Consider the following 72,089-nt stretch of genomic DNA (forward strand, 5'->3'; position numbering starts at 1 on the left):
TGGTCCTGTTGCACAGCAGCTGCGTGAGTGGTGGTTTCGATTGGTGTTGTTAGGTGAATATGGTGATGTTTGTTCACGCTTAAACATAAATTAGTCACCGTGGTTTGATGGTTTAACATGGTGGTAATCGAATGGTGGTTGATGGGGATTAATTAGATGGTTGATGGTTTATGGAATGTGTTATGAAATGTGTAGGAATGTGTAGGATATGTTTATATATAAATACATTTATGTTGTAAGTTGAGTTGAAGAGACAACAAGTATCAATTACCCACAGTATAATTCAATCAAACATTATTAATCATAACTCTAAAAGAGATACAGTATTTCACAAGTGGGTTAGGTAGTCGAATATTTATTAAAACAATCAAGGAATTTGTTTAATGTTACACACAAGAAAAATAGAAAATATTAGTAGTTAATTAAACGAGGACAATAATTTCAATGTGTGATAATTATGAAGTAGTCCGTGAGTAAACAGGAGAGTCTCCCCACTTGTACTTGACCCGTTACGGATTGTCATTTTACGCCCCTTTGATAATCAGTGCCGAATAAAAGTTCTCGGAAAAATCCCAAATTTTTATTTTAATTATGTTTATTTATTTTAGTCATTTTGGTATAAAATTCGGTCATTAACTATTAAATAAAAATTATATTAATTATTCACTCCCAACCCCAAGTATGTCTATAATCTGTAAAACTCATTTTCAGATCATTGTTTATTTTAAAATCACATAAGTTCCTTTTTAACTCGAATAATGTCGTCCGAATGATAACTGTGTGTTACTATTGTTTTCTAAATAAATTCAAAATCTCAAAGTATATATCTAATATATTATAGATATATTTTAAATAATAATAATTATTTATTATTTTACATCATTAATTATAATAATTACAATGTATATAATATTTCATATTATTATATATATTAAATATATGCATATCTATTTTCAAGTAATCATATCGTGAGTCATCAGGAATAGTCAAAGGTTAACTGATCCTATGTAAATAATTTCAAAATTTTGTAACTCAATATTATAGACTTTGCTTATCTTGTCGAAATCATATAAGATTTAAGTTTAAATTTGGTCAAAAATTTTCGAGTCATCACAATCCAACCCAAAACCCACAACATTAGGGTTTACATACCCAAATCACACACCAAAACCCCTAATTTCACAAGAAATGGGGTTTATAACTCAACACCAACCCAAACTCGAAATCAAAAGATAAAATTCGGATTTAGCTTTTACCTTAAAAATAAAACGAGCTAGTACTGCCAACATCTTAAAATTCGTATTGGTAATATCAATGCGATTTGGGAAGGTCTCTGAGGGGTTTTCCCAACCTTCGATGGCACTGCCAACATCTTCGCGAATTGGGTTGCTTCCTAACGCATATGTGGGTGAAAAATGAGAGCATTCGATGTCGATATCTCCGTTCAAAAAAATAATACTTATATGTGTTAAAACAACAAACGACGTTTAATGTGACGAAAGATTGGTACAATCATCAGAATGACCATGCCAACAGTAACTTGTATGCATAAATAAAGGTCACTGTGAACAACAAACAACTGTCACAATTGCCAGCCTACATAAAATTTACAGTGAATATCTATGCTACAATTGTCACTCAATCAAAAAATAAAACAATACGACACTTAAAAAGTAGACTAAAATGTATACATATGTTTAGTTCGTAACAACCATTTTTCGATAATAAGTGAGTAAATTAGTGAAATACATGTAAATAAGTAGACCAAAAACCTCTATTAATTGTCTGTATGTCACTAATCGTTCGGTCCTATAACAAAAGTATAAACTTCTCAAAATCAATCTGTAAATAAAAAATCCTTCTAAACAAATGTAAGCAGAAATTGAACAACTTTGTAAACATACAATCGAGAAGAGGCAGAAACAATACCATCGGCTGATTGGGAAGGCATAGATAATGGCGACAACGAACATAAACACAACAGCAGCGACGACGGTGGTTTGAATAAAACCACCTGAAACCCTAAGTTTTATTCAAAACGCTCAATGGGTTTTCACGAATTCCGACCAAAATAGTAACAGCCACCACTAAGACGGCGACCAGAGCTATAGAAGTGAAGGCGATGCTTCAAGCGCAACAACCTCAAAACCCTAGTATGTAATCGAAGTAATCTGTGATGACCCGGAAAATTTCGACTTATTTTTAACTTAAATCTATAAATGATTTCATAATTCAGACAAGATAAACAAAGCCTGTTATCCCGACTATCAAAATTTTTGAACTATTTATATGGATTCAATTATCCTTCGACTGTTACTGACGATTCACGAACCTTGTGTGTAAATAAATATGTATGTATGTATGTGTGTGTGTGTGTGTGTGTGTGTGTGTGTGTGTGTGTGTGTATATATATATATATATATTTATTTATTTATTTACACACAAGGATATATATATATATATATATATATATATATATATATATATATATATATATATATATGTATATATATAATGTATAAGTATTATATGTATATCGTGATAAATATATAAAATGTATAAGAATTAAATATTCAAGATATGTTATTATATAATATATATTATATATATTATTAATATATTGAATTTAATTGCAAGTTAACATATAAATGTTATATTAACATTATTATTATTATTATTAATATCATTATTAACATTTGTATTAATTATTATTATTGTAAAAATAATACAATTATTATCATTAATAATATTATTATTATCATATTTAAAATTATTATTATTATTATCATTATTATTACTTTTATTATTATTAATAATATTATCAAATTATAATTATTAATATATTTATTAATCAGTTATTAATATTAATATATTTAATAATAATATCAATTAAAAAAAATAAAAAGTCAAAAAAAATGTACAGAATCAGATTATATAAAAATCAAATCTGCTTTTTATTTTTTTTATATATATTTTTGCTACCTGCTCGATTCTTCCTGCTCGTGATTTTTGGTCCTCATACAAATTCAATATATAACAATATAATCTTGACAAATTGTTGTTAGTTGATCAATCACTCAACTTCACATTATAAAACTATCACTGCAATTCAAAAAAATTAAACAGAAAAAAAAAAGCTCGAGTACCTCTATTCTTGATTCTTTTTAGCCAAAAATCGAATTCGAATCTTTTGTCAAAATCTATAAATGCAGGGTTATTAGGAATCATCCACTTAAACTGTCTGCAAAGTTTCAGCTTTCAATTCCTCATATTGATCACGAATTTTGGAGTTAAAGTTTTAAATTCAAAAGTCAACCGAAGTGTTCTTGGTAAAATTCGAAGTTGTTTTAATGTTTCAAGTTCAATTGGTTATTCTAGAGTGTTATAATAACGTTTTGGAAGATATTTCATTAAGGTATTGAGGTCACAAAACATCCCAATCTCAAAAATCAAATTCTCATGTTCTTCGTTTTTTTTTTCTTCGAACACAGCTACTGATGTTGAATTCTTTTTAAATTTTCTATTAACCCAATATCAATAACATTTGATTGTTTCCGTTTCATTATCACACCCTAATTCAAACTTTAAATTCGCATTTATGATTAAATTAGCATTGGTCGATTGGGCTGTAGGAGATGAAGAAGAAACAAAGAGATATATAGGATATATAAATTTTTACGCGTATTAACACAAATAAGAAGCAGCAGAGGAATGGTTAGTGTGGGTGTCGAGTTAACGAGAGGTCACGGGTTCGAGCCCTGTCTGAGGCATTTTTTTTTGGGAAAAACTCTTTAAGGTAGCATTATATTATTATTATTATTATTATTATTATTATTATTATTATTATTATTATTATTATTATTATTATTATTATTATTATTATTAGTATTATAATTATTATTAAAATTGTCATTTTTATTAAAAGTATCATTATTATTAGTATTAGTATTAGTATTATTATTAAAATTATTATTATTATTATTATTATTATTATTATTATTATTAACATTATTATTATCAATATCATTATTATTTTTATCATTATTATTATTATTATTACTATAATTAATATTATTATTATTAGTAATATTACTATAAATATTATTATAATAACCAAATAAATTTTTATTTATTTATTATTATTGATATTATTTTGAGAAAATTACGCGGATAGCCCCTGTGGTTTGTACCACCCAGCTAGGATAGACATAGTTGTGGATTTGAGGGTGGATAGTCATTATGCTTGAATTCTTGTGCAAGGATAGCCCAAGTGACGGTTTCTGTTTGCTTCTCTCGTTAACCCATTCCCACGTAATCTCCACGTGAGGGTAATTTGGTCTTTATACGTTTCCCTCTTGTTATCCCCACCAACCCACCCACTTTTTCATTTATTTATTATAATTGCACGTGCATTTCCCCTTTTCCCTCTTTCAATTTATCACTGATGAGATATTAAAAAACCCTAATTAATCGACTTGCAAGATGAACAACGAGGGGATACATATACGAGATAATGATGTTGAATACGATGACAGTGATCTTCGAATGCTATATGGTAAGTATCCCAGTAATGTAAGCATTAATCTCAATTGCATTTTTATTCAATTATTAATGCCTATTTATCTCAATTGCAGGTTTGTATGACACTTACTTCACAATCGAGTTGCATCACGAAGGAGTTTTTACAGATGCTCCTGGCAGAATCTACAAAAATGGACGGGTAATCTATATTGATGCTATAGACATTGATATGTTTTCAGCTCATGATTTGAATGATGTGATAGAGACGTTAGGTTACGATGGTTGGGGTTTCATAATTTATCACTTTCAGAAACCTGGTTTTTCTTTAGATAATGGATTAGAACCTCTAGGTTGTGATGATGATGTTCGTATTATGTCTAGATATGTGTCTAAAAACAGGTACATAGCTGTATACGCTGAACATGATGAACCACATGTAAACGACTTTATAAGCCCACCCAAAAACTCGTTCATTTTAGAGGAAATTCAGGATGAAGGGGATGAGGTACCTAAGGTTACAAAATTCAATCAGGGAGCTAGCTGTTCAAATCCTAGGGTTTCAAAGCAACTTTTTTTAGATTACCCTATAAATGAACCTGTGAATGAACATGTGAATGAACCTGTGAATGATCCTGTGAATGAACCTGTGAATGAACATGTGAATGAACCTGTGAATGATCCTGTGAATGAACCTGTGAATGAACATGTGATCACTCAAAATAGTGAGGTAGTGGATGATGAAACTGAAGGAGTTGATGATCAAATTGGGGACGACCCTGAATTTTTGGTTGATGAGGAGAATGATATTAGTGATCATGAAGTTGACATGAGGAATTTTCATTGTAGTGTAGACAAGGATGTTGAGTTTATGGGTAATGGTGCTCAAAACAAAGACCTTCATCTCACAGATGATGATGAAGATGTTGACTTAGATGTGTTGGATCTTGAACAATTTGAAAGTGATGATGAAAATGATGATGATTTGGAAAGGGAAAGGAAATAAAAATTGAGGGAGTTGAGGCTGCAAGAGGAAGAAGATAGTGAATTACAAAGTACTAGTTTCTATGTTGGGCAGGAATTTGCAACTGCTCAAGATGCAAAAGAGTACTTTAAGTTGAATGCTGTAGAAACAAGGAGAGCTCTTATTTTAATAAGAAATGAGAAAGATAGGATAAGAGGAGGTTGTGAGGGAATGCTACCAAAGTTTGTGAAAAAGGATTTTTGTAGTGCTAATAATGTTGAGCAACAAGATACATGGGTTGGTGAAACAGAAAAAGACATAAATGTGGGAACCACCAAAAAAGTAAATACAAGTGAGAAGAATCCAAGAAAAGGAATCAAAGTGGGTGATAAGAAAGAGAAAACAAAGGCAGTGGGTACCAAGTTAGAGAGAAGAAAAGCAAGACTCAAAAATCTTAAATGTCCATGGGTGGTTCAGATCTCTATTAATCCAAAAACACAGACATTTGAGGTCAAAACCTTGAATGATAAACATAAATGTTTGAAGACCAGATCTAACAAGAATTGCACCTACAAGTTTCTTTCCTCAAAGATCATTCACCAGTTAACCTCAAACCCTAATCTACCTACTAAGGCTGTTAAAGCACAATCTGAGGCTAATTTCAATTTGACTGTTTCTAGATACAAGGCATATAGAGCTTTAAGAGAGGCACAGACAAAACTTCAAGGGGATTACATGGATCAGTATCTACACTTAAGGGATTATATTAAGGAATTACAGAGAAGTAATCCAAACACAACAGTTAGGGTTTTAACAGGTAATGAAGATCCTAATGCAGAAGCTGTTCAGTTCAAGAGAATATATATTTGTCTAGGGGGTTTGAAACAAGGTTTTAAGGAATTACGCAGAGATTTGATTGGTGTAGATGGTGCATTTATGAAGGCACCTGCTCATGGTCAACTCTTGACAGCTGTGGGGATTGATTCAAACAATGGAATCTATCCACTTGCATATGCTATGGTGGAGCAAGAAAATTACAATGCTTGGTGCTGGTTTCTTAATTGCTTGAGAGATGATTTGGAGCTGGACAGAACATCAAATTTCACCTTTATGAGTGATAGACAGAAGGTATGACTTTATTCAAGATTTTTTTAGTTCTTACTTTATCACATTTATCATATTAATGTTCTTATATAGTTTTATTTTATGTATTTAGGGATTCATTCTTGCAGTAGAAAAAGTTTTTCCATGTGCTGAACATAGGTTATGTCTAAGACATATACATGAGAACATGAAGAAGAAATGGGGTGGGCTGGTATACAAAAAACAGTTATGGAAGTGTGCAAGTGCAACTACTGTGCCTCAGTTTGAGAAAGCCATGCTTGAAATGAAAGGACTGAATGCAGCTTGTTGGAAATACTTGGCAGACATTCAACTAAAGCATTGGGCTAGGAGTCATTTTACTGGTACTTTTCTATTCTCTTAACTTGTATCATTTTAGTTGACATGGAATTGTGTCTTCATTATTAGTTATATCATATGTCTGATGTGTCTTCACAGGGAGAGCTTTCTCTGATGTGTTACTTAACAATATGTGTGAGGTATTGAATAAATGTTTATTGGAGGCTAGGGACAAACCAATAATAACTGCTTTAGAGTATGTGAGGGAGTATTTGATGAGAAGAATTGCAGTTGTTAAAGTTAAACTTTCAAAGGCCGATGGACATCTAACCCCAACTGCAACCAAATTGTTTGAAACTATCAAAGAAGCTGCTTCACAATATACTGTTATTTGGGGTGGAGATGATCAATATCAAGTATCTGGACCTCATAATGATAAGTGTGCTGTAGACTTAGGTGCAAAAACATGTGCATGCAAGAAATGGGAACTGACTGGCATGCCATGTAAACATGCTGTTGCAGCCCTGAATAACATGGCTTTACATAGTGAAAACATTCAGGTGCCTGAGCAATGGGTTCATCCAATGTATTGGTTAGAAACCTGGAAAAAAAAGTAGGTTCATCCAGTGTATTGGTTCATCCAGCAATGGGTTCAACCAGCGTTGCCCTCTGTCCATGCTATCTGTTCAATCAAAGGTCGACCACAATCACAAGAACTCATCTTGGATACTTTTTTAGGAATGGAGATGAAGAACTCTTGAATAATAGATTGAATATGAGAGAAGTATTTAATTTATTGGGAATAAATGAAAAAGTGGGTGGATTGGTGGGGATAACAAGAGGGAAACATATAAAGACCAAATTACCCTCACGTGGAGATCACGTGGGAATGGGTTAACGGGAGAAGCAAACAGAAACCGTCACTTGGGCTATCCTTGCACAAGAATTCAAGCATAATGACTATCCACCCTCAAATCCACAACTATGTCTATCCTAGCTGGGTGGTACAAACCACAGGGGCTATCCGCGCAATTTTCTCTATTATTTTACCAAATAAATATAGTTAAGTAAGTTATTAATTAAACAAGTAATTTACTAAGATAACAATTAATGATAATATATAAATTTGTTCGATTACAATTATATGTGTTAATATATATAATTGATATAGGTTCGTGAATCCGAGGTCAACTCTGCACTTGTTCAGTACCGTCATACGCATAATTACTACGAAATATCGTATCGTGAGTTTTCATAGCTCTCTTTTTAATTGCTTTTGCAATATATATTTTTGGGCTGAGAATACATGCAATGTTTTATAACTATTTTACAAAATAGACACAAGTACTAAACTTAATTCTACGTGGGTTAGAATCACAAATATTCCCCTAGCTTGGTAACGTAATCTATTGGTTTCTGAACTAGTAGGCGCGAATCCTATTGATAGATCTATCGGGTTTGACAACCCCATCCGGGCTAGTCGCGCTAGCAGTCAACGGATGTTTAGTACTTCGAGGTTATTATCGCACTTGATTCGGTGCACTTTATATATATTCAGGGGTATTCATTATTATTATTATTAAGGCTTGTTACCAGGTGTCCATGGTTGTAGAATCTTTTTATTACACTGCAGTGTAAGGATATTTATGAAAACTGAAATCTTGTTGTCTATTATTATTACTGAAATCTTGATTTATGATAAACCTATGAACTCACCAACCTTTTGGTTGACACCTTTTAGCATGTTTATTCTCAGGTATTACATAATGCTTCCGCTGTGTATTTGATAATTGAAAAAGACATTACATGGAGTCTTTCATGGCATATTTTTGAAAGACGTTGCATTCAAAATCATCACCGTGTATCATTTAGAGGTCAATACCTCGCAATGGGACCAGATGTTGACGTACCGAGTCAATTACGATTTTGGCGGGGCGTTACATAATCAATCGTAAATATCGCACAAACCTAATGATTCAGGTAAAACACAAACAAAAATAACATCATACATCATAGCCAAAGGTTGGATGACGATTCGTTTCAATAGCCTTCCCACAAACCTAATCGCACAAAGTGGGTTAGAAGGGTAGGTGGAGCAGAAGCTTGTAGAGCAGGTGGATGCACATAAATAAATTAGGTGTAAAATTGCGAAAATACACTTTTTGAATAAAAAATAGGGTGAACAATAAAGATGTGGCTTAAATGATATAATTATAATTTATCAATTATGTGCGCTTAAGTTTCATAGTTGATCAAATGTCATTCATGATGTTTGTCCAGCATTTATCAATTATGTGCGCTTAAGTTTTATAGTTGATCGAATGTCATTTATGATGTTTGTCCAAGACTAAATATAATTTTTTTTAAAAGCAACAGTCGGCATTGAATACTCCCATTTACCACGCACGCACGCACTTTCGGGAGAAAACTCGAATCGCATTGTAGGAACCCGATCGTTAAACCATCCCAAGGGGCAGGCGGACCGGATTTGAATCCTGAATGGATCCGGGAAAAACCCCCCATGAGGTCAATTTGGAGATTCATAGTTCAAGCAGATTGATTAATAGGATAGACCGAACGAAGCTCGAACCCATGACCTAACCCCACCCCAACACACAAGGTGTTGGGGATACCGTTCAAGCGAAGCTTCGTTGGTCCAAGACTATATATAATATTTTGTCTTATCTCACCTTCATTAAATAAAATTTATTGAATACTTGAATGCAATTTAATATATTGTCCAGTCATGCCCTCCCATTGGTCCGGATTTACCGGTCATGCTCTCGTGTTAGTCCGGGTTTCCTACAAGGTAACAGTCGGGGAGGGTTATGCAACTGCAGGAGATGATCGCGTGGATGTTTTAAGTGATCCAAACTGTTGTGAAAAAAAAAAAAAAAAGACTGAACAAACTTTAATCATTATACGGAGTAATACATTTTAAATAAATTAAATATTAGACGTGACCGTTTACATTTGGAGATCTGAACAATTCAAAACAATTAAATTATTACTTAATCACAGCTACTTGTTAGAAACTGCTCACATGCATTTTAAGGTTTTATTTTCCAAGAATAAATATTCAATCAGATTAATAGTACAAAGCCTCTATAAATATAAGCCGATCACAGGCTGCGACTAACATTTAGTACTAAACAGCCACCATAGTTCTCGCCATCATATCTACAAAGCGCCCCCTTTGATGAATTGATACAAGTATGTTTTCTTCAATTATCTTTATCTTTGATCTGATTTTTTAAGAAAGTAATCTCAAATATGTTGTTGATTTGTTCTTTATTAACTTGTGATCATGGCATGGCCTTTGTTAGTATGATTTCATATTTGAAACACCGTCCTGCAGTTAATTAATCATGTAAGAGCTTGTCGATTTTTGTAAAAGAATTTTTTTTATTTGAAAAAAGGGCTCCTATTACTCGAACCCACAATCGTCATGTACCCATAAAAGAAGCATAGCCATCCATCCACTATACATTGATGTTTTTGTATTTTAGATACAACATTATTTATTTACGATTTAAATATATCAATTTTTAAGTTTCAAAAAAAAGGGGACCAAGTTTCAAACACGCGACCTGTAGGTTAGGTAGATATGCACCCATAACCACTCCTCCAAACATGCTTTAGTTTTAGGATTAGCATATGTATTATTTATTGCCATTAAAAATCGTTATATATATATATATATATATATATATATATATATATATATTCAAATAGGAAACGGCAGCGTATGTTTTATTAATAAAAAAACACCAAGCCTCGAACACACAACCACCTGGTCAACCATGCACATATGTTGTATACCCAGAACTAACATTATATATCTAGTCTGTAAGTAACTCGCGCGGGGGAAGGGGAGGGTGAATAGTTAATTAATTATTTTTTACAAAGTTTTTCGATTTAGAACTTGAGATGACTATAGTGCAATTTGAATTGTTCGTTCACAAGTAATGTAAATATAAAGATAAGGGATAAGAGAACAAACACAGAGATTTATAGTGGTTCGAAAAGATGTTAACCAATCTTCCTTAATCCACTCCTCAATTCTACCGAATTGAGAGTTTGTTTCACTACGATACTCTAAACTCGATGGAGTGTCCGGATACAACACTAGCTCCTCGATAAGCCGCAACTTATGAACCCTTATGTCCCTTTGAAGAATTCACAATCACCAAATGCTCTTACTACAAAATCCTAATGCTCCAACTTAGTAAAACCTTAACTATCTTCTAGACCCCTTTAAGAAGATAGTTTACAAGTATACCCACAACTAAGTTTACAATCAATTTTGCTAGAATCACTCTAAATCGTTTACAATAATATTTGAATGATATAAGTAAATATATGAAAATGTAAGTGCAAGAGGTGAGTCTTCAAATGCTCAAAGGCTTTGATTTTATAGGCAAGAGAAATTCAAACCCGGCCTTGTGCAGCTCACCTCACGGTCGACTGTGCGTCGACCGTACAGGTTCTGAAACGCCCCGTCCTAATCCATCCGGACGAAGTCCATATTGATTATAAACGATTCATAATAGTTGATTACATCACGAGGTACTTGAGCTCTAAATGATACATTTTACAAACATTGCATTCGTTTTTGAAAAGACAACCTTTCATTATATCGAAAGTTGACGGCATGCATACCATTTCATAATATATCTAACTATAATTCACTTAATAATAATCTTGATGAACTCAACGACTCGAATGCAACGTCTTTTGAAATATGTCATGAATGACTCCAAGTAATATCTTTAAAATGATCAAATGCACAGCGGAAGATTTCTTTCGTACCTGAGAATAAACATGCTTTCAAGTGTCAACCAAAAAAAGGTTGGTGAGTTCCTTAGTTTAACATAAATAATCATTTCATAATTTTTAATAGACCACAAGATTTCATATTTTCATTTCTCATAAACATACATCCCATGCATAGAGACAAAAATATCATTCATATGGATTGAACACCTGGTAACCGACATTCACAAGATGCATATAAGAATATCCCCATCATTCTGGGATCCTCCATCGGACATGATATAAATTTCGAAGTACTAAAGTATCCGGTACTTTGGATGGGGCTTGTTGGGCCCGATAGATCTATCTTTAGAGTTCGCGTCAATTAGGGTGTCTGTTCCCTAATTCTTAGATTACCAGACTTAATAAAAAAGGCATATTCGATTTCGATAATTCAACCATAGAATGTAGTTTCGATTACTTGTGTCTATTTCGTCAAACATTTATAAAAGCAGCGCATGTATTCTCAGTCCCAAAAATATATATTGCAAAAGCATTTAAAAAGGGGAGCAAATGAAACTCACGCATATAAATATTGTAAAACAGTTAATAAAGCATTTGCATGTATTCTCAGCCCAAAAACGTAAAGAGTAAAAAGGGCAAATGAAACTCACCATTTGTATTTTGTAGTAAAAATACATATGACTATATTGAGCAATGCGGGGTTGGCCTCGGATTTCACGAACCTTAAGGAAATAGCTAAAAAAAATAAAAATGTCGTAGCCTAGGCTCGAACCCACGACCTCCCGCTTAAACACCCACCCCTTGACCATTCTTCTGCTTTGTTTCTTTCTGTTGAATACCCAGCTTATTTCTATATATCCCATGTCTCTATAACCTGGCTCAGTTCGAAAGTCCAATAACAAAGTACCACGGCCCAATAACGAAATAGCCCAACAAAAAAAACGAACTGGATCATAGCTTACTAACACAGACACGGCCCACGTAGTAAAATCAGCCCAACATTAACTAAGCCCAAGTAAAAATGGGGGATTTCGTTTGTGGGTCTTTTGGGTGGCTGGTTTCGAAAAGGAAATAGAAACACAAGGTACCAGTTGAAAACATTATACATCATTATCATAATTATACCGTTTCACCATAATCATTTTATTTTAATAGAAGAAACAGAAAAGGCTGCGGTAGCAGCCATCGAAGCAAATCAAGATCGTATTACCATCACCGGTTCATCAACATCGTTCATCGTCACTAAAATTTTATTACTGATTACGTTTTAGTTTAAGAGGTAATCAAAGATGAAACAAGACCATAAAGCAAGAAAGAAAATAGATCGATAGATGGTTTACCCATGTACCCGGTTAAAACTGAAACAGAAATTATAGAAGTTGGTCATGGTGGTGTGGCTGTTTAGGGTAATGAATGGTGGTGGAAGAAGGTTGATACAAGTGCATTAATGGTGGTCGTCTTCATCATTTATCATCACCTCATCGTCACTTCCCAACATATTCCACGTCAATCGTTTTCAATCTATAACAATGTAACTCTAGAAATATGCATCGTTCATATGTAGTTTGATTAATTGTCACACTTAAAAGGTGGTTGTACATGGGGTTGTTTAGCGAAAAAGAAAATAGAAGTATAATAATAGATGTAGTAGTCAAGATGGAGTTGGATTTGGTTGGTTACCATGGCTCATAGAAACAACAAATAGAAATAATTCGTTGCATTAATAGCGATAGTTAGATGGTGGTTTATGGTGGGGTTTGAGCTACACCTAGGAGTCGAGGAATAGGAAGAAACATCACATACTGTAGCAATCGTAGGTGGTGGTTGAAGTGGAGTTTGGTTATCCATGAATGAAGTAAGAGGAAGAGAAAAATGGCGACTTTATGGTGGTGATGCTCGTCCACTATGGAAGCAGAAACTAGTTCAAGGTTGTAGTGATGGGTGGTGATTATATGCAAACACATTGGTAATGATGATTGAAGTGGTGGTTGTCGACAGTGGGACTAGGGTGACGGATGGTGGTCGTTGTGGTTGAACAAGAAAGAAAATAAGAACAAATCACTAATGAAAGAAAGGTTGAAAGACAAAAAGATTGACAACACAATAGTGAAAGTAGTAAAGGAAAAGTTAGTTAATTGTTTTTTGGTGTGGGTGAATTCAGTGAACGATACCAACATATGCATGTGAGTTATTTAAAGAAAACAATAAACAAGTTGTATATCACTTTCACACTTAAAAGAAAAATATAATTTTCAACATATTTAAAAGAGTGGGTCACCATAATTTGTCCTCAATGGAAAGATATCGTATAGTTGTAGATATAGATGATATGTTTGTCGATGATGTAAAAAAAATAGAGACCAAGGTAATATGTTTTAGGGTAAATGAGATGCTGAGTTGGTTGATTATTATTGGCAAACAGAAGGCCAAAAGCAGTTATCTCGTTCGTGTATGGGTAGTGTATGTACATATATTCTATAATTTGAAATTATAGGAACAATCACTCATAATATTCAAATGATTAATTAATTTCGCATAGTAACCCATTTTAGATTTCAACTAAGTACAGTAAGTGGTAAAGTATGAAATGGACCCGAAACAGAACGTACAGTAGACATATAGGCCCTCACATCACCTAACACATCAATATTATATCATAGTAAATTTTATTTTAATATCAATTATGAAAAATCAAATAACATAATAATTAATCAAACAGACCTACCACAAAATATGTGTTTCATGTATATATATATATATATATATATATATATATATATATATATTATTAAATTTTAAATTTATTGTTCGTGAATCGTCGGGAATGGTCAAAGGTATAAATGAATCCATGTACTTAATTCAAAATTCTGATAATCAACTTTACATACTTTGCTTATCATGTCGAAACCATATAAAGATTAAGTTTAAATTTGGTCGGAAATTCCCGGGTCGTCACAGTACCTACCCGTTAAAGAAATTTCGTCCCGAAATTTGATTGGGATGGTCATTGCTAACAATAAATATGTTTTCATGACGCATACGAGCTGAAAATTAGAGTTCTATCATCATCTAGTAATGTAGACGAAACAATTTGATTTTGTGAAGAGTACGAGTGAAGCTGTCACAAAAAATTGAGATAGAGAATTAACTTTTTACGTAGTCACGTTTGAATTCCGGAATTCAAGGGATTAAAGAAAATCTTCGAAATCAAAAAGATTTGATTCTTCGGCGAATAAAGAAATTAAGATCTCTATAATTAATTGCGGTGATCTGCCTCGGTTGCTCGGTCCGGTATTTCCACTATAAATGAACTTCTTCCGTTCCATTACTTCTCACCACTTCTATATCTTCTTCCTCAGTTCATATATCAAACGATTATAATAATGCTTAATCCGGTTCTAATCCTTGTTCTCATTCTGACTATCGCAATGATCGTCCTTCTATTCCAACTCCCACCGGAGGGATCTGTTTACTTCTACTTCGCTCTTGGGGTAGTGGTTTTCATAATCCTTCCTTGCATCTGTCTTTCCTTATTTATTGACATCTACGGTTACTGGTCTATCTATTTGTTGTGATTTATACTCCTATTTATATTTTTGAAGCTCTATGCTTTTGTTTTCTCTTCCCAACTTTAAGTAAAGCGATCAAGACGTCTCGATTTGTAGGTATGAAGTTTGAAAGAACATAACTAAGATTATAAGTAGAAAGGAAAGGTAATAACACGATTTGATTTGTTAAATTACTAGAATTACTGAGGATAGAACTATCAAGAATATTTTTTTTTTTTATATGTTTCGAGGTTAGATAGAATGAAAGAGTTATGTAACATGGCACATGATGATGGTATGATCTACTGTGAACCATCATCATGTTTCATTAGAAACTCAGCATGACTTACTGTAATATAATCACGTTGGCCAAGCGCCATTATATTATACTAACTCATGCTTCAATTCCCAACACTTCTTCACAATTCATTCATAATTTATACTTAGATTTTACGGAAGTTTCTAATATAATGGAATACAGAAAACACAAAGAGGTAGATAATTTCGGACAAGAATATTTATGAAAATATCCTCAGAAATATCGAAGATATTTATGATGATATTTTAGAATTTCTAAGTTTGAAGGTGGATGAAAAAAAATTTCCGTAAGATTTTAACAAGACTTCGGAGCAAAATATTCGTTGAAGGTTTCATCGGATCCGAGATTACCTGGATCCTTTGTATATATGGTATGGTCCTTGTATTTAACCTTGGTCTCCTTTAAAGTTAGCTCAATCTGTTTTTCAGTACCAAATTTTCTATCGAGCGTTTCTAACACTCCATTCTTTATTATCAAACTTTTGGCCGTTTAGACCATCTACAATTTTTTTCTGTTTCCTCTACATTTAATGCTACGATATCTGAATCATCGGTTATCAATTCGAGGTAGTTTCAAGAGAATTGTGTTTTATATGATTAAACGCCGATGGTAATATTGTGGAATATAAAAGATTCTCCGATATCAATAAAAGAGCATACATATATATCAAAGTGATAATGAAAAGTCGAAGTTGACTTGCTGGAGCTGTGACAAAGTTGGCTAATTTGAAAAGAGATTGCAAAGTTATTTTGGTTAATAATAACACTAAAGGAATTAGCACAGCTACGTGTTAAATGTTCACTCTGTGTCCGAGGGTTTTTCAGGTGCATAACTATGTGCATCAATCTTTTCTTCCGTAGATGAAGTGCGGTTGGCTCATCCTCTCGATTGAGGTGTTTTCAAGAATTATGAAAGGTTTGAACGCAGATTGTAATTGTCGAGATACAAATGAGGTTTAAGATGAAATCAAGTGGCAAACTTGAAGAAATGTTTAGTTTCATATGTTATAATCAATATTTTAATTCATTTTAATTGTCCAATGTCATTAGTCCACAGTCGATAGTCCACAGTTGACAGTCCAATAATTCATATATAGTTTAATATATAATATTCGAATTAATTAATATATATCGTGACCCGTGTACATGTCTCAGACTCGATCACAACTCAAAGTATATATATTATTGTAGAATCAACCTCAACCTATATAGCGAACTCGTGCATTACAGCATATAGAGTGTCTATGGTTATTCCAAATAGTATATATAGATGCGTCGATATGATATGTCAAAACCTTGTATACGTGTCCCGATATTTAAAGTGCGTAAAATAAATAACAGAAATTAAATGACGATAAATAAAATTGCGAGAATATAAATTGCGATAAATAAATTGCGATAAATAAAATGTAATCAGTTAGCTAGGAACAGTTAGCTAGGAACAGTTAGCGTGGATTCTTAACAATTTTATTCTAATAGTTAAATTGTTTGTTTCTAACAAATTTTATTTTGTTCAATGTTTTCTTCATTATGCCACTTGTTGGATTCTGATAGGTCAAAATCCAAATATGAAATTGAATAAAAATGGTTATTCTGCGGTGAACGGATACGTATACTGTGGATGTAAGTAGGATAGTAAATGACTGTTGAATCAGATTCGAAGAACGTACAATGTAACTTATTAATGTGAAATCTAAATATTCCTCGGGTATTACCTACCCGTTAAAATATTTTCACCATTAACAGTTTGTACAAAAGAATTTTTAATTACAATCTTTATGAAAACATATATACATATATATTTTCTTCAGATGTAATCATGGATTTAATGAGTTAACCTAATATTAAACTCATTTAGTTTTCGGTTGGAACTAGAATAAATAATCTCTAAAACTTTAGAGATTACATATTCGCCATGTCGAATGAAGATAAATGAGGTAGAACGATACGTAGAACGAAGATCATACTCGAAGTACAGATGGTGATATTGAGGCCTGGATTGTTGATGGTACTGGTGCTGTTATTGATGGTACTGTTGGTGCCGGTGATGTTGCTGAAGCTGGTAGATTTTGCACCATATTTTTCAAGGCTACAACTCGGGTGCGAAGTTCGTTGACTTATTACTCCGGGATGATTGTCGGTAGGAACGAGCGAGTGAATAAGATTTTGAATTTGATATAGTATACAATCATGGCGGATACTCTGGAATGAGAGAGAAAATGGTGTCTCGAACAGGTTCGCCGGTAAACGCTTCAGGTTCATTATCAATAGGTGAATTCGGTTGGTGGAAGGGATCGCCTTCTTCACGTCTCCATTGATTAAGTCGACTATGAACCCATCAGATGAATTGGGGATGGCTGATTGATTGATTCATTTGGTGACACCGCTTTCGGAGCTTAGGTGAATATCCATGTCCGAATAGCTTTCGGAATAGCTATTGAAATCTGAGGAACTCGAACTGGTTGAGGGATTCATCTCGTACGATCAGATGAAGGATTTTTGATAAGAATAGATTATAGGATGTAGATTAGTACCCTGCAATACATAATTTACATATGCATATATAATACTAAAATCCCATAAATTACAGAGGAATCTACAGAATCTGTCAGGCAAAGGTAACAATAACAGATACGCTAAGATATGAATTTTGTCTATACATTATTCATGCAATCAATGCAGTAAGATGTGTCTAGACTAAGAATGATAAGCAAATGATTCCCTAAGAATGATGAGCAGGTAATTTTCGACACGAAATGATAAGCAAAACTTTTGACATGCAGACACGGTCGAAGTCCAGCCTCACTAATGCATCTAAACAACTATCAGTTAAACACACTAATGCAAGACCTGGTTCCCTAAGACCACCGCTCTGATACCAACTGAAACGCCCCGTCCTAATCCATCCGGACGAAGTCCATATTGATTATAAATGATTCATAATAGTTGATTACATCACGAGGTACTTGAGCTCTAAATGATACATTTTACAAACATTACATTCGTTTTTGAAAAGACAACCTTTCATTATATCGAAAGTTGACGGCATGCATACCATTTCATAATATATCTAACTATAATTCACTTAATAATAATCTTGATGAACTCAATGACTCGAATGCAACGTCTTTTGAAATATGTCATGAATGACTCCAAGTAATATCTTTAAAATGATCAAATGCACAGCGGAAGATTTCTTTCGTACCTGAGAATAAGCATGCTTTCAAGTGTCAACCAAAAAAAGGTTGGTGAGTTCCTTAGTTTAATATAAATAATCATTTCATAATTTTTAATAGACCACAAGATTTCATATTTCCATTTCTCATAAACATATGTCCCATGCATAGAGACAAAAATATCATTCATATGGATTGAACACCTGGTAACCGACATTCACAAGATGCATATAAGAATATCCCCATCATTCCGGGATCCTCCATCGGATATGATATAAATTTCGAAGTACTAAAGCATCCGGTACTTTGGATGGGGCTTGTTGGGCCCGATAGATCTATCTTTAGAGTTCGCGTCAATTAGGGTGTCTGTTCCCTAATTCTTAGATTACCAGACTTAATAAAAAGGGCATATTCGATTTCGATAATTCAACCACAGAATGTAGTTTCGATTACTTGTGTCTATTTCGTCAAACATTTATAAAAGCAGCGCATGTATTCTCAGTCCCAAAAATATATATTGCAAAAGCATTTAAAAAGGGGAGCAAATGAAACTCACGCATATAAATATTGTAAAACAGTTAATAAAGCATTTGAATGTATTCTCAGCCTAAAAACGTAAAGAGTAAAAAGGGCAAATGAAACTCACCATTTGTATTTTGTAGTAAAAATACATATGACTATATTGAGCAATGCAGGGTTGGCCTCGGATTTTACGAACCTTAAGGAAATAGCTAAAAAAAAAATGTCGTAGCCTAGGCTCGAACCCACGACCTCCCGCTTAAACACCCACCCCTTGACCATTCTTCTGCTTTGTTTCTTTCTGTTGAATACCCAGCTTATTTCTATATACCCCATGTCTCTATAACCTGGCTCAGTTCGAAAGTCCAATAACAAAGTACCACGGCCCAATAACGAAATAGCCCAACAAAAAAAATGAACTGGATCATAGCTTACTAACACAGACACGGCCCACGTAGTAAAATCAGCCCAACATTAACTAAGCCCAAGTAAAAATGGGGGATTTCGTTTGTGGGATCTGTTGGGTGGCTGGTTTCGAAAAGGAAATAGAAACACAAGGTACCAGTCGACAACATTATACATCATTATCATAATTATACCGTTTCACCATAATCATTTTATTTTAATAGAAGAAACAGAAAAGGCTGCGGTAGCAGCCATCGAAGCAAATCAAGATCGTATTACCATCACCGGTTCATCAACATCGTTCATCGTCACTAAAATTTTATTACTAATTACGTTTTTGTTTAAGAGGTGATCAGAGATGAAACAAGACCATAAAGCAAGAAAGAAAACAGATCGATAGATGGTTTGCCCATGTACCCGGTTAAAACTGAAACAGAAATTACAGATCGATAGATGGTTTACCCAACATATTCCATGTCAATCGTTTTCAATCTATAACAATGTAACTCTAGAAATATGCATCGTTCATATGTAGTTTGATTAATTGTCACACTTAAAAGGTGGTTGTATATGGGGTTGTTTAGCGAAAAAGAAAATAGAAGTATAATAATAGATGTAGATGTCAAGATGGAGTTGGATTTGGTTGGTTACCACGGCTCATAGAAACAACAAATAGAAATAATTCGTTGCATTAATAGCGATAGTTAGATGGTGGTTTATGGTGGGGTTTGAGCTGCACCTAGGAGTCGAGGAATAGGAAGAAACATCACATACTGTAGCAATCGTAGGTGGTGGTTGAAGTGGAGTTTGGTTATCCATGAATGAAGCAAGAGGAAGAGAAAAATGGCGACTTTATGATGGTGATGCTCGTCCACTATGGAAGCAAAAACTAGTTCAAGGTTGTAGTGATGGGTGGTGATTATATGCAAACACAGTGGTAATGATGATTGAAGTGGTGGTTGTCGACAGTGGGACTAAGGTGACGGATGGTGGTCGTTGTGGTTGAACAAGAAAGAAAATAAGAACAAATCACTAATGAAAGAAAGGTTGAAAGACAAAAAGATTGACAACACAATAGTGAAAGTAGTAAAGGAAAAGTTAGTTAATTGTTTTTGGTGTGGGTGAATTCAGTGAACGATACCAACATATGCATGTGAGTTATTTAAAGAAAACAATAAACAAGTTGTATATCACTTTCACACTTAAAAGAAAAATATAATTTTCAACATATCTAAAAGAGTGGGTCACCATAATTTGTCCTCAATGGAAAGATATCGTACAGTTGTAGATATAGATGATATGTTTGTCGATGATGTAAAAAAAATAGAGACCAAGGTAATATGTTTTAGGGTAAATGAGATGCTGAGTTGGTTGATTATTATTGGCAAACAGAAGGCCAAAAGCAGTTCTCTCGTTCGTGTATGGGTAGTGTATGTACATATATTCTATAATTTGAAATTATAGGAACAATCACTCATAATATTCAAATGACTAATTAATTTCGCATAGTAACCCATTTTAGATTTCAACTAAGTACAGTAAGTGGTAAAGTATGAAATGGACCCGAAACAGAACGTACAGTAGACATATAGGCCCTCACATCACCTAACACATCAATATTATATCATAGTAAATTTTATTTTAATATCAATTATGAAAAATCAAAAAACATAATAATTAATCAAACAGACCTACCACAAAATATGTGTTTCATGTATATATATATATATATATATATATATATATATATATATATATATTAAATTTTAAATTTATTGTTCGTGAATCGTCGGGAATGGTCAAAGGTATAAATGAATCCATGTACTTAATTCAAAATTCTGGTAATCAACTTTACAGACTTTGCTTATCATGTCGAAACCATATAAAGATTAAGTTTAAATTTGGTCGGAAATTCCCGGGTCGTCACAGGTTCTGACCTCTGAATTTATAGCCGTTTGAGACTTTTAATTTTATCACTTTCCCTTATTAGATGGCTGCAATTAGAAGCCAAAAACATGTGGAATGACCTGCATAAACCCTTTTATCTTGGATGTATTCTTGGAAGTTGACATAGGCTTGAAAGAGGAAAGCCCATTGTAATTCTAGTGTGTCATTGATTTCTCTTTATGGCAAATGCAGAATTTTGATTTTTTGACAAACCACAAGCTTCCAACATTCATATCATAAGTCTTCAACGCTTTTGTTAACATTTGTTTGCAAGTATATGCATTCATTGATCACTTACAATCCTCCAAATAAGACCCATTTGTTTTACATGAAGACTTCTAGGAAGTTACACTAATCACGTATTTAAGCATGTAAGTAATGCTTAATGATTAATCAACTTGAGAGCATCTCTTTAGTTAGGACTTTAATGACCATCCTAATTATGTCTACATTTATTTTAGGTTTAAAAAGGATGACTTGGAAAAGGACATTTAGCAACATTTATGTGTTTAACATTAATCACAAGGTAAATTATCATTAAAACGTCATTAGGTGAGATTAAGCGAGATTAACATCCTATAGACCAAAACTATTTTGGATATGAAGATGGCAATTATTCTAACCATGTTGAAACATGTTTCGTGAATTATAGATGCCCTGAAGTGGTCAAACTTTATTTGGTCAAAATTATTGATAGAGAGAACTACGGTCGACCCACAGTTGACCGTAGATTCGACCGCGTACGTGGTTTCTCAGAAACCAAGATACGGGACATCCACGGTCTGATCTGCGGTCGACCGTGGTCCTAGCCGTGTACTCCCTGCGTTTTTCAAAGGACTTTTTTGACTTGTTTATTATGTGTATTGGTCATTTGCTAGAGTTCATGTAGGCTTGTGATTTGTGCCCTACTTGTGAACTTGTGTTGTTCTATACGGTTTTAAGCACTTAAGACTTGGTGTCATCATTAAAACAAAGTGGTCAATATTTGAATATTAATCATTGGATCGCTAACCAACATAGCCAAATTCTTATTTTTTTATAAAACATATTAAAAATAAAAGCCCCTACCATTACTCGAACACGCGACATCCTGCTTGCAGGTGAGAGCGCCATCAAGTTTAAAAAAAGTAAAGCTTATGACTTTTAAGAGCTTATGATTTTTAAGCTTTGTTTGGTAACAAAAAAAAAAGTAGAGCTTAAAAAATAAACTTCTCCCATCAAGTTTAAAAATTTAGCTCCTAGCTTATGATATGTTAAAATACATAACTACCCTTTGAATAGTTATTTAATATATATTATGTTATCCTTTTTAATCAATTTACAAGCTATAACCTCCAGCTTTAACTACTTTACCAAACACTTAAAAAGTAAGGAGCTTCCGCTTCAAGCTTAAAAAATAAAGCTCCAGCTACCCGCTCCAGCTCCAGCTAATTTCATTCAAACACGCCCTTATTATATTACTTTACTTTTTTTTTATTTTTGTCATTTTAAGTCATTACACAACGATAAGCTTTAGCTAATATACTAAACACTTATAAAAAAAAATAATAAACTCCGGCTTTTAGCACTGGTCATAAGCTTCAGCTCCAACTTAAGTCATAAGCTCTAGCTTCAATTGTTTTCGTCCAAACACTTCCATAAGATGTTTACTAACCAATGAAACGTAATTTGTTATTTTGTTACACAAACACATGATTCCTTTCAAAGAGTAAACAATAATCAAACTTAATTAGGTCTAATTGTTTATTCAGACTGGCCTCCACTAAACTAACTGAGCTTTGTATAATTAATCACTACATCATGTTAAGATACCTTTCTAAATTACTCCAATTAGATCCGCAGATTCATATTACATTTCAATTCAATGTTTCCAACAACTTTTAGATCTGACAAACTAGAAGAAAAGAAGAATAAAAAAAGATTGAAATGGCCGAAGGGGTCGTTACTTCAGTTGCTGGGAAAGTAGTAGACTCGATGTTTGTTGTCGCCAAGAAGGAGATTGGTTACATGTGGAATTGCAAATATAATGTTGAAGAGTTCAGAAGTGAAGTTCAAAAGCTCAATGACATGAAAGGCAGGATTCAACAAAAAATAGAATTAGCTAAAAATAAAGGAGATAATTTGGTGCATGGTGTGGAAGGATGGGTCAACGATGTTAATGCTGAAATATCAAAGGCCGAAGAATTTATTACAGAAGAAGCTAATGCAAAGAAGACATGCTTTGGAATAGGTTTGTGTGGTAATTGGAGCACTCTTCATCATTACGGTAAGAAGGCAACACAGACAACTTCTCTTATGAAGCTCCAAGAACTTGGCAAACCTTATGAAAGTTTTGTTTCTGTGGATACTCCAATTCCCGGACAAATAGACTGTTACCAAACCAAGAATCTTGATGGTATTATTACCCAAAATTCAGCTTTGGGGGATATCATTACAGCTATTGAAGATGAAAGCGTACAAATTATTGGAATCTATGGTGTGGGAGGTGTAGGAAAAACTACATTAGCCAAGGAAGTTGCTGCAAGAGTAAAGAATTTGTTTGCTGCTGTTGCATTTACTACTATCTCCCAAACGTTAGATGCTGATAAGATTAAAAAGGATACTGAAAATGAAACAAAGCGAATTATGAAAGGTGAAAAGGTTCTAATCATATTAGATGACGTGTGGGAGAAATTAGATCTTGAAGAATTGAGCATTCCATTTGGAAAAAAGCGCATGAATTGTAAAATTTTATTGACATCTAGAAACGAAGATGTGTGTGATAGAATGAATGCTCAGAGTAAGATTTGTGTTAACTCTTTGCCATTAAAAGAAGCATGGATTCTTTTCAAACATGTAGTTGGTGACAAAGTTGAGACAGACATCAATTTAAAATCAATTGCAATGGAGGTTGCTAAAGAATGCAGTGGATTACCACTGATCATCGACGTGATTGGAAATACTTTGAAAAACAGAGATGTCAATTCATGGAAGGCGGCTCTTACTCAGATACGAAAAAATGCGCCAGCGAATATTGATCCATCAATAAAGAAGGCATTTACTCGTTTGAAGCTAAGCTATGATTATCTTGAAAATGAAGAAGTTCAATGGTGCTTTCTACAGTGTAGTATGTACCCAGAAGACTCACAAATCTGGTTGGAAGAATTGGTGCATTATGGGGTAGGTCTAGAAAAGTTTAAAGAGCTTGAAAACATGGAGGATGCAAGAAGCAGTGTTCAAAATGCAGTCAATATCCTCAAGTCTTCTAGTTTATTGCTGGATGCAAAAAATGGAGGACAGTATGCCAAAATGCACGATGTTGTGCGTGATGTGGCATTATTAATTGCATCTAAGGGTAAGACTAATTTTCTGGTGATGGCTAAGAAAGGTTTGACAAAATGGTTGCCAAGAAACAACATCTCACAAAGTTACACGGGGATCTCACTGATGTGCAATAGAATAAGTGAGCTTCCTGAATATCAGATTAGTTTCCCACGGCTTGAAGCAGCATATTTGCAGCAAAATGATTTGTCATCTATTTCTGATGAATTTATTAAAGGAATGAAAAACGCGAGAGTTTTAGTTTTGGAGCATAATTGCATCTCGTTCCTCCCACAATCATTAATGGGACTCTCAGAACCCCGCATGCTCAATCTTTCTCGAAACGAATTTCTATGTGATATTTCTATACTTGGGGAGTTGAAAGGCCTTGAAATTCTATTTCTTAATAAAACCGGAATCAAAGAAGTTCCTGCATGTATTGGTGAGTTGGTAAACTTAAGGCGGCTTGAAGTTACATATTGTTTTGAGCTATCTTATACTACACCAGGTGTCATTAAAAAGCTCGAGAGGTTGGAAGAGTTGCGCATTCACTTCGGGATCCATAGCAATGGAATTCATGAGTGTCTTGCTGAGGTAATGTGTTTGTCGATGCTCACATATTTGGATATAAAAGTGCCACGCCTTCATGACATTCCTGAAGGTTTTAATTTTGATAAACTCAAAGGATTTGGGATTCAAATCGGAGAGGAGTATTCGACTAATCCGATGTTCATCAATTCCACTGAACGTTATCTGACATTTTTCGGTATAACTCTTGAGTTTCCATTTTTGAAGTGGATGAAAAAGCTGATTGAAGTAAGTCGTCCTTATGCATCTCTGTACAAAATACAAAACTTGAATAACCTCGTACCTGACCTTTATCAAGAAGGTTTCAATAAATTAGAGTATATTAAAATGTGGGAGTGTCACAATGTTACATGCCTAGTGGATATATGTGACCGGAAAGGGAATACAAATGAGAAGTTTTTGATGGAACTAAAACACCTCCATTTAAGAAGTCTAGATAATTTGAAATTTCTATGGAATCGGCCAGATGATGAATTTATAAGTCTTACTAACCTAGTCAACCTTTACATTTCTGGTTGTCATAAGTTAGTAAGATTATTTCCTATGAGTGTAGCACAAGGGCTTGTCTCGTTAAAAGAGATAGGAATCGAAGATTGTATGGGTTTAGAGGAAATGATTTGGGGTCAAACTGAAATGGCTGCAAATATTGTCTTCCCTTACCTTACTAGTATCAAGTTATTTAAATTATTCAAACTCAAAAGCTTCTACTCGGGCAGTTGTGGAATCAAATATCCATCATTGATGGAAGTAACAGTCAGGTATTGTTATGAAATGGAGATATGGGGACCCGGAATCCATGAAACACCGAAGCTCAAGTTTGTGAATCATGTACCACTTGATGGACCTTATTCAGTTAATGATGCTGTTGTAAAATCCGTTTATGAATCGAGAAAGGCTAAATTGCAGGTAAGTTGCCATTTAATTTTAAATTTTATAGAGAAAATTAAATACAAGCAATGTCAAAAGCAGGGAACCCCTTTATACAACTTTTGTTGCGTTATACTGTTGATTAATAATTTATTTTTTAATATAATAATAAAATTATCAAAAAATATAATACTCAAAATTTTATACTGTACAATTTTGAATATTGTTTGCTATAAAAAAGACTATTATTATCATTATCTATATAATATAATATAATTTTATAAATTTGTATAAGTATGAATGTATGATAGTCATTTAAGCTTACTTGACAATCTCTCATGTTAAGTCTTATCAAGTGTCAACGTAGAAGGTTCTAACCTTAAATATTAAAATAAAAATATTTCAAAAGTTTTCATCTGTTTTGGAATTGAACCATATTAATATTAATTTTGTTAAATAATTTAATTATTATTGTTGTTAATTCCATACGTCAAATCGACTTTTAAAGCTGACTTTTCATTTCGTTTTTAATTGTCATAACTCATAAAATATAATTGTCCCCATACAAAAATACATTGTTTAAGAACAGACAAATTTTGTCGTTGGTCCCTATACCTTGTACTAAACAACGTAGGTGATATTGAACTTTTTCTTTTTGGATTTTGTTGACCTCGGGCTATTATGATATTTCACGGATGACCCTAAACTTTACGGGCGTTAAGTTTATCTCATAGATCACATAACAAACATACGAGGGTATTTTTGTCATTTTACATGTGCTCTTTCTCTTTTTAACTCAATCATCTCCATCTTCATTTTATCATTTTGTTTTATCTATACGGAGAAAAGGATATTAATGGTTACCATACCACTCACCATCCTTTCCCCTTGCAAATGGACAGATCAACATGTTCATCTTACTCTTCTCTCGCCACTCTTCTTATTCATCCATTAAAATTTAATTTTAAACCTTTTAACTCTAGATATAAAACCTCTAGATACAGATCGATAACAAATTATACATATATAAAACCGATGGATCTAGAACTTTCAACCGGCAACGACGAGTCATAATCGATCAGAAAACTGAGCATGAATTGTGAGTTATACGAACGTCAATACCACCGCTATGATGTTCAGATCCTTGGACAAAAGAACATGAAGTAATGGTGGTACTGAATTTCTTCGCGTTGTACATGATATTGTAATACATAACAATCGAAAAATATAAATATCATTGGACCATAATCTAACAGTTTAGCCGATACGAAGTTTTAATAAGAATAAGAAGGGAAGAAGGGTAGTGGGTTCAAAGAGAATAGATATGTAAAATGACAAAAATACCGCCATGTGCTTGTCATGTGATTCTCATTTAACTAGATAAACTTAACGCTTGTTAAGTTTAGGGTCATCCGTGAGATATTTTAATAGTTCGAGGTCAATGAAGTAAAAAAAAAATGTAAGGTCACCTACGCTATTTTGTACAAGGTTTAGAGATCAACGGAAAAAATTTGTCTTAAGAATATCATTAAAGTGTGCTTTTATTCACTTTTTAATTTTACACCTTATATTTTACCTACCTTTTATATTAACTAGGAGGAGGTCATAGGCCCATTTGGGCCCAAAATTTTGGATGAAAAAGCAAAAAAAAAAAAAAAAAAAAAAAGATAAAAAAATTGCTGACGTCATCATGTTACTATTCCTACTATTCATTCATGCCTGCTTATATACTTATTTATAATTATAATTATTAATAAATGCAATTAAACCTTATACATATTTTTCATCTCATTCTTCATATACCTAACAGATCTCTAAAATGCCTCTCTTCAGTCACACAAGGTTTCCTACAACTTCCAGTTTCGAGACAGGTTTGTAAAATTTTCTTAGAATGTTAACTCGATTTTCATCTACTCTGTTTCTATTTGTGTTTTATGTATTAAGATTCTTTCCATCTCGCTTATTCAAATGATAAAATTGTTTCTTGCTCTTTTTTTAACTTTATAATAAAATAATATTATTAATAACCTTTTGATGCAGGCTCAAGTAGGACCAAGCAACACTCCCGGCCTAATATAAGGATTAGTGAGCTAAAGATGTGAGCCCAAGAGTTAATCAAGTCCAAGTTTACAAGCCCTTGTTGGAAGATGTCAATTTCAGTTTCTGCATTTGGATTAAGGAAAAGCACATGTGAAGAATTGGTCATGCCATGACTCCGCATTTTTAGATGGTGTTTGATAATTTATTTGCACGTTAGACTACACGTTTCCTTCGAGTAATTGCATTTGTTTTCGATTGCATTAGTATTTATATTGTAATGGTTTGATTGGGTAGAATATAAGACTATATAACCCTGCATGCAATGTCACAGACAGATTGTAATCTGTCTGTGACATGACAGTGTCACTCTTTGACCCTCAATAACCCAAAATATCATCAATTTTTGTCAAATTCGAGTAGGGTCCATTATATAAATAAATTTAATATATTATTTAAAATCCTAAATTATTTAAATATTCATAAAATTAAAAAAAATTACATTCGGACCAAAAAAAACTGGAAAAAAATACATTCAAAAACAGAAAAAAACGCAGAAAAAATTAGAAAGTTAAAAAAAAACTAGTCGTCTACGGATGAGTCGTTGTTTTGATCGTCGTTTTGTGTCGGCGGCAGCGGTGGTTGGAGCAAGTACATATATTTGTCGAGGAACACTTTTTGAAGCCCCTCGATCATTTTTTTCGGACTTGGTCATCGATTTCCGAGGGGTTGATTGCTAAAATGCTAGCACCTTGAAACGCGGTTTGGAGTGTTGCTTCCTTTTTCGCATGGGCTATACCCGATGCTCTTTCCGCCTTATGCTTTGAAATAGCTTCCAAAGCCTCTTCCGCTTTTGATGAACGTGATGAAGAACGAGTTGTGTCGGTGCCCGTGCTTGTTGATCGAGTCTTCTATTTTGCCCTTTCTCGGCCCATTGGCCTAAGAAAAGGATCGTCGTCCAAAAGATCGTTTTGAGAAAGTGGAACATTAAACTCTTCATCGTTGGCATCTAAATAAACATGACTACGGGTGCCGAGAACGTACCACTTTGACTTATCTTTCAAAAAAGCCAAGCATCCATCATATTAAATTTATTCCCTTTGTTATTAAGTATGTAGATTTCATGGGCTCGATTCTCAACATTGAGCTCGCTCTCACCGCTTCTCCATTTACGGCGTACCTCGTTTTAAGCGGCATTAAACTCCGGACAATTTTAGTTGATGTTCTCCATTTTGAGGACAATTGATCGTCACCTATATACCGTCCATGCTTATTGTTATTAAAATTTTTATAAATCGAACACCACAACGATTCATACTTTGTGAATTTCCCTTTCGAGAATCTTGAGACGAATCGATCCAACATTGCGCCAACCACTCTTCTTCTTAGGTGGTCCATGCTTTGCAATTTTTTTGAATCGAAATTTAATCAACAACTACATTTATATAAGAAACAACCTGTGACGACTTGGAAATTTCCGACCAAATTTAAACTTAATCTTTATATGATTTCGACACGATAAGCAAAGTCTATAAAGTTGAATCTCAAAAATGTTTAACTGTGATTATATACTCATTTAACTTCGACCATTCCCGACGATTCACGAACAATTACTTGTAAATAGATACGTATATATATATATAAATAATAATTTTAAATATACTATAATTAACTATGTAAAATAAAACAATATATAATAATTATTATTTAAAACATATCTATATATATAAATAAGGTATATTGAATATATAAATATATAAATATAGTTCTGAATTTATTTAGTAAACGATAGAAGCGCTCGTTTATCATTCGATGGTAATTTAACTAAGTTAAGTTCAAACTTAGGTGATTTTAAAATAAACGGTGATCCGAAAATGAGTAATACAAATTTTAGGCTTATTAAAAATGTATTTAGGAATTATTTGTTGAATTTTAAAACTTTTTATATTTTACTTAGGGTTGGGAGAGAATAATTAATGTAATTTTTATTTAATAGTTAATAATCGAATTTTATACCATAATGACCAAAATAAATAAATATAGCTAATTTAAAAATATGTGATTTTTTCTTAACACTTTTATCCGCCACTGATTTCGCACGATACACAGTCCGTGAAAACTGTCGTAAGAATTAAATTTCTTTGTTACACGTTTTATTAATATGATATAATATTATGTTATTATAATAAATAATGAATAATGAATGTATTATTTTCACTTTTGCTGTATCATGAATGATACATATCATCATTATATATTTCAGTTTCATTAATGCACACCACACAACCCATTTACTTTAATATATTTTTTTTTTTTGAGCAACCAAAACCAACTCCCATCGCCTTTCTTGCTTCTTGTCGAATCCAGGCTACCATCACTTGTTATTTGAAACCTTATGTTTACGAATTAACTACTAATTGAAACCCATGTTCTCTACTCATATCACCGATCACTTCCTGCACCTAATCTTGTTCGATATACACAAACGCAATCACCATGATCATCACCGAACCCTCCACACCACCGGCGCCACCTTCATCGCCCATCATCACCACAACCATAACACCACCTCACTCTCTCTCTCTATATCTCTCTTCTCTCTCTTTCCTACTTCATCGTTCGTAAACTTCAAAACCATCACAAAACGTGAAACTCCAAACTGTTTTATGTTGTTGTCATGACACTCTTACTGCAGCTGTATTTCTACTTGAAAACCGCGACAAAACCAACAACATGAACCACCACCTTCGTTAATTGTGTGTTGTTGCTGTTTCCTCATCAACCGTCACCCGCTATCAAACACCCATCACCATTTTTTTAATTATTCGAAAATAATCAATCACCACTATATAAAACCACCCAAGAAAAACGCCATTAAAAACCTGCAACCCTTTAGCCTACCGCTACCATATATATTTATATTTTTTGTTTATTCGATAACCACAAACAACCAACAACTAAACCACTTAGCTGCTGTTCCTGCCTAAAGTCGACAACCAACACAGCAAATAGGGCTGTTGTACTGTTCCTGTTGGAAATTAAAAACGAAAATTATGATAGTGATGAGACGATGATGATATAAGATTATGATGTACCAGATGATGATGAGGTTAGGATACATGTTTGATGATCGTGATGATTGATGATGTTATGTCGTGAACGATGATGAAACCGATAATCCTTCTGTTTTGGAATTCGACTGCTACTGCGTGTAATATGATTTACACCGAATTTTTTTAGTAGGGTTGCAGCCAAAAAGCAAACCATTGATGGACTACTTGTGATCCATTAACAAACTAAATGGGTTTGATTTAATTGAGGTGTTGGGCCGAGAGTTTTCAATTTGTGTTGTTGGGCCAAAAAATGAAACAAAAACAGGTTTAATACAAATGGACATGGTATTATTCCAGAAAAGTTTAATTGGTTGAATGGTTGGGTATGTTAGCAGGTGGGCGAGAAGTCTTGGGTTTGAGTTTGGTTCAGGGCATTTTTTTTATAAAAAGCTTGGAAAGGGGTATACACTCTTATTTTATTTCTATTCTTATTATTATTAGTAATTATCATGATGATGATTATTATTATTATTATTATTATTATTATTATTATTATTATTAGTTAATAATGTTATTATTGTGATTATAATTATTATTGTCATGATTATTATTATTATTAATATTATTAGTATTATAATTATTATTATTATTATTATTTTCATATCTATAATTATCATAAAAATCATTATCATTAGTATTATTTATATAGTTATTAATATTAATTTTATCATTTAAGTATTATTATTATTATTACGATTATCATAATTATTATTATTATTAACTCAAGTATTATTAAAATGATTATTATTATTAGTATTGTTATTATTAAAAATTATTATCATTTTTACAAAAATTGTTATTTTGTTATCATTACAACTATATAATTATTATTATCATCATTTTTACTACTAATATCATTATTATTATTATTACTATGATACTCATTATAATTATTATAAGTAATGTTATTTTTCTTTAATATTATCATTTCTATCAAATACAACTATTATTAATATTGTTACGTATATAAAAATATACTTATAAGTAATATTACATAAAAGTAAGAAATTATTTATATTAACAATCTTTATATAAATATTCACACATGACAAATTAAGTATTTTTAGAATATATATATATATATATATATATATATATATATATATATATATATATATATATAATAATCATTTTCAAACATATATACAAATTAAATATATAATATATAAGGTTATAATATATGAAATTGCTCAATTACGAATATATGTATTAATATATATATATATATATATATATATATATATATATATATATATATATATATATATATATATATATATATATATATATATATATATGAATAATATAGGTTCGTGAATCCGAGGCCAACCCTGCACTTGTTCAATATCGTCACATGTATTTTTACTACAAAATACAGTATTGTGAGTTTCATTACTCCCTTTATATATATATTTTTGGGACTGAGAATACATACGCTGATTTTATTAATGTTTTACGAAATAGACACAAGTGATCAAAAACTACATTCTATGGCTGGATTATGAATATTGAATATCACCCCTTTTTAGCTTGGTAACCTAATAATTAGGACACATGTATGGCCCCTAATTGACGCGAATTCTAAAGATAGATCTATGGACCTCGACAAGTCCCATCCGGGGTACGGATGCTTTAGTACTTCGAGATTATTATTATTATACAGACGAGAGGTTCTGTTTGGGGATATTCTATGCATTAAAGTTAAGTCGGTTATCAAGCGTTCACCATATGAATAATTTTTAATTCGCGGGTTACGCGTGTTATTTTGTACTCGGGTTACGTGTACAATTAATTATATGAAATCTTGTGGTCTATTAAAATGATGAAAATGAATTTTTATGATAAACGAATGAACTCACTAACCTTTTGGTTGACACTTGAAAGCATGTTTATTCTCAGGTTTGAAAGAAATCTTTCACTGTGCATTTGCTCATTTTAGAGATATTACTTGGAGTCATTCATGCCATATTTCAAAAGACGTTGCATTCGAGTCGTTGAGTTCAACAAGATTATTATTAAGTCATTGATAGTTTGATATTATGAAATGGTATGCATGCCTGTCAACTTTCGATGTAATGAAAGTTTGTGTGACAACCCGGAAAATTTCGACCAAAATTAAACCTAACTTCGATATAATTCCGACGATTCACGAACCATTATTTGTAAATAATTATGTATTAATATTAATTGTTATATTAATATTATTATTTATCATCGTTCACAAGTATTATTACTCTCAATATTATTAATAATATTATTATTAATAATTATTATTATCATTAATATTATCACTTTTACTAAAAGTGAAAAGATTATTATAAATATTATTATTATTAATACAACTTATTATTAATAATATTATTGTTATTATTAATAATTTTATTAACATTTTATAATGATTATTATCATTATTATTAATTATATTTAAACTTATCATTTTATTAAAATTATTATTATTATTATACAACAAATTATTATCATTATAATTATTTATTATTATTATTTCTATTATTATTATCAATATTATTACTTTTATTATTATTAATAATATTATCAAATTATTATTATAAATATATTTATTAATAATTAATATCAATTAAAAATATATTAAAAAGTCAAATAAAAGGTACTAATTATATAAATCTGTTTTTATTTAATCATGACCAGCTTTTAAATATTAAAATCATGATCTGCTTTTTATTTTTTTAGTATCTGCTTTTGATTTTTTTTTAGCCTCCTGTTCTTGACTAAAATTAAGAGTCGACACCCACATATAATTGTATAATCAATCATCTAAGTGTAAGCGACTCATCTTCCATTACCATTATCAATTTAAAATTACTACAGCCTGGTATGATTTAATTAAAAATAGAAAAATTTGAAAGAAAACATAAATATACACCCTGTTCTCGACCATTTTACCAAAACCTCGAATCCGAATCAATTTTCAAAATCTATAAATACAGTCTCGTTAGGAATCATTCAAGTAAACTATCTGCAAAATATCAAACCTCAATTCACTATATCGAGTTTGAATTTTAGAGTCAAAGTTTTGGTTTTAAAAAGTCAAACTTCGTTCTTCAATCAATTTCTAGTTTTTCGATAAGATTTAAGTTAAATTGATGATTTTTAATGTTTATAGGAAGCATTTGCAAACTATTTCATGTTGTAACCACAGTCTATAACATGCTAAATTTCGAAATCATTTTTTTTTCTTACCCACGTCGAGCAGCAGCAGCACTCTGCTGTTTCAGTTTTTTTTTTTTCTTCTTTCTATTTTCTGATGAAACCGTGAACCTGCAAACAAGATGATGATGATGAGACCATGAACCTGCAATATGATGATGATGGTTAAGATGATAATAATAAAGGATGATGATGAAGATGAAGTCAGAGAAGTAATGCTTAAATAGATTTAAGTTAAGAACTTTAACAGAAAACAATAAACAGAGGAACGATTAAGGTGTTTGTGGGTGAACGGGAGGTCTCGGGTTCGAGCCCGGTCTTGGGCATTTTTTTTAGAAAGCTTCTAAGGTAGTTCCATCTCTATTTCTATTATTATTATTATTATTATCTTTATTATTATTACTAATATAAATATTAGTTACCATTTATGGTTATAATTATAAATATGATTATTATTATTACCACCAATATTATTATAATTACTAGCATCATCATTATTATAATTCTTACTAAAATTATTTTGTTGTCTCTAATATATGTATTATTCTTATTATTATTATGATCATGATTAAGAATTATTATTATTATTACCTTGAAAACAATACAAATTATTATTATTATCATTTTTACTACTAGTATTATTATTATTATCATTATTACTATTATTATTGTTATAATTATCATTACTATCAGTATTTTTATTATTAATATTACCCTTATAATCAAATACAACTTTTGATTACCAATATTAATATTATTTTACTAAATAGATATTATGTATATAAAAACATATTTATAAGTAATATTACATATAAGTATGTATTAACCATATTAACAATTTTTATACGAATATTCATATATAACAAATTAGGTATTTTTAATACAAACCAAATATATATTAATATAACTATATAAATATTTATCATTTTAAATACATATACACAAATTAAATATTAAATATATAATATATAATATAAGTTATAATATGTGAATTTGTTCAATTACGAATATACGTTTTAATATATACACTTGATATAGGTTCGTGAATTCGAGGACAACTCTGCACTTGTTCAGTGCCATCATACTCGTAAAATACGAAATACAGTATCGTGAGTTTTCATAGCTCCCTTTTTATATATATTTTTGGGCTGAGAATACATGCGCAACTTTTATAACTGTTTTACATTTGGACACAAGTACTCAAACTTTTATGCTATATACATGCTTTGTCATGCTAAATTCCTACCGTAATATCGTTAATTGTTGAGGTATAAGATGCAAACTTAGTTATTGTGAGTAGCGCTACTGAGAGTGACGTCTCTAGTCAGTTGACCGTTGGTCTTTGACTACATAATAATGATTCAACGACACGAATAACAAGTGTCACGGGGTAACTTTTGTTTAGTCGCGATATTACAAACTCAGCATTACTTTTAGATTGGTATTTCTATATCAATCAACACTTTATATTGATATTTCTATATCAACTTTATTAAATCTTGTGGTCTAACACTATTATTGAAATCATTATTTATGATAAACATATGAACTCACCAACCTTTTGGTTGACACTATTTAGCATGTTTATTCTCAGGTCTTACATAATGCTTCCGCTGTGTATTTGCTAATTGAAAGCAACATTTCAATGAGTCATTCATGGATAATTTGAAGGACTTGCATTTGCTAATTTGATGATGATTGCTTGCTATGCTTGGAGTCTTCATTACATATCATATCAATTAAAGACATTTAATGCGTTGTTTATTAAATACAATGTAATCTATTTATCTTTCGCTGTAAAACTCAATAAAACATCTCATATAGAGTCGTTCTCGTTTATACAATTATGATTTGATATAATTAGTCACAAATACCCTAGGCCCTATTTGGGGGTGTGACAGATTGGTATCAGAGCAGTACTGTTGTAGAGAACCAGGATTGCATTTTAAGTGTGCATTATACAATTAGGTACCTTAGCAATGTAGGGCTACAACTTTCCTTGACTATAGTGCCTTTAATTGTTGCCTTTAATTGTTAAATGCTACACTATACTTTAGGAACTTTACTTATCTTAGAATGCCGAGCCAATCTAAGAACTCTGCTAATTCCCCTAAGTATTATCCAATTACGCCACCGCATCTAAATGCGACACTATGATTTCTGAAATTCTTGACATTCCTAAGTCATCTATCATGGTTTGTGTATTACATATGTATTACATGAAATATTATCCATGAATTTTGAAACTCCTATATTTGTTACTATTCCTACTCAAACGTATATAACTCCCTGTTATATCACGTACCTATATGCCTTATGCCTTTATGCATCGGTTTGCGAACCGGAAAATGTCATTGAGTTATTGAGAATCTCAAAGACATTATAATCACTACTCATATTCATTACTTTTAAATCTTTGATTTCTCGTTATTTTTATCATTGAACTTTTTGTTTGACGGATGGCGTCTACGAAACTCTAGAATGGAAGGGTTTGGATTACCGATTTAAAGGATCCTATAGCTCAAGCCCCTAGACCTGAATAGGCCATTGCGAATTGAAAATCTTTAATCAAAAGATTATCCAATTACATACTTATCATCTAGACACGTCATACTGCCATTATTGGAGTATAGACACATCATATCTTATTATATCTTATCATATCTATCTCAATAGACTTTGTCTAACACTTTTCCTAAATTTCCTCCGTAAATTACGGAAATCCTTTTGCCACATATACTATTCGAGGAGACGAATATATCATTCAGTATTCAACACCCACTCGTATCAAAAACCCTAATTCCAAACACATAACATGGATTTCTCACTTGATTCCTCGAGCTCCACAGACAGTGTAACCGGAACAAACAAACCAATCAGCCATCATCTATTTTGGATGAATTGGGGATGGGTTCGTAGTAAACTAAATCAATGGAGACAAAAAGAAGGTGATCCCTTCCACCAACCGAATTCACCTCTTGGTGAAGAACCTGAAGCACTTACCGGCGAACCCGTTCGGAACACTATTTTCACCCTCATTTCCAGGATATCCAGTCACGAATATATAATATCGAAAATTCTAGATCTTATTCATCCGCTTGTCCGAACCGCCAATCATCCCGGAATAATAGAAGAAGTCAACGAGCTTCGCGCTCGAGTAGTGGCTCTGGAGAATATGGTGCAAAATCTAAGAGCATCAGCAGCATAACCAGCACCACCAGTACTATCAGCATCACCACCAACAGCACCAGCTTCACCAACAACAACATCTGCATCCCACATCTCAACATCATAATCGGTACCTCAAACATCAACATCATACGCCCCTAAATACCAAGGAATATTAGTAATAATGAGTTAAGATGTATTGACTCATTCTTCCTGAAGAATTATATATGTATACTTTATATATATATATATATGGTTTGGAACAATAATAAATCTTTTCGTACTAAGCTATTAAGTGTGAATCTTAACTAGTATGTACTACTTGGTTAATTCATATCACTAATATGCTATAATATACATCCTTCGTTAATGACTTAACAATCGTTAATCACTGCTTCAGTACAATAAACTCCATTTCATAATAAACCAAGTGTATTATTCAAATACATGTTTGGTTTTACACTTTCATTTTCGGCATACTTGAAGCTTTCTAGAAAATATTATTCATGTCTTGTGAATTTCACAAGGAATCCACGAGCACCAACATCATATACCGAGGTATATCAATAACAACAAACGATGAAATATTGATTCATAACTTCATTTGCGAAATATTTCATGATAATTATGAAATCTCTAAGGTTTTGGAGATTATTTATTCCCGTTTCAACCGCAAATCAAATGAGTTTAGTATTATATTAACTCATTAAATCTATATTATATCTGAAGAATACATATATGAACGTATATATTCTCTTTTGTACAAACTGTTAATTGTGAAAATATTTTAACGGGTAGGTAAAACCCGAGAGATATTCATATCTCATATAAATATGTTACATTGTACATTCTTCCATTCTGATTCAGCAGTTATTAACTATACTACTTACATTCACATGATATATGTATACATTCACTAAGGAACAACCATTTTCATACAAATTCAATTACATATTCTGATTTTGACATATCGGAATTTAAGTAAAGCTTTAGCAAGTGTTATCTTCCTAAAGATCACTACATTCATGAATTATATTCATTCGTATTCTATGATGAATTATCACATCAAACCACCGAACTTACCATTCCTTACTTTTGAAAATCACAACATTTCTTCGTCAACCGTTAGATCCATTGATGGATACATCTTATGCTTAAACACTTCAAATTCAAAATTCTTGAAAACATCCTTTGTATCTTGACGATCACAATAAGCGTTTAATCATCTAAAAATAAAATTTCTTGAAACCATCTCAGATTGATAATCAATGATTCAGATTCGTTAACCTTGAGAATGCCGACGAAGCAGCAAAAGCTATAGATGGTCTTAATGGCCAAAAGTTTGATGATAAAGAATGACGCATTTAAAAAGCTCAGATTTGGAACTGAAAAACGGATTGAGCTAACCATGAAGGAGACCAAGGACAAATACAAGGACCAAACCCTATATTCAAAGAATCCAGGTAATTCTGGATCCGATGAAATCTTTAGAGAATATCTTGCTCCGAAGTCATGTTAAAAGCTTGCGAAAAAATTTTCTTCATGAACTTTTGAACTTAGAAATTCCAAAATATCATCATAAATATCTTCGATATTTCTGAGGATATTTTCATAAATATTCTTGTCCGAAATTATATACCTCTTCGTGCTTTATGTATTTCATTATATAGGAAACTCCTGTAAAATCTAAGTTTAAATTATAAATGTTTTGAAGAAGTGTTGGGAATTGAAGCATGAGTTAATATAATATAATGACGTCAGGCCAACGTGATTATATTACAGTAAGTCATGCTAAGTTTTTAATGGAATATGATGATTCATAGACTTTATAATCATCATTTACCATGTTACACGACTCTTACATTCTATTCAAACTCTAAACATATCAAGATAATATTTTTCTTGATGATTCGGTTTTTTCCGAATATTCTGGTAATTTGACAAATCAAATCGTACTATTACCTTTCCTTTCTACTTTGTATATTATGATCATTCGAAACTTCATACCTACAAATTCTGGACCATTATTCGCTTTACTTAGAGTCGAGAGGAGAATAAAAAGGCAAAGAGCTCCGACATATAAGGGAAAATATAAAGCCCGATAACAACATGGAAATTACAAACCGTGTATATCAATGCGAATAGCAACATAAATACACGGGAGAATTAAAAACACTATAACCCCAAGAGCATAGTAGAAGTAAACAGATTCCTCTGGTGGTAAAAGAAAAAGAAGAATGACTGCATATATAGTCAATATAATAACAAGTATCAATACAGGATTGAGCATATTAACAAATCTTTTGGAAGTATGAATTTAAGAAGAAAGTATAGAAGTGGTGAAGATAATGAAACGGAAGAAGCTAATTTATAGCAAAAATTTCCAAACACGTCAATCGAGGCAATTCACCGCATTTAATCAAAGAAATCTCAAAATTCTGTAAATACCGGAGAATCAAATCTTATAGATTACGAAGATTTCCTTTAATCCCTTGAATTCCGGAAATCAATCGTGACTACGTCAAAAGTTAAGGCGAACATTTAATTTTCTCATTCACTCTTTTACGATAGCTTCGTTTATACGCTTCCTATAATCGAATCGTTTTATCCATATTATTCAATAGTGATAAAACTTTATTTTTCAACTTATATTCATCATTACAATATTCTTGTTGTAAACAATGACGATCTCTATCAAATTTCACGACTGAGATTTTTGCGAACTCCTCTCTATTTGTCTACCCTAATATTGTGGCATAAACGCTCAAAGTTTTAAATGAGCTCAATACTATTCATAACACATTTCATGTGTTTAGTTTACTGAAATGCTTGTATAGCACCATCATTCCTTTTGAGGATAACCTAGTCAAATGACACTCTTGTTAATCCTTTAGATAACCTCCGCATTAATGATAAAATGCACTTCATCGAAGAACCTGTAGAATTTATGGTTTGTATAATTTAAACTCTTGAAACAAAACAATATTCTATCTGTTGGAATTCACGCAAGGCCCCGAGCATACCAGGGAACGTGAAGACCAAATAAAACGAAAATATCCTCACCTGTTTACAAACAACGCCGACTGATGGAAACAACTAAATTTTGGGACGAAATTTCTATTAACAGGGGGATACTGTGACAACCCGGAAAATTTTGACCAAATTTAAACCTAACTTCGATATAATTCCGACGATTCACGAACCATTATTTGCAAATAATTATGTATTAATATTAATTGTTATATTAATATTATTATTTATCATCGTTCACAAGTATTATTACTCTCAATATTATTAAAAATATTATTATCATTAATATTATCACTTTTACTAAAAGTAAAAAGATTATTATAAATATTATTATTATTAATACAACTTATTATTAATAATATTATTATTAGTATTAATAATTTTATTAACATTTTATAATGATTATTATCATTATTATTAATTATAATTAAACTTATCATTTTATTAAAATTATTATTATTATTATTATACAAATTATTATCATTATAATTATTTATTATTATTATTTCTATTATTATTATCAATATTATTACTTTTATTATTATTAATAATATTATCAAATTATTATTATAAATATTTTTATTAATAATTAATATCAATTAAAAATATATTAAAAAGTCAAATAAAAGGTACTAATTATATAAATCTGTTTTTATTTAATCATGACCAGCTTTTAAATATTAAAATCATGATCTGCTTTTTATTTTTTTAGTATCTGCTTTTGATTTTTTTAGCCTCCTGTTCTTGACTAAAATTAAGAGTCGACACCCACATATAATTGTATAATCAATAATCTAAGTGTAAGTGACTCATCTTTCATCACCATTATCAATTTAAAATCACTACAGCCTGGTATGATTTAATTAAAAACAGAAAAATTTGAAAGAAAACATAAATATACAACCTGTTCTTGACCATTTTACTAAAACCTCGAATCCGAATCAATTTTCAAAATCTATAAATACAGTCTCGTTAGGAATCATTCAAGTAAACTATCTGCAAAATATCAAACCTCAATTCACTATATCGAGTTTGAATTTTAGAGTCAAAGTTTTGGTTTTAAAAAGTCAAACTTCGTTCTTCAATCAATTTCGAGTTTTCCGATAAGATTTAAGTTAAATTGATGATTTTTAATGTTTATAGGAAGCATTTGCAAACTATTTCATGTTGTAACCACAGTCTATAACATGCTAAATTTCGAAATCATTTTTTTTTCTTACCCACGTCGAGCAGCAGCAGCTAGGGGTGTTCAAAACCGGATATCCGAAATTTCGGATATCCGAAAATCGGATATCCGAAATTTCGGATAGTGAATTTGGCCATCCGATATCCGAATCCGAAATTTCGGATATCCGGTTTTGAACTCTGCTGTTTCAGTTTTTTTATTATTTTTATTTTTTCTTCTTTCTATTTTCTGATGAAACCGTGAACCTGCAAACAAGATGATGATGAGACCATGAACCTGCAATATGATGATGATGATGGTTAAGACGATAATAATAAAGGATGATGATGAAGATGAAGTCAGAGAAGTAATGCTTAAATAGATTTAAGTTAAGAACTTTAACAGAAAACAATAAACAGAGGAACGGTTAAGGTGTTTGTGGGTGAACGGGAGGTCTCGGGTTCGAGCCCGGTCTTGGGCATTTTTTTTTAGAAAAGCTTCTAAGGTAGTTCCATCTCTATTTTTATTATTATTATTATTATTATTATTATTATTATTATTATTATTATTATTATTATTATTATTATTATTATTATTATTATTATTATTATTATCTTTATTATTATTACTAATATAAATATTAGTTACCATTTATGGTTATAATTATAAATATGATTATTATTATTACCACCAATATTATTATAATTACTAGCATCATCATTATTATAATTCTTAAAAAAATTATTTTGTTGTCTCTAATATATGTATTATTATTATTATTATGATCATGATTAAGAATTATTATTATTATTACCTTGAAAAAAATACAAATTATTATTATTATCATTTTTTACTACTAGTATTATTATTATTATTATTATTATTATTATTGTTATAATTATCATTACTATCAGTATTTTTATTATTAATATTACCCTTATAATAAAATACAACTTTTGATTACCAATATTAATATTATTTTATTAAATAGATATTATGTATATAAAAACATATTTATAAGTAACATTACATATAAGTATGTATTAACCATATTAACAATTTTTATACGAATATTCATATATAACAAATTAGGTATTTTTAATACAAACCAAATATATATTAATATAACTATATAAATATTTATCATTTTAAATACATATACACAAATTAAATATTAAATATATAATATATAATATAAGTTATAATATGTGAATTTGTTCAATTACGAATATACGTTTTAATATATACACTTGATATAGGTTCGTGAATCCGAGGACAACTCTGCACTTGTTCAGTGCCATCATACTCGTAAAATACGAAATACAGTATCGTGAGTTTTTATAGCTCCCTTTTTATATATATTTTTGGGTTGAGAATACATGCGCAACTTTTATAACTGTTTTACATTTAGACACAAGTACTCAAACTTTTATGCTATATACATGCTTTGTCATGCTAAATCCCTGCCGTAATATCGTTAATTGCTGAGGTATAAGATGCAAACTTAGTTATTGTGAGTATCGCTACTGAGAGTGACGTCTCTAGTCAGTTGACCGTTGGTCTTTGACTACATAATAATGATTCAACGACACGAATAACAAGTGTCACGGGGTAACTTTTGTTTAGTCGCGATATTACAAACTCATCATTACTTTTAGATTGGTATTTCTATATCAATCAACACTTTATATTGATATTTCTATATCAACTTTATTAAATCTTGTGGTCTAACACTATTATTGAAATCATTATTTATGATAAATCTATGAACTCACCAACCTTTTGCTTGACACTATTTAGCATGTTTATTCTCAGGTCTTACATAATGCTTCCGCTGTGTATTTGCTAATTGAAAGCAACATTTCAACGAGTCATTCATGGATAATTTGAAGGACTTGCATTTGCTAATTTGATGATGATTGCTTGCTATGCTTGGAGTCTTCATTACGTATCATATCAATTAAAGACATTTAATGCGTTGTTTATTAAATACAATGTAATCTATTTATCTTCCGCTGCAAAACTCAATAAAACGTCTCATATAGAGTCGTTCTCATTTATACAATTATGATTTGATATAATTAGTCACAAATACCCCATACCCTATTTAGGGGTGTAACAGTTTGTCTTTTAAAAACGGATGCAATATTTGTAAAATATATTTAGAGGTCAAATACCTCGCGATGTAATCATATGTTATTGTATTCGTCCTTATGTATTAGGACGGGTCACGACACAACCGAATTATAAAAATATATACCCGAAAATATGTATGTATATATATATATATATATATATATATATATAAAACCGAAACATGTAAAAAAATTATACCTTGTTTTTTATGTTTTCGTTCTTTCCTTGCTTGCATTTCCGGAACCGTATCATCTTGCGTTTCCGCAACCGTTTCGGGAAGGGGAGTTTCTGGTCGCGGAGTAAACGAAGTATTCGGAGTTTGGAAATTGCCCGCTTGTTCAAACAATGTGTTTTGTTGAAACCAAAGTTGTTGTTGTTCTTCGGGTGTTAATGCACGATGTTGGGAAGAATAATAGGAATTTGTTGTAGATGACTCAGGTTTGATGAACTCGAACCTAAAAACGCACCGTACCTCATCATATCGGTGTACGAAACGTATTTGTTTGTAAAAGGTGGTCGTTGGTTCGGGTTTCCGAATTCGTTCAGGGTTGGTGGTCGTTGATTCGGGTTAGACATATTGTTGTTTGTGATTTGGGGTTTAAGAAAAAATTTGAGATTTGAGAGAATTTGGGATAAAGATGAATATGATTTGGTTAAGATAAATAAGGTATATATATATATATATATATATATATATATATATATATATATATATATATATATATATATATATATAAAACTAAAATAAATAAATTTTCAGAAAAAATAAAATAAAATAAAATTGTTCAAACAGTCAAAAGAGCCGTTTGAGCCTGACCAATCAGAACACGCCACGTACCTCTGACGCGTCTCTTCCCACGCGTGAAATTTTCAACAAACGCCCCTCGGGCGTTTCATCTGTCGCCGCGTGATGGGCGTCAGCAAACCTTACGGGACCCCTCTGACGCCGCGTTAAAAATGGTCTAATAGAAAATTTGCCCCAGGTTTTCTTTTCTTGTTCCGTACTTTCTTTGAGTGTAACCTACTCAAAAAAGGTTGTATCACCTTTTTTGTTTCAGTGTTGTTTCGACAGTTGAAACAATAGTGATTCTTGACGCTAATATTGTTTACATAAGGTAGCAAAGGTGTTCCTATTTAAATTTGTGTCGCACATTATGTTGTCCACCACATTCGGGCTATAGGTTAGCTCTGATACCACTTGTTATATTTTGCAATATAAGCCTAAGAGTCCATCATTTTTTAAAACAATTGGTGATAAAAGATCTCCCCTTAAACTTATATGCATACATGATACATTTGTTTTTGTCTCGTGACCGATGTGGGACTTTTGATTTGCACCTTCATAGTACTAAGTAAGTTATATGTGCATGGTAAGTGTTTGATAAAATGTAATGAGTGAGATTATGAAAATCTTCATATTCTCTTAGTTGAACTCATGTAATAGAAAAAGAATTTCAATCGTAAATCTATGATACTGGATTTAGAATAAAATATATTTACTTTCGTTATTGAATTTAGACCCATTTAATGTTTTTAGAATGTAAACATGCAAAAGATGTTTGTTGTGATTCTGATTAAATTTTTGATACCTTCAGTCGAGCCTTTAATCTGAGATCAATTTCAATTAGAAGTTAGTCAACAATAATAAGGAAGCTCGCATCAATTTTATAAATTACTCTACTTCTATTGACTCTTACTCTACTTCTATTGACTCAACAAGAGAAATGCCCCTGATTGGTCCATGTGTCCATTCCCTCTCACAAACTTTACTATTCACGTTTTTAGTTTTATTTTTATTTTTTTATTTTATTTTTTTGTTTCCTGAAAAGAAAAAGAGAGTAGCGTGTGAGATACCGTAAACCACTTACTTCCGCCCCATACCTTCCATACCCTTTTTCCATACATCCATTACTTTTTGTTTCTCCCATATCTCTTTCAAGTTTCACCCTCGCTGCTTCCAACCGAATGTGCAATACACGAAATGGGTATGAATTTATCAATTTATTTTTATCTTTGTATCATTTATCTTTTGCTTTAATAAAATTCTCAAAAAAGTTCTAGGGTTTGTAGTGATTTTATCACTGATTTCTGTTGGGTTTAGCTATGTTTAAACCTATGAAATATGTTTTAGTGTTATTTTATATTTGTGTACCAGAAGCCTGTTTAAAACTACAAAATTCTTTTATATATGGTTTTAGATGTTCGTCATGAATGTCATATGATCGTCATTCGATGTTTAAAGGGGATGTCCTTTAGGTTTATTCCAGAATTGAAGCAGATTAAAGTTTCTATCAAACTTCTTAAAAAACTCACTTTCTGAAAAAACGTACTTAGTGAAATTGCTCACAGTTCATGTAAAGGAAAGTTTTAATTTATATAATGTTGATTTGGAGGATTTATGTTGTATTAGTCATCCAACTCTTTGAGGTTTTATTGATTATAATAAGGTTTTATAAGTACTGTGTAACTGTGTATCATTACAGTGTTAGGACTAACCAAACATTGGAAGAGCAAGAATTGAGTCGAATTATGTTTTTAAAGAAGCTTAGTAGTTCGGTTTGTGGATTAAGAATTGCATTGACCGGATTATACTATAGTTAGTCTATATGGTATGGTGTGATTTGTGGTTTAATTTATATAATGTTGACATTACACTGTTGATAATGAGAAGATTTATGAACATTCATATGATGCACGCCGACCGTTTGATTGAATGTGTAGGTGAAGCTACTTTTTTTGTGTGTGTTTAACTTGCAGCTATCAACATGAGAATTATGAATCTAAAAACATGTTCTGAAGTCTTGGACCTCATCATTCGAAGGTTTTGTTTTGATTTTTCATTTTTTGTGTACCCATTACTTGATTTATAATGATTTGACATAGATTTTGAATTACCATTTGTTACAATGAAGGATGAACATGATGAAAATGATTAGTAGCAGTTATTAGAATGTAGATTTTTTTCTTTGATAAAAAAAGACGACAACTATATAAACAAGGAATATAATGTAGATTACAATACAATGTAGATGATAACACTTTAAAATGAAGATTTTAACTTATGGAAAGAACTTATTTACAACAACTCGAGCTATGTATCTTATAGATCTAATTTAATGTTGTTGCTATATATTTAATGTTTATAAATCTTTTTATTCAGGGTGGTATCTCTGACAATTTTCCAGTTGAGTTTGATCAGTTGGTAGTTGGTGGACGGAATGATTCTATTTAAGTTGTATGTGTCCAGGTATAATATTGATACAGGGCATCATGTTTACATAATAGTCAAACTGGTCTGTCAAGATACCAACATTATATATGCTTTTATATATGATGAACCAGATGATGACCCAAATGATTTAGTAGATCGATTTATAATGAGATTTTGTGATTAGTAAAGTTTCATGTTTAATGTTTTTTGTACCAGCTTTGATTTGAATCAATCGATTGTTCAAGAAATTGATTGAGTCCAAGAAGGAATATGTTGTTGGGAAATTACGGTCTCACTAATTCCCACCACCCAAAACAGGAGAAAGACCCAAAACATTACCGGCCCCCAAAGAGAGAAATACACTATATCACAAATTGTTACAATGATATAGACGACTCTCTTAAGCCAACTACACTCTCCAAAATATTTAACTAATACAACTCTCAAACAAGGGTAAGAAAGAAAGAAATAATCAAATACTTAAAGTGTATTGATTGGTGCGATTTGGAATGAAGACTTAGCCCCTCTTATATAACCAAGTCACTCACTCCTCACATCTTCCTCCCACCAATGTGGGATAAACATATCTTCTACTAGCCAAAATAAACCAACAAATCTCCACCTTTTGGATAGAAGAAGATAACCATGCTTCCACATTGCAAGGATAACCGATGTAGACGCTTCCTCGACGACAACTTCAAGATCCTCATCTTCATGCCGTTGACATTATCTCCCAAGAGACAAAACTTGCATCTTCATCGAACATTGTCTAAACCGACAATCATTGTCATCACAGACAATCATAACTCTTAACAAGAATTATCATACTCCACCATTAAGAGTATAGCACTTATAATATCGCATTCCAAGCATTTCACCTCGGCACATGTTGTTGAACAACCAGCTGAAACTTTATGGTGCAACTTCCCTGTTTGGCTTTCCCGAAAGTCCCATCAGCTACAACATCAGTTTCCACCACACAACCTGCATCAACGCCAAACCAATGCCCATGTGTAATTGTGGAACCGCTAACGAACATCCCTTTTCACGGTGGCGCGGACACACCATGAGGATGACGTGACTTCAGAGGAATTCGTCACTCTCTGTAACAACGGAGAAAATGTTAGCGTCTTTGGAGCCATTTACCGGATTAGCTCCACCTGGACAATTAACCCTTACATGCCCAGTCTTCCCGCACTTCCAGCATGTCAGATTCTTTCTAGAGTTTCTCTTCTGCCTATCCGAACACAACACTATCGTATCTCCTGATGACGAGACTCCGTTACCTTCCAGTCTTTTCTCCTCGGATAGGAGCTTGCTAGTAACATCTTCAAACTTCAACGTTTCTTTCCCGTACATTAGAATAGGTTTCATGTGCTCATAGGACGATGATAAAGATAATATCAACCTCAAAGCTTTATCTTCATCATCCGTTTTAACTCCAATAGCCTCCAGTTCTGAAACAATACCGTTAAGAATACTTAGATGATCTGAAATCTTTGAACCCCCATCCATACGCAGAGTATGAAATTGTTCTTTAAGACACAACCGATTTGAGATGCCCTTGCCCTGGTACAACTGCTCTAGTTTAACCCAAAGCTCCTTTGCCGTTGATAACCCGTGCACATTTGCAAGCACGTTCTTTGCAAGACACAAACGAATCGCACTTGCTGCCCTCAAATCCATATCATCCCATTCTTCTTCATCGAACTTACTGCTAGAATCACTGCCAGGAACAAGGGTGGGTTTACCCTTCAAAGCCTTGTGTAAACCGGACTGAATCAACACATCCTTGACTTGAACCTGCCATAAGCCAAAATTGATCATCCCATCAAATTTCTCTACATCAAACCTCATTGGACTGAACTTCGACATCGTATCCGTATCCTATAGACAACACTTTCTCTGATTTTGCTCACGTTTCGAATAGCCAAAAGATGTAGCAGGTAGCCAGGACCCTTTAAATCGGAAATCCACAACTAGGCCACTAACAAATCCAACTATTACTACGAATCAGAAAAAATATTGTCTAATCAGATACCCTATACGATCAATAGAACTCGTTTCTGATGTGGACGATCCACTCCCGTGGCAACCACAGAGCATACTCCGACTCCTATAACCGAGACCCCCGTCAAACCTGACGCTCTGATACCAATTGTTGGGAAATTACGGTCTCACTAATTCCCACCACCCAGCTCAACAATAATAGTAAAGAAATAAGAACAATACACAACACAAGATTTAACGTGGAAACTCCAAAACAGGAGAAAAACCACCGGCCCCCAAAGAGAGAAATACACTATATCACAAATTGTTACAATGATATAGACGACTCTCTTAAGCCAACTACACTCTCCAAAATATTTAACTAATACAACTCTCAAACAAGGGTAAGAAAGAAAGAAATAATCAAATACTTAAAGTGTATTGATTGGTGCGATTTGGAATGAAGACTTAGCCCCTCTTATATAACCAAGTCACTCACTCCTCACATCTTCCTCCCACCAATGTGGGATAAACATATCTTCTACTAGCCAAAATAAACCAACATATGGTTCTTCTAATAGGGTGAATTATTATGATTTATATGTTTAAAACAACTTAAATGTTATTTATGTTTGGTAAATTCCTCTTAATATAGGTTTTATGTGACTTGGTTTTTTATTCATTTTATTCTCACTTGGTAGTCTACTATTTGTTAGTAAGATAATAATTGATATTCAACAAACGGCATGCTATGCCTTAAGAAGTTGATACAATGATGGAAAAATTTGATGTTGAAGTCAACGTTTCTAGAAAGCCTACAAGCGTTACAACTTGTGAAAAGTTAGAATACAAAATTAGAATACCTGACACTACCATCGCAGTAGTTAGTTTCGTTTCTATTATTATAAGTCAATTTGTTAACTCTACATGAAATGCATATGTTTTTTACCCATTATATATCCATTTCACTAGAGTTACTAGACCACCCATTTAGCTAACTCTATGCAATATGATCATGAATGAGTAATATTATTATCATCTTTATATTTCTGTACCAAAATAGCAATATATCATAATGTTTTTTAATCAAACCCGTGAATTCACGGGTCACTTAACTAGTTTTATTATTGCAATTTCAGATTCTTATTACTCTTTTACAGTAGGCAAAAGTTCTCGAACAGAAGACAAAAGCATTGTTATTTTACAAGGCTGGGGCCTGGGGGAAGAAAGGTTGTGTTGGAGTTGGACAAAGATTTGGCGAAAGTGCAGCTCCTTTCAAACAAAAGAGTGAATAAGATATCTTTGTTAAAATGGTAATAATATAAAATTTGATGTTTCGTTTTAATTACTTTTCATGAGGGTACCTTTGTTGTTTTAGTTTGTATTGATTAATTAAGTTACACTACTATGTCAATATAATTAAAAAAAATCCTTGGCAATTTTGCAATATTGTAGTAGACTGGCTAAAATGACTGCTTAGGTTGCGTCATCCATAATCATTTCAGGTACGTTGATAGGGCCCTTGATGAGAAAGCAAGGAGTATTACAATGTAGAGCACATATGGACCTTAAAGGATTCAAGTAAAGAGCCCAAAACATAGTAGCTTAACCGAATGAAGGTGGGATACACTATCAATATCAAGTAGCTTAACCGAATTTGAATTTGCTCAACTCTAATAAAGTTCGATTTTAAATTCGTCTGATAATTTTCAAACTCGAACAAAGTGATTTGAATAACTGATGAAAACAGAATTTTTGGCTTGATAAAATACGCCCGTGCAGTTTATAATAGATGTGGACACTTATATATACATATATCGGTAGACTTGTAAGTTTCGTTAGCATTTGAAAATATGTATGTGCAGTTTGTATCTTATTACCTATTCTTTATTATTTTAAATTTTTTGTACGAATGTGTAGATTTGGAAACAAGGGTATCTACAAAACACTGATGTTCGGTAATCCTAACATCATTGTGACTGTTCCCCAAGTATGCCGTAAAGTACTGCTAGACGACAATGCGTTCAAGCCCGGGTGGCCCTTACCCACTGTTCAGCTAGCTGGAAGAAAATCGTTTATTGCTATTACCAACGAAGAACGAAAGAGGCTTCGTAAGATGACTAAAGGACCACTCAATGGTCAATAAGCCTTGTCTATGTATTTGCACTACATAATGTGACATTGGCATTAGAGAACTGGTCAAACATGGGCCGAATAGAGTTCCTAACCAAACTCCGTAGACTAACTATTAAGATAATCTTGTACGTTTTGAAGCTCCGAGATTGAGAACTTAGTAGATACATTCAATGGCGAAAGTTAATGGTGACCAAGGAGGGCCTTGGCCACCCTAATATTTGGGCAATAGTTTAGATATTTTATATTTTATGGGTAGTTATAGAGTATTGTTTGGTGTATTTTTATATTGGCCCTCTCAAATTTCTAACTAATATTAGTTACATTCCCTATTATATCAATATCAATATCAGCACTTTTCAAAGTTACATTACTTCTATCCATATCTATTCTATATATACGGAGTATATCATATAAAAACTTCCTAACGATTTAATCAATGTTGTAAATTAGCACTCGTCCTTTTTTTATTCTAGGTTTTTTAATTTGGTCCCTAAATGCTATAAATATTACTCCCTCCGTCTCATAATAAGTGTTATGTATTGACTTTTCATAGTCAATTCTTTTCAACTTTGACCTCGAATATCTTTATTTGTGTTATATAATAGTTGGTGATACTTATACCAATAAAAAGTACATTTAAAACTCAATTCACTCATATAATTTTAATCAAATATTATATTATAAAAATAAATATATTCAAAGTCAAAGTTGCAAAATATTAACTTTGAAAAGTCAAAACAGGACACTTATTATGAGACGGATGGAGTATTAAACTATACATAAACAAATTTGCGGATTCTTTATAAATTAAAGGTTTCTAACAATGAATTTTTTAAATAAAATTTCATTAAATCTATTCAGTTATGCATAATCAATAGCTACCTAGAATAAATATATAAGAAAATAGCAACACATTTACATTCTTTACTTTTCAATAAATTGTTGCAAATGCAACGGATTGCTAGCTATGGGATAGGTATACACAATAAGTTTAGTCGCATAATGTATTTTAAAGTGTCCACTATCCGGTCCTCCTATAATAATTGACCAAGTTCCGCCACCGGATACATTGAAAGCAGAGTGCACTACTTCTAATTATGGCATTAGATCCATGGCCATTAATCTTCCTGGTTTTACATACTATAAAGCACTTAAGGTAATACATGTTATCTTGCAGTTTTTGTTACTATATAATACAAGATTTTTTCTCCTTTTTAGTTACTATATATAGAAGAACTAGTTTTATGAGCCCGTGCGTTGCACGAAAATTATAAATTTACCTTTTCGCAAATACAAAATATCGGGGCACGGAGCGTGTGTTGCAAGCCTGTTAATGAGCGAAAAAAATTTACTTGTAATAGTGTCGAATAATTGGGATATTTAAAACCCGTTGACTGAATTTCAAAAACATCATGATCATCATTCAATATTGACAAAAAATAAATTAAAACTTAAGTAAACCACCAAAATATATCATATGTAATGGGATGATTTCTAATACAAATAATGGTGTTGAATAGTAACTTGTCGTAATTAGTGAATACATATATGAATGGTGAGTTGTTGCAAGTAAATCGATATAATATATATTTACGGTGTAATTAGAGAAAATGAATTTGATTTAGATAATGGATTTTCAGTTACAACATACCGATAACCTCTAATGATATTATTGACGTATACGCAACTTATAAATTAATGTTTTCGCAAATACAAAATATCGGTGCTCTGAGCCCATGCATTGCACAACTGTTAATGAGCACAAAATTTTTACGTGCAATAGTTATTAGAATGACCCTAACTATTCATATACATTACGAACCATTCAACGCTAAATCATTCCGTTTTATCTAACACAACATTAGTATGTTTTTTTCTTTTAATGATACTCCATAGTCTATTTTAGTACAACCATGTTTTTCCTTATTTATTTGATATTTTGATCTAATTTGATTATTTAAAAATTAAAAGTAATATTAGTTTCTAATTTCTCTTCATTAATGACATTTTGAGAGTTAAGTAGTATATCTAATTTATGCTTGATTCTTGATTCTTTAGTAAATATAACGGAGTATTATATAAAATATAAATATAAATAGATTCTTGATTCTTGATTAAGTATTACGGAGTATTATATAAAATAAATATAAATATATAAATAATTTAGGAAAGGATATGTAGATATATATAAAATAATTATTTAATTCAATTTAATTAAGAAAATGACAAGTAAGATTATTTAATTCAGATTAATTAAGAAATTGACACGTAGAATTATTGTCACACGCTTTATAATAATGTATAGATTTTTCTAATGACATCTTTTAAGGCTGTCATTAAGGTGCATTAATATGTTGTTCAAAGCGGTTAATGCTGATTTTTACATGGTGGTTATTAAAAAGTACAAATCTTCTTTGTACCTTGACGACAACCCTAAAGGCTGTCGTTAAAAATCCTATATAGAATACATTGTATTGATGACTATGCATTTACAGGCAAGAAAGAAACTTGTAAACATTTTGCAAGGAGTAGTAAGAAAACGTAGTAAACAAAATGAGATGTCTTCATTATGTGATTCCTACATGCAAACATTCTTATGTGATATTCAGGTTATGTGATTCCTAAAGGATGGAAAGTAGTGTTGTGGTATAGGAGTCTTCATTATGATCCTGAAAATTATGCTAAACCAAAAGAATTTAATCCTTCAAGATGTGGGATGTAAAGGGCTGTAAACGAGCCGAGCCGAGTCCGAGTCCGAGCTTGGTAATGTTCGAGCTTGACTCGTTTGGTTTCCAGAAAGCTCGAGCTCGAGCTAGACTCGGCTCGAGCCTTAGATTTTGAGCCCGAGCTCGGGCTCGTGATTCATGCGAAAAGCTCGAGCTCGGCTCGTTAAAAGCTCGTTTTTTCTAAACAACAATAAACTCGAGCTCGTTAAGCAATATTTGAGCTTGTTAATAAGTCACAAGGTATTCACAATAGTTATATCAATATCCACTAATTTCAATGCTTAAAATAAAACAAATATTAACCATTGAAATTGACCATTGATTATAAATTTCTAAGTAAAAGTATCATTAGTTTGTACCTTGTCGTGCCAGAGTATGATTCTCAATTTTTTGAGATGTAAAAGTTGAAATACAATGAATAAGATACGAGTAATATATGAATAAGCCAAAACAATCATGCTAACATAAAACAACCACATTTCTAAACAAGATTCGAACATGTGTTATGAATTCCGCTAAACATGTCAAGCATTAAAGAGGGATTACATGCATAAAAAATTCAAACATGGCTTCTATATTTTCTTGGGTACACCATTAAAATCATGGGAATAAAAGATAATACGCATGACAACAACATTAACATAACAATACTAGTGAAATGACTCGTGGAACCACGAGTTTGTTTAAATGAAACAGTTTAATGATATGTTTTAAGTATTAAGTGAACGTAAATGCTAAACTCATTTAGTTTAATGACCCATGAAACCACATAGTCCGACTAAGAAACTCGTCAGGTGAACATTTCATCAAACACCTAAAATGATATTAAACAATCTACATCCAATCATAAGAGATAATATTAGTTGTCATTTTATTTTAAAAGTGTATATTAAAATATAAATTTATAATTGGTTTCCTTCTGCTCAGCTTTTATACCTTCTCATACTCAGTTCAGAATAATTAATTAAAATAATTCAAAATTATTTAATTTTAATAATTAAAATAAGTATTAATAAGATTTAATAATAATAATTAATTAATAAGATTTAATTTTAATTCAAAATTATTTGGATTAATGACATCACCCACCATCCTTAAATTTTTTTTTTTTGTTTTTGTTTTTTTTGATTTTTTCCTAATAAATGAATTAGCCTAATAATGACATCATCATTATAGAATTTTAATATTAACTATAAATAGATAGATTATTAAATATAACAACATATAAAATATAAATGTACTACTCTGTCGTTCTAAAAAAATAAAAAATAAACTAGTAAAAAGACCCGTGAATTCACGGGTGTGTTTAAATCAAACATATAAAGAAAATTCAAAATTTGACATTAGTACATAAAACATTATGAAGTTTATAGGTACTTAAAAGAGATATTATAGCTAAATTTATAGAGAAACATTATGTTTGTCATATGAAACTTATGAAAAAAATTCAGAAAGAAAACACTTACAGTGAACATTCATTTAGCGATTTTGATCCTTCCAAATGTGTCCTCCATTTCAACCACCAAATGTGTCCTCCATTTCAACCACCTATAGTGAACATTCATTTAGCTATTTTGATCCTTCAAAATATGTCGTCCATTTCAAGTACCTGCGCAAAAAGTAGATATTGGATGCAAGTTTTCGGCCACAAAATTTCTATAGTAATTATCATTTTCATGTCATAATAATCACTTTCAAAGCACATTTCGTAATCCGCCCTTATTCTTTTATATATACTGAAGCGAAATACCTATTACTTAAGCGGAAGCCATAACCATATTAACAAAGTGGTCTTCATCTTGAAGCCACACAGGTATATCAAAGAACATAATTATAAGATTATTTGATAAAAGTTGAAGTATAATAGAGATGGAAAAGGGGTCAGAAAGCTTATAATTAAAGTTAAATATGTTAACTACTTTCTCAAAATAACTAACATAGCTGCATAGTTAGAAATCGGTTCCAAGTCAACTATACATCACAAACAACAAACATTATAAATAGCTAACTTATCTAAACAATGGTCATGCAATGAGATATATTCACAAATGCAGAACCAATTTCATAATAATTAAATTAGATACTATCACTCTTTCTTTTATGTCCACTTACCGGATCATCAAATAAAGTTCATTAGCAGCAGCATAGCATACTTTGTGATGAAAGGGGATACATCAGTTTATTTGTTTTTAGAAAATAAATGTAGCAACTTATACCCATTAACTTACAAATGGGTCTATTTGGACTATATTTTCGTAAGGTACAAAAGCCATTCAAAGTGTACATTAGTGCATAAAATGCATTATTTTAGATAAATTATTACTAAATCTTTGACCATAATAAACACATGCAAATCAAGCATATTCTAGCATGTCAAGAAAACCTACTTAAACACCAACACTAATGTTCTTATATATCTTTAAGCACAATAAGCACTTGTAAATGAAGTATAACTTTTCAGGTTGATTGTAGAAGCCCCCAAGTACTTTAATGAAGGAATTCACGCTGAAAAAATCCATTATAAGCAACCATCAAATGCACTTTATTAACATATAAATCAGCAAATTTCAAAGTCATAATCGATCTTTCAAATTAGCAAACGTACCTTTCTACATCAACGGGACAGAGAGGTAATGACATTTGAACAACTAAATAAAGAACAAAACTTGAAATTGCTTACCAGTTGAACATCATGTAGAAGTGATGTTGTTGACGACCAAATTACCCATTTTGGTTATATGAATTACTCATTTTGGCCATTGTTGGGTTCTACATAACTAAAATATTGTTCACTTTCACTTCATATTTGAAACAAACCTACAAAAGGAATGCATAATACTGTGACAAATTCATATTACATATTGGCCAATTCATTTTCCATTAAAGACATGGTCAATCAATACATAAATCAAGTAATGGTCCATCACTTGCAACAGAAGGACTACCATAGAAATTTCAAACAAACATATAACCACATACAAAACTAACACAAACAATGAAATACATAAATAACTACAAACAAAATTAACATTAAATACTTTAATAAATGTAACTAAGTGTAAATTCAAGAAGAGTGTATGTGTGTGTGTTAAAAATCACTTAAATATTTAGCTAAACAACCTAGATAACATGGTTTACATATCAATTTGATTTATAAATAAATCAGAAACAGATGAAAGTGAAGATAACCTTACTAACAGCAACATAAAAAAATATGTATCCAAGAACAATGTGACTAAGCAATATACTGAAATCACATTGACACTATCCTAAAATATAAACACATTCATAACTTAAGAAGTTGTCACCTCCATAAAGAGTTCCAAGTGTAACATGAGGAACCGAAATCACCATGAATGCCATTCTAAATGTTGTTTGAAGCTGTTTCTTCTAAAGTAGCCCTGAAATTAATATACGATACAAAACTCAATATTGAAATTCAACATCAAGAATGAAATTGACAATAATGCAGAAACCTAAATGGGGATTTGAAGTAAGATCATGAATCGAACCCAAAAATCAGCTTTCTTTCAGGCATTTCATCAAACAGTTTAGATGCACAATATGCTTCAATTCTGCAAAAATTAACAAACCTAAAAACCAAAATCCAATAGATTATTATATGCTAACACCATTGACCTGGTTAATTAAAGCATCGCTTTCAATTATACAGTATCAAAAAGAACAACTTCAAAACCCTAAACTCTATAGCAGTAAATATTTTAACAAATAAAACTACAAAAATCAAAACAAACAAAAAACACAATAAACCAAAACCAATTAAAACCGGTAACTTAAATTAGTCAGAGCACCTTGAAGATGGAAAATCGAAAATGGTTTAATGAAGATGAATACTTAGAGGTGAAAACCTAGTAGTGTAGATATACGATAAAAAAAAATACCTTAAACATAGTTTCATTCTAGTTTTGTTAAACTGATAAAAGAATCATCAAATTGAAGAAGATAAAGGAGTAATAAGTTAAGCAAATAACCCTAAAATTGTTTGAGTGCCTGTATGGTTTTTTATTTGTTTTGTTCCTGAGGCTGTTTTTTTTAGGGTTTGAATATTTCAGGATAGCGTGGAGCTTTTTCTTAATTATATTTATAATTATAAATATATTAATTCTTTTTAATGACATCACTAACTCCATCTTAAATTTTTTTATTATTATAATTTTTTTTATAAAAAAAATGCCTATTTATGACATCATCATATTATTAATTTAATAATAGATGTACTAGTCTACTCTACAAGTAAAACTATGAATTTTTTATTTATTTCTAAAATAGAAAAAAAAGTAAAACTATGAATATAAAGCATATGTCTGAAGAAGTAGTTGACTGTAGGGGCGGATTTTCAGAGGGGCAGGGAGGGTTGCCGGCCCCTCCAACATTCTAAATAAGCGATGTATAATTTCATTCAGTTAGGTAGAAAAAACGAAAATTATGTTTCAGTTTTAATGGATGAAAGTTCTTCAATGGAGGTGTAAGGAAGATGAGAGAGGTACGGAGTAATAAGGAAGAAGGCAGATCAAATGTACTACTCAACTTGTACCTTTTTTAACTATTAACCTCTAATAATGTATAATATTACATTCCAGTCCTTCTATTTATTTCATTTATTTAAACTACTTCTGTATTGTTAGGAATACTAACAATATCTTTTACTAAAGAAGCTTTTCGTATAACTATGTTTTACGTTTCGAAAGATGTCGGCCCCCTCAAGGAATCGGTTCAAGATCCGTCACTGACTTGACTGATTCTTGGGGTTTAAGTGGTATCTTGTTGAAGTTTGAAGTTTAGTTTTTGAAGTTTACCTCACAAATTCCCCCACCTACTGCCAAACTCCCAAAAAAATCCGAAACCTACCTCCACCTCCTCATCTTGTCATCAATGCAAGGGAATTGGAAAGAAAGATTGTTGTTGGTCCAACATTCACATATGGAAAACCTCATCTCGTATGATGAACATCAAACACACTGCTCGATGTGTCGTCCCACCAATCAAATCTACTTGCTCCTCGTGTAGGTTGAAAGGTAAATCTAATTCTGTGTCCTCTTCATCTAGGCAGACTTCATCTCGAAGGGGTGACGAAGCTACTAGTCAACCTGATATTCCAATTGGGATTCGAGTTTATGGAGACAAACTTGGTCTCAAATGGAAAAAGAGGGATACCCCTCCTTTGTAAGCTTTCATCCTTCGGTCTTTTCTCGTTTAATTATTAGTTAATTATGAAGACTATCTCTATTAATATGCGTGGCTTTGGGGGTGGTAATCGGGTAAATAAAATCGGGGATGTGAAAAAGCTACTGCGAAAAGAAAAACCATATTTCTGTGCTTTTCAAGAAACGAAGCTAAAATCCATTACTCAAAACTGGGTTGAAGATCTTTGGGGGTCTGTGGATTGTGATTTTATCCAGCGTGAAATGGTAGGGAAGTCGGGGGGCAGCTACTTATTTGGGATACTAGTCAATTCGAGGCAGAAAGTACTATCTCCTTCGACTGTGTCATTGAGGTTAAGGGAAAATGGCGTCATCTTGATTGCAATGTAAACATCGTAAACGTTTATGGGCCTCATGATGATGCCCGGAAACAAAAATTATGGGATGATCTTCTTAATCTTGTTTCGTTACATGATGAAGAATGGCTATTGTGTGGGGATTTTAATGAAGTGCGTGACAAATCGGAAAGATTTAATTGTGAATTCGTGGAGTATAGGGCGAAACGTTTTAATGACTTTATAAATGATGCCCGACTGATTGAAATACCTATGGGGGAGGAACTTTACGAGGGTTAGTGATGACGGTGTCAAGTTTAGCAAACTTGATAGGTTTTTATTTTCAGATAAATTTTTGAATCTCTGGAAGGATCTTACCGCAACAATTCTTGATCGGTCTTTCTCGGATCATTGCCCCATTATTCTAAAGGATGATGAAAGGTATTTTGGCCCGAAACCCTTTAAAATTTTGATGCTTGGCTAAATGATGAAGGTATATCTGAAATCATTCGTGAAGCTTGGGATGAGGTGGTACCGAATATTAGTAGGAAGGATTGTGTGTTTAGAAACAAACTCAAAAACGTCAAGACGGCGATCAAAAACGTGAAGCTTTAGGATATTTACTTAAAAACTTCCTTCCCCGATGTCTCCATTTGAGTATTTTGTTGTTTTGCAGTGGATGAACTTAAACATAAATTTTCAGGTTATACCCAATCTTCAGGTTATACCCGTGTTTTATTATTCGGGCTCAATCTGTCAAATACTTGGTGCTGGAGCTATATAACATTAGACCTCGGGTCGGGCTATTTCGTCACTTTTTCAGAAAGTGTGTGAACAGCTGCTATACTTTATAGTATCCTCTATCAAAGGTCCTGAAGTACATCCTAATTTCGTTGTACATGTTTAAATCTATACGTATTTCGGTAAAGTTTGTAAATAATTGGTACAATTTAGAATGATGTATTGAAGTTGATGTTTCTTTAATATGAGAATTATATTGTTGATTGCAGATTTGTGGAACTATTGTGACAACTTTCATTGCATGCTAAAGACGAGCATTACTGAGATGGAGTATGGGTTCGGTGCTTGCATAGAACGGCGTACTGAGTGCATTACTGACTTTTGAGAGGTTGTTCGGCTGCTGAGGTATTATAATTTGTTTCTAACAATTAGCATGTTGAACAATAATTAGTTTTTTGTTGTGCACAGCCTTTCAAAAACATTATATATTTTGTGTTATGAAGATTAACGTTGCTGACGGGTTCTGACCGATTAAACTCTGATTAGCGATTTTTACAACTTTGACTAATATGGTGTAGAAGATTGCATGTGTGTGACCATATATGTATGCTTATGTTAGGGGTATTTACGTGTGGATTATTTTGATTCCAAACTAATTACATGAAGCTTCTTTATGCATATTTTTAACAATCCATGCTACTTACTTTAGACTTATGGAGTGGTAACTATATGGTGTCAGATTGTAACAATTGTTAAAACTTGATAATTATCGTTTTTGTAGGGTTTCTTTTAGAAGGTTAGTTCTCCTAAATCTTAGAAATCGCAAACAGTCCGATCCATCCATTTTGACACCTGAGACTTTTTTGTCATTTAATAAATCCAACTCTTCTATTTTCTTGAAGGTTTTTACATTGCAGATGTGGAGTTTAGGAATACTGGATTACAAAGCGCTGAAAGTTTAGCGAAAGATTTAGGGAAATATGAGATCACGATAGATTCAAGGTGTGCTCCATTTTCTCATTTAAGCTTTAACATTATTTTGTATTATAGTTTTGGATTTTTGTTGGTTCATCTTGTACGTTATGTAGAAACTTTAGCCTGTGAAAAATTGATTGTCTACGTATGAATGTTCGTTACTGGAATGGGTATAACTGCTTTCGCGTATGGAAAAACTGGGCTGTTTACGGGTTTGTGTGAAAAGTTGTGTTGTTTACAGAATTACAGGTTTGTTTGTATTACAAACTTAACGTTTAATTGTAAAAACTATGTCTCTAAAATAATTTATTAATTGCTGGAAAGGATAGATCTGTTTTCAATTATATTAAGAAATTGAAGGGTTTAGCCAAACAGATTGTGAATCCACCCACACATAGAAGTCCTAGCAAAGGACATAAAAAGAAAAAAAAAGATAAGGTAAGGGAAATCTTTGAAGAGGTTGATGCAGGATCTAATGATAATTTAGATGTCGATCAGAACGAGCAGGAGCATGATATTCAATCATCCGTGATTTCACGGAAGCTAATTAAAGTTCAAGAGAGTTGGCAATTGCAGCCCAGCACAACAAAACTTTTAAAGGAAAGAAAAATAAAGCCGAAGAGGTTGCTGATGAACTACATGTTGGGTCTGCTGAGTGTTCGGATGATGTTAGGGAAGATGATGATGATGAGCAGGAACATCAAACTACATCTAAATTCGCAATAAAACCAATCAAGGTTAGTGGCAAAATTCTAAATCCTAAGAAAAACCCTAAAGAAAAACTTGAGTGGGAGAACTTTCTTGAGGGGATGTTCGATAGTAGCGAACGCCAATCAAACATAAACAATTAATTTCGCTACACTAGGGTTCTCGAGAATAAGGATAAAGGTAGAAGAGTTGGGACCATGATTAACAAATTCCACGTATGTACACCATGGAATTTGAAGGATGTGCATTATAGTTTATGTGATTGTTAGAGTTGTGCAAATCTTTCAATTCCATGGTAATGCTACCTATGTTTTAATGAAAAGGTGGAGACTTCTAAAGAACGATTTGAAAGTATGAAATAATTGAGTTGTAGTCAAAGATAAGATTGAGATGGCTACTGTTACAAGTCAAAGTTATGACTTGAAGAAAGTTCAAGTAATAAGGGATTTGTCTATGTTTTAAATCTCTTGTCTGAAAAAAAAATGGATTTGAAGGTGCTTTAATTGGTTTTTCAAAGTCAAGTAGATAGAAAGAAAATGTTTCAAGCTCCTGTTACTTGGTTTATCGAATCTTCTCATTAAAATGGATTTCAAGATGCTTTAGGTGGCTTATTTGTTTAGAATTTATTGTTTGTATATGGGGATTTGGAGGTCTTTTTGGTGGGTAGTGTTTTTCAATTAATTGACTTTTATATTGTAAATGGTGTGAGATTTTTAGTTGCAGATTTGATTCTACACAACCTACTGGTGATGATTACTTCATTAGATGTAAATGGTTAGGGGTTGGTCTTGGTTCAATATCTTCCATTGTTGTATCTTATGGTGATCATGGTTTTATTTTTGGGTCTAAAAACAGATGGGTTTCTTTTTATAACATGTTACAATTCGAGTTTAGCTTTCACCAGTTCAACACCTTTTCTAGTACAATTCACCGGGTTAACCGGTGGAAAAGGGTTCATTTGCGGTCTGTTGTTAACTCGAAGGTTTGTGTGGTACTTCAATTCTATAGGTGGCCGTCTCAACATTGGATGTTAGTTCAGTGGGTGTAAGTTTGTTACTTAATATTTGCTAGAGATAATGAGCTTCTTTTGTTTATCATCCCATTATGTAATCTAGATAGTTCTCTGTTTGTATTGTATGGGGTTAATTCACTTGGACATGTAATCATGTAAGTCCTTGTGAATCAAATTGTATCCTTTGACTTTTCACAATTTTGTGAAAATATTATGTATTTAATTTTCCTTTTTTTGCTAAAAAAAGTATAGTCAAAATTGGAGTTGTGAACAATTTGCTTTAATTGCATGTTCATCTGACAAGTAGTGCAATTTAATAAGATTCTACTTTATTCTTATAAATATTATGATTTTCAACTTCATGTTTTTTGGTTTTTCAGGTTGTAACTTGAAAAAAAGACGCGTTCATGGTTTTTAACTTTACGTTATTTGTTTTTCTAGGCTATAACTTGCTTGTTTTATTATGAGTAATTGATCATTACTACCGAAACAGTTTTGATTTATTAACAACCTAACAAATAGTATATAAAAATAATTATTTTGACAATTCAAATTTTGATTCGTCCCTAAAAAAACCCCGCGAATTCGCGGGTTTTAAGCTAGTATATATATATATATATATATATATATATATATATATATATATATATATATATATATATATATACATATATATATATAAATAAGATATACATATACTTATCATATGGAGATTAACATTAACACAAACCATAAGACCCATCACCATTCTTAATTCTTGTTACTCCTTCGTGAAACCTAAAACGCCACCGCAATCATCACTTCCACCTCCCTTGATCACAACCATCGATCACCACCATCTATCTCTTCCTCTCTTCCTCAGGAAACCACCATTTAAACCACCCACCAATACCACCATAATCGCCATCACTATCAATCTCCTACAATATTTTTCTGTTTTTAATCGTAGAACAAATAACCACATCTCAACACCACTATGATCCACCACCGATGCCATTTTTCTGTTTCATATGTACTGTTGCTATGCTTCTTTCTGTTTCAGTCCAACAACGCAAGCAAGCCACAACAATCACCATAGTTCACAACTACTGCTGCACTTTTAATTCGATTACGAGCTGAGAACAACACCTTTATACCACTGCAACTTGTGTTCATACTTCTGCTACTGCTGTAAATTCATGATTAATATCGATGTACAACTGGTTTATTGTTTCTATTCACGACAATCAATGAATCAAACTACCACTGTATAAATAACAACGATGATATTATTTTGTTGCTGTTTACTACTTCTTGCTCATTCGAAAACCACCATTGTTCTTTCTCTTGCTTCATCTATGTATACTGAAATGTCCCGTTCATATTGATTATAAAACGTTCCATATTAATTGATTTCGTTGCGAGGTTTTGACCTCTATATGAGACGTTTTTCAAAGACTGCATTCATTTTTAAAACAACCATAACCTTTATTTTATCAATAAAGGTTTTAAAAAAAAACATTACGTAGATTATCAAATAATGATAATCTAAAATATACTGTTTACACATGACCATTACATAATGGTTTACAATAGAAATCTATTACATCGACATATGTTTCTTGAATGCAGTTTTTACACAATATCATACAAACATGGACTCCAAATCTTGTCCTTATTTTAGTATGCAACAGCGGAAGCTCTTAATATTCATCTGAGAATAAACATGCTTTAAACGTCAACAAAAATGTTGGTGAGTTATAGGTTTAACCTATATATATCAAATCGTAACAATAGACCACAAGATTTCATATTTCAATACACATCCCATACATAGAGATAAAAATCATTCATATGGTGAACACCTGGTAACCGACATTAACAAGATGCATATATAAGAATATCCCCATCATTCCGGGACACCCTTCGGATATGATATAAATTTCGAAGTACTAAAGCATCCGGTACTTTGGATGGGGTTTGTTAGGCCCAATAGATCTATCTTTAGGATTCGCGTCAATTAGGGTGTCTGTTCCCTAATTCTTAGATTACCAGACTTAATAAAAAGGGGCATATTCGATTTCGGTAATTCAACCATAGAATGTAGTTTCACGTACTTGTGTCTATTTTGTAAATCATTTATAAAACCTGCATGTATTCTCATCCCAAAAATATTAGATTTTAAAAGTGGGACTATAACTCACATTCACAGATTTTTACTTCGTCGGGAAGTAAGACTTGGCCACTGGTCGATTCACGAACCGATAACAAATATGTACATATATATCAAAGTATGTTCAAAATATATTTACAACACTTTTAATACATTTTGATGTTTTAAGTTTATTAAGTCAGCTGTCCTCGTTAGTAACCTACAACTAGTTGTCCACAGTTAGATGTACAGAAATAAATCGATATATATTATCTTGAATCAATCCACGACCCAGTGTATACACGTCTCAGGCTAGATCACAACTCAAACTATATATATTTTTGGAATCAACCTCAACCCTGTATAGCTAAATCCAACATTACTGCATATAGAGTGTCTATGGTTGTTCCAAATAATATATATAGATGGGTCGATATGATATGTCAAAACATTTGCATACGTGTCTATGGTATCCCAAGATTACATAATATATTAGAATATATGTATAATACAATATAAGTTAGCTAGGATATGATTAATATAGATTTGTTACCAATTTTCACGTAGCTACAACAAGCAAAAATAACCAATCTTGTTTTACCCACAACTTCTTCATTTTAAATCCGTTTTGAGTGAATTAAATTGCTATAGTTTCATATTGAACTTAACTTTATGAATCTATACATAAAAAGTATAAGTTTATAGTCATAATTACAGGTTACAAGTCGTTTTTGTAAAGGTAGTCATTTCAGTCGAAAGAACGACGTCTAGATGACCATTTTGGGAAACATACTTCCACTTTGAGTTTAACCATGATTTTTGGATATAGTTTCATGTTCATAAGAAAAATCATTTTCCCAGAAGAACAACTTTTAAATCAAAGTTTATCATAGTTTTTAATTATCCAAACCAAAACAGTCCCCGGTTTCACTACGACGGCGTATATCCGATTTTATGGTGTTCATCGTGTTTCCAGGTTTTAAATTATTAAGTTAGCATATCATATAGATATAGAACATGTGTTTAGTGGATCTTAAAAGTCAAGTTAGAAGGATTAACTTTTGTTTGCGAACAAGTTTAGAATTAACTAAACTATGTTCTAGTGATTACAAGTTTAAACCTTCGAATAAGATAGCTTTATATGTATGAATCGAATGATGTTCTGAACATCATTACTACCTCAAGTTTTCTGGATAAAACCATTGGAAATGAGAAAAATGGATCTAGCTTCAAAGGATCTTGGATGGCTTGAAAGTTCTTGAAGTAGAATCATGACACGAAAACAAGTTCAAGTAAGATTTTCACTCGAAATAAGATTGTTATAGTTATAGAAATTGAATCAAAGTTTGAATATGAGTATTACCTTATATTAGAAAGATATCTTACTGTAAATAAGAAAGATTTCTTGAGGTTGGATGATCACTCTACAAGATTGGAAGTAAGCTAGCAAACTTGGAAGTATTCTTGATTTTATGAAACTAGAACTTGTAGAATTTATGAAGAACACTTAGAACTTGAAGATAGAACTTGAGAGAGATCAATTATATGAAGAAAATTGAAGAATGAAAGTGTTTGTAGGTGTTTTTGGTCGTTGGTGTATGGATTAGATATAAAGGATATGTAATTTTATTTTCATGTAAATAAGTCATGAATGATTACTCATATTTTTGTAATTTTATGAGATATTTCATGCTAGTTGCCAAATGATGATTCCCACATGTGTTAGGTGACTCACATGGGCTGCTAAGAGCTGATCATTGGAGTGTATATACCAATAGTACATACATCTAAATACTGTGTATTGTACGAGTACGAATACGGGTGCATACGAGTAGAATTGTTGATGAAACTGAACGAGGATGTAATTGTAAGAATTTTTGTTAAGTAGAAGTATTTTGATAAGTGTCTTGAAGTCTTTCAAAAGTGTATGAATACATATTAAAACACTACATGTATATACATTTTAACTGAGTCGTTAAGTCATCGTTAGTCGTTACATGTAAGTGTTGTTTTGAAACCTTTAGGTTAACGATCTTGTTAAATGTTGTTAACCCAATGTTTATAATATCAAATGAGATTTTAAATTATTATATTATCATGATATTATGATGTATGAATATCTCTTAATATGATATATATACGTTAAATGTCGTTACAACGATAATCGTTACATATATGTCTCGTTTCAAAATCATTAAGTTAGTAGTCTTGGTTTTACATATGTAGTTCATTATTAATATACTTAATGATATTTTTACTTATCATAATATCATGTTAACTATATATATATCCATATATATGTCATCATATAGTTTTTACAAGTTTTAACATTCGTGAATCACCGGTCAACTTGGGTGGTCAATTGTCTATATGAAACCTATTTCAATTAATCAAGTCTTAAAAAGTTTGATTGCTTAACATGTTGGAAACACTTAATCATGTAAATAAAAATTTCATTTAATATATATATAAACATGGAAAAGTTCGGGTCACTACAGTACATACCCATTAAATAAATTTCGTCCCGAAATTTTAAGCAATTGGAGGTGTTGACGTATCTTCTGGAAATAAATGCGGGTATTTCTTCTTCATCTGATCTTCTCATTCCCAGGTGAACTCGGGTCCTCTACGAGCATTCCATCAAATCTTAACAATTGGTATCCTGTTTTGCTTAAGTCTTTTAACCTCACGATCCATTATTTCGACGGGTTCTTCGATGAATTGAAGTTTTTCGTTGATTTGGATTTCATATAACGGAATTGTGAGATATTCTTTAGCAAAACATTTCTTCAAATTCGAGATGTGGAAAGTGTTATGTACAGCCGCGAGTTGTTGAGGTAACTCAAGTCGGTAAGCTACTGGTCCGACACGATCAATAATCTTGAATGGTCCAATATACCTTGGATTTAATTTCCCTCGTTTACCAAATCGAACAACGCCTTTCCAAGGTGCAACTTTAAGCATGACTATCTCTCCAATTTCAAATTCTATATCTTTTCTTTTCATGTCAGCGTAGCTCTTTTGTCGACTTTGGGCGGTTTTCAACCGTTGTTGAATTTGGATGATCTTCTCGGTAGTTTCTTGTATTATCTCCGGACCCGTAATCTGTCTATCCCCCACTTCACTCCAATAAATCGGAGACCTGCACTTTCTACCATAAAGTGCTTCAAACGGCGTCATCTCAATGCTTGAATGGTAGCTGTTGTTGTAGGAAAATTCTGCTAACGGTAGATGTCGATCTCAACTGTTTCCGAAATCAATAACACATGCTCGTAGCATGTCTTCAAGCATTTGTATCGTCCTTTCGCTCTGCCCATCAGTTTGTGGATGATAGGCAGTACTCATGTCTAGACGAGTTTCTAATGCTTGCTGTAATGTCTGCCAGAATCTTGAAATAAATCTGCCATCCCTATCAGAGATAATAGAGATTGGTATTCCATGTCTGGAGACGACTTTCTTCAAATACAGTCGTGCTAACTTCTCCATCTTGTCATCTTCTCTTATTGGCAGGAAGTGTGCTGATTTGGTGAGACGATCAACTATTACCCAAATAGTATCAAAACCACTTGCAGTCCTTGGCAATTTAGTGATGAAATCCATGGTAATGTTTTCCCATTTCCATTCCGGGATTTCAGGTTGTTGAAGTAGACCTGATGGTTTCTGATGCTCAGCTTTGATGGTTTCTGATGCTCAGCTTTGACCTTAGAACACGTCAAACATTCTCCTACGTATTTAGCAACATCGGCTTTCATACCTGGCCACCAAAAATGTTTCTTGAGATCCTTGTACATCTTCCCCGTTCCAGGATGTATTGAGTATCTGGTTTTATGAGCTTCTCTAAGTACCATTTCTCTCATATCTCCAAATTTTGGTACCCAAATCCTTTCAGCCCTATACCGGGTTCCGTCTTCCCGAATATTAAAATGCTTCTCCGATCCTTTGGGTATTTCATCCTTTAAATTTTCCTCTTTTAAAACTCCTTGTTGCGCCTCCTTTATTTGAGTAGTAAGGTTATTGTGAATCATTATATTCATAGATTTTACTCGAATGGGTTCTCTGTCCTTCCTGCTCAGGGCGTCGGCTACCACATTTGCCTTCCCCGGGTTGTAACGAATTTCAAAGTCGTAATCATTCAACAATTCAATCCACCTACGCTGCCTCATATTCGGTTGTTTCTGATTAAATATGTGTTGAAGACTTTTGTGGTCGGTATATATAATACTTTTGACCCCATATAAGTAGTGCCTCCAAGTCTTTAATGCAAAAACAACCGCGCCTAATTCCAAATCATGCGTCGTATAATTTTGTTCGTGAATCTTCAATTGTCTATATGCATAAGCAATTACTTTCATTCGTTGCATTAATACACAACCGAGACCTTGCTTTGAGGCGTCACAATATATCACAAAATCATCATTCCCTTCAGGTAATGACAATATAGGTGTCGTAGTTAACTTTTTCTTCAATAACTGAAACGCTTTCTCTTGTTCATCCTTCCATTCAAATTTCTTCCCTTTATGCGTTAATGCAGTCAAGGGTTTTGCTATTCTGTAAAAGTCTTGGATGAACCTTCTGTAGTAACCAGCTAGTCCTAAAAAATGGCGTATGTGTTTCAGAGTTTTTGGGGTTTCCCACTCTTCAACAGTTTCTATCTTTGCCGGATCCACCTTAATACCTTCTTTGTTCAGTATGTGACCGAGGAATTAATCTTCTTCCAACCAAAATGCACACTTTGAAAACTTAGCGTACAATTCTTCCTTCCTCAATACTTCTAACACCTTTCTCAAATGTTCACCGTATTCTTGGTCATTCTTTGAGTAAATAAGTATGTCATCAATGAAAACAATGACAAACTTGTCAAGGTATGGTCCACACACTCGGTTCATAAGGTCCATGAACACAGCTGGTGCATTAGTTAAACCAAACGGCATGACCATAAACTCATAATGACCGTAACGTGTTCTGAAAGCAGTCTTTGGAATATCATCTTATTTCACCCGCATTTGATGATACCCGGAACGTAAGTCAATCTTTGAATAAATAGACGAGCCTTGTAGTTGATCAAATAAGTCGTTGATTCTCGGTAGTGGGTAGCGGTTCTTGATGGTAAGTTTGTTCAACTCTCGGTAGTCGATACACAACCTGAATGTACCATCTTTCTTCTTGACAAACAAAATAGGAGCTCCCCACGGTGATGTGCTTGGTCGAATGAAACCACGCTCTAAAAGTTCTTGTAATTGGCTCTGAAGTTCCTTCATTTCGCTAGGTGCGAGTCTGTATGGAGCATGAGCTATTGGTGCAGCTCCCGGTACAAGGTCTATTTGAAATTCAACGGATCGGTGTGGAGGTAGTCCCGGTAATTCTTTCGGAAATACATCGGGAAATTCTTTTGCGACGAAAATATCATTGATGTTCTTTTCTTCGGAATTGACTTTCTCGACGTGTGCTAGCACAGCATAGCAACCTTTTCTTATTAGTTTTTGTGCCTTCAGGTTACTAATAAGATTTAACTTTGCGTTGCTCTTTTCTCCGTACACCATTAAGGGTTTTCCTTTTTCTCGTATAATGCGAATTGCATTTTTGTAACAAACGATCTCTGCTTTCACTTCTTTCAACCAGTCCATACCGATTATCACATCAAAACTCCCTAACTCTACTGGTATCAAGTCAATCTTAAATGTTTCACTAACCAGTTTAATTTCTCGATTCCGACATATATTATCTGCTGAAATTAATTTACCATTTGCTAATTCGAGTAAAAATTTACTATCCAAAGGCGTCAATGGGCAACTTAATTTAGCACAAAATTCTCTACTCATATAGCTTCTATCCGCACCCGAATCAAATAAAACATAAGCAGATTTATCGTCAATAAGAAACGTACCCGTAACAAGCTCCGTATTTTCCTGTGCCTCTGCCGCATTAATATTGAAAACTCTTCCGCGGCCTTGTCCATTCGTGTTCTCCTGGTTTGGGCAATTTCTAATAATGTGGCCCGGTTTTCCACATTTATAACAAACTACATTGGCATAACTTGCTCCGACACTACTTGCTCCGCCATTACTCGTTCTGACACCATTTGTTCCTTTCGTTCTGTTAACCCCTGGTCCGTAGACCTCACACTTCGCCGCGCTATGACCATTTCTTTTACACTTGTTGCAAAATTTGGTGCAAAACCCCGAGTGATACTTTTCACACCTTTGGCATAGCTGCTTCTGATTGTTGTTGTTGCGGTTGTTATTGTTATTGGGATGATTGTTGTAGTTGTTGTTGTTGTTGTTGTTGTTGTGCCGTTTGTTGTAGTTGTGATTGATGTTGCGATTTTTGGGATAGTTGTTGTTGTTTTGGTGACTCTTATCACCGTTTTTCTCCCACTTTCTTTTGACTAACTTCACATTGGCCTCTTCGGCAGCCTGTTCTTTAATTCTTCCCTCAATCTGGTTCACTAGTTTGTGAGCCATTCTACATGCCTTTTGTATGGAGGCAGGCTCGTGTGAACTTATATCTTCTTGGATTCTCTCCGGTAACCCTTTCACAAACGCGTCGATCTTCTCTTCCTCATCTTCGAACGCTCTCGGACACAATAGGCACAATTCTGTGAATCGTCTTTCGTATGAAGTAATATCGAATCCCTGTGTTCGTAACCCTCTAAGTTCTGACTTGAGCTTATTGACCTCGGTTATAGGACGGTACTTCTCGTTCATCAAGTGCTTGAATGCTGACCATGGTAGCGCATAAGCAGCATCTTGTCCCACTTGCTCTAGATAGGTATTCCACCATGTTAACGCACTACCTGTG

The 72,089-nt window shown here is 32.4% G+C and overlaps 1 protein-coding gene and 2 long non-coding RNA genes across 7 annotated transcripts; 2 read left to right on the plus strand and 1 right to left on the minus strand.

Moving 5' to 3' along the window:
- The first annotated feature begins 23,501 nt into the window (after positions 1–23,501).
- Positions 23,502–28,432, plus strand: LOC139902490 (probable disease resistance protein At4g27220). Its single transcript, XM_071885107.1, has 3 exons — positions 23,502–26,369; positions 28,141–28,201; positions 28,371–28,432. The coding sequence occupies exons 1-3, from the start codon at positions 23,502–23,504 to the stop codon at positions 28,430–28,432; spliced, it is 2,991 nt and encodes a 996-aa protein (XP_071741208.1).
- Positions 28,433–45,994: 17,562 nt separating this feature from the next.
- Positions 45,995–51,848, plus strand: LOC139899185 (uncharacterized). 3 transcript variants are annotated; one of them, XR_011777359.1, is made up of 7 exons: positions 46,128–46,150; positions 46,649–46,774; positions 46,923–46,986; positions 47,326–47,412; positions 50,526–50,678; positions 50,871–50,984; positions 51,286–51,848. It is a non-coding gene; the product is annotated as an uncharacterized lncRNA (long non-coding RNA). The 3 variants fall into 3 exon arrangements; XR_011777357.1 differs by lacking the exon at positions 46,649–46,774 and having other exon boundaries at positions 45,995–46,150; positions 46,887–46,986; XR_011777358.1 differs by lacking the exon at positions 46,649–46,774 and having other exon boundaries at positions 45,995–46,150.
- A 2,950-nt stretch (positions 51,849–54,798) lies between these two features.
- On the minus strand, positions 54,799–58,257 carry LOC139899186 (uncharacterized). 3 transcript variants are annotated; one of them, XR_011777360.1, is made up of 5 exons: positions 58,130–58,257; positions 57,740–57,802; positions 57,536–57,628; positions 56,908–57,044; positions 54,799–55,836 (listed from the first exon to the last, which is right to left on the minus strand). It is a non-coding gene; the product is annotated as an uncharacterized lncRNA (long non-coding RNA). The 3 variants fall into 3 exon arrangements; XR_011777361.1 differs by having other exon boundaries at positions 57,704–57,802; XR_011777362.1 differs by having other exon boundaries at positions 57,740–57,820; positions 58,130–58,156.
- Between the last annotated feature and the right edge of the window lie 13,832 nt (positions 58,258–72,089).

Source organism: Rutidosis leptorrhynchoides, chromosome 3 (assembly GCF_046630445.1).
Source record: "Rutidosis leptorrhynchoides isolate AG116_Rl617_1_P2 chromosome 3, CSIRO_AGI_Rlap_v1, whole genome shotgun sequence".
NCBI classification, from domain to species: domain Eukaryota; kingdom Viridiplantae; phylum Streptophyta; class Magnoliopsida; order Asterales; family Asteraceae; genus Rutidosis; species Rutidosis leptorrhynchoides.

Coding starts and splice junctions, on each gene's coding strand:
- LOC139902490 (XM_071885107.1), top strand. CDS start 23,502: ATGGCCGAAGGGGTCGTTACTTCAGTTGCTGGGAAAGTAGTAGACTCG. Junction 26,370..28,140: donor CGAGAAAGGCTAAATTGCAG/GTAAGTTGCCAT, acceptor TATACCTAACAG/ATCTCTAAAATGCCTCTCTT. Junction 28,202..28,370: donor AACTTCCAGTTTCGAGACAG/GTTTGTAAAATT, acceptor CTTTTGATGCAG/GCTCAAGTAGGACCAAGCAA.